Source organism: Cnephaeus nilssonii, assembly GCF_951640355.1.
Source record: "Cnephaeus nilssonii genome assembly, chromosome: 9".
NCBI classification, from domain to species: Eukaryota; Metazoa; Chordata; class Mammalia; order Chiroptera; family Vespertilionidae; genus Cnephaeus; species Cnephaeus nilssonii.
In genome coordinates, this window is record NC_137080.1 from 96,416,592 (window position 1) to 96,483,365 (window position 66,774).

The window sequence follows — 66,774 nt, forward strand, 5'->3', positions numbered from 1 at the left end:
AGGGGCTCCTCCTGCTCCAAGCAGTTTCTCCACCCCCACAGGCCCCTACATCCATCCTTCTGGGCAGTTAGTGGCTTCGAGGTGAGTGCAGCTCCACTCCCCCGTAGCGGTTCCAACAGGCCTTGGGAGAGTTGAAAACATGAACCGTCCAGAAAGTACAAACAGATGGCACAGCAGCAGGGCCTGTGCTCACGGTAAGGCTCCGAGGGCAGACAGGCTCCGCACCTCAGGGCACCGCCTAGGCGAAGACGGCGGCCAGCCAGGACGGCCCCGCGGCCAGCCCCCCAGAAGGCAGGCGCCGCGCCCGCCACGGACCCCAGCCGGCGGCCGGGGTGCAGATGCCCGAAGGTGGCGGAAGTCAGTGTCCAGGCTCAGGTGCTGCTGGCCTTGCAAACTGTAGGGAGCCCCCTGGCTTCCCCGGGGCTTCCATTTAGGCCAAGTTTTGGGAGCAGACAGACAAACGTCATACCCCTGTCTCAGACGACGCCTGAGGGCCACGTTCTGGGCCGGCAGCGAGCCCTGAGGACACGCAGGAAACACCCCGAGGGTGGGCTTGGGGCAGGCTTCCCGCACCCCTAACCCCCAGTCGCTCTCCGCCTCCTCTGCGTCGGTCTGCCAAGCCCCCCACCCCAACCAAGTGCCTCCCAGGGCCCGGAGGGGGTGGGGTGGGTGTCAGCCTTGACGCCGGTGCCTCCAGAGGAAGGGGCAGGATACCTGGGCCCAGCAGGGGGCCCCGTCTGAGGCTCAGCCTTGGAGGGGGATTGGGGTGGATTCCTGGAGCTCTTTCAGCCGCTCGGAGGGGTTTTCCGTGTGAGGGAACTGGGGCCGGGGGGTGGCAGGAAGCTGTCCGCAGGGGAGCCATCCAGGCCCATTCAAGGGTTGAGCACTTGTTTAGGGTTAGAGCTGCCCCCTCTGGGGACCTGGATTGTCCAGCCAAGGCCATTGTCCTGCCCCTCCCCCCGTCCCTCCCAAGCCTCTTTGAACCTGAAGTCAGATATTTTCTCTTCCCCTCCCTTCTGGGCTTTCCCCACCCAGGGCCTTGGGCTGGAGGCTGGGGCTGGGGTGGTGGGGGAGGGAGAACAGCCAGCTAGGTACTGGATGTTGGGGTCCCACAGTGAGGGGTGTCGGGTCCCCCTGTCTGGACAAAGGGTGGGGAGCCCGGGCACAGCCAGCCCAGAGCCTGGCCCTAGAAGGGGCCGTGGGGTCAGCCCTGAGACCAGCGGTGAGGGGCTGTGGAGTGAAGGGTGGCCTGGCCTGGCGTCTGCCCTGGAGGTGGGGTGGGGTTCAGCAGGCTGGGCAGAGGGCAGCAGCCACCCGCAGCTTTGGGGTAACAGAGTTGGGCCTGTAATCTGGATGAATGCCTGGGTCTCTGGACTGGGGGTGGGGGGCCCAGGGTGGCTGATGAGGAATCGAGGGGTAGCCCAGCAGTACTTGGTGTGCACACAATTGACGCGGGGGAGCTGGGCCCAGTGGGCAGGCAGTGCCAGGGTCTTTGGAGAGGGGCCAGGCACCTGGGCTCCTGGAGACCCTGGGGAAGATGAGGGGTCCCGGACGGCTCGGAGGTGTGCAGAGCCCGAGGGAGGGCCGGCGGCGGGCAGGGCGTTGGAAGAGAACGTCCAGATCGGGGACCTGTACCCAGGCCCGGGGGCTGGGCCACGGGACCGCCTCACGGGGCTCCCAGACGTTCCGCTCCCCCAGACGCCACCGCTCCCAGCAGGCAAACACCCTCCGCCTCAGTTTCTCCCACCTCCAGGCCCTCGCCTCCCCCCACCCAGGGGGCGGGGCCAGAGGTCAAGGCTAGTGGGTGGGGTTGGGGAGGGGGCGAGCGGCGAGCAGTGCCTCGGAGAGCCCTCCTTCCACCAGGCCCCCGGCTCGGGGCGCCGACCTTCCCATGGCGGGACACCTGGCTTCCGACTTGGCCTTCTCGCCGCCCCCGGGTGGCGGAGGCGATGGGCCCGGGGGGCCGGAGCCGGGCTGGGTTGACCCTCGGACCTGGCTGGGCTTCCAGGGCCCTCCCGGCGGGCCTGCCGTCGGGCCGGGGCTCGCGCCCGGGACCGAGGTGTGGGGGATCGCCCCGTGCCCCCCGCCGTACGAGTTCTGCGGGGGGATGGCCTACTGTGGGCCACAGGCTGGAGTGGGGCTGGCACCCCAAGGCGGCCTGGAGGCCCCCCAGCTCGAGGGCGAGGCAGGAGCCGGGGTGGAGAGCAACTCTGAGGGGGCCTCCCCCGAGCCCTGCGCTGCCCTGCCTGGGGCCCTGAAGCTGGAGCAGGAGAAGCTGGAGCCCGGCGCCGAGGAGGAGGTGAGTGGGGCAGGGGCGCGGGGTGCTGGCGGCCGGCAGGGGCGGCCAGGGAGGGAGGAGGCCTGCAGCCTTCTTGGCCTGGAACCCGAGGGGAGCTGCAGGGCCGGGTGGGAACAGAATTCCGGCGGAGCCGCAGGGAGGCAGGGCCGGTGGCCTCGGGCAGTCGGAAGCTGGCCCAGGATGGCCTTGCTTCGCGCCTGGCCTTCTTGCCAAGTGTGTCCCTTCCACTCGCTAGGCCTGACCGGGGTCTGGCCACCCGCCTTATTACAGCCCAGCGTCCGACCCAGCTTGGGGTTTGAGCCCCTGCTCCCGCCGGGAGCCTCTCTCGATAACTTGACCCTTATCTTACCCAGTGCCCGAGGGTGAAACCGGGTCATTGTTCCTGAGGTTGGAGGGTGTGGCTGGGTTCGGTCGGCGCTCCTGTTGGGGCTGTGTGGCCGAGTGCAGCGGCCTCACCTCCCGTCCAGTTCAGGGCTGGTCCCCATGGCTTCTGCCTGGGCCCAGAGCCACCTGGTGCAGGGGGCACCCCGCACCCCCTCTAGAGCGAGGAGTACTCAGTGCAGCCGACTTTCTTAAGCTTTGAGCCGCCCTTCCAGGCCATTCCCCAAAGGAAGGCTCGTTCAGTCCTGCCGGGACCACTCGGGGGAATGGGCCAGGCCTCCGAAGAGACCAGTGGGAGCAATTAGAGATCCAGCCGGAGCCTCTGGCCCTCGGAGCAGGGGTGAGCGGTTTCAGCGGCCTCGGAGCCTGCCTCTTGGCTGGAGGCACTGCTGAGCCTTGAATAACAATGGCTGCCACTTGCGGCCCATTTCCCAAGTGCCTGGCTGTGTGCTGGGTTTCCGCCTCGTTATCTCATTAACTGCCACAAACTCTCCCAGGGAGGCGTTATTAGCCTATTTCACGGGTCTTAAACTGCTAAGTGATAAAGCTAGGATTTGAGCTGGGGTTTACTTTATTTCAAACCCCCAAAGTAGGATTTGGAAGAGCCCTGATGGGGACAGCTCTGGGTTTGAAACCTTGGCTGAGCAGGATTGGGAATGGGGGTATCGGGTGTGAAGTTGAGGTGACTGATTACCCTCGAAATACTTCCTCAAGGCTTTCAGGGCCGCGCCAGGCCTAACTCTTCCCCGGGCCCCTGGCCTTCCCTGGGGTGTCCCGGGCTCAGCGCACCCACCTCTCTTCCGTCTACCTTTCCTTGCTGTGTCCTCCACCCTCAAGGCTCAAGGGCCTCGTAGGCTTGACTGCTGCGTTTGCCATCTGCTGGGGTGGCTCTGAGCTGCTGCACCTTGCCCCTTAGCTCGAGGCCCAAACCAGCCATCATTTCCCCAGTCTCCCTGTGTCCAGTTCTTTGGAAAACCACTATCTTTACCTTGGAAATACACCCCAAACCAATACTTAACTGCCACCCTGTCCCAGCCACCCCATCTGTGACTGGATAATGCAGCTGCCTCCCTAGTTACCCCTCACTTCCTCCTTAGTCTCTGGTCACCATGTCAACTGGACTGAACACCTCGCAATGCGAGAGTCAGATCATTTCAACTCAATGCAACATCGGCAGCGTCTGCCCTGCTCACCCCTCTGATCTCCTAGCTCCTCCCCCTTCCCTTCCTCTGCCCACTCATCCCGCTCGCCTGCGGGCCTTGTGCCGCCTGGCCGGTGCCTGCCTGCCTCGCCCCCACCTCAGGGCATCCCACTTGGCTGTTTCCCTTCGCTCAGTGCACCACCTCCGTCTTAGTGGTTTAAATTGTTCCGTAATGCCCGACCCTGCTGCGCTCTGTGATCCTCTTCCCGGTTCCGCTTTTCCACCGTGCTGGCACACCGGATAGTAACGACTTGTCTCCACACCAGCACGGGAGCTCGCGAGGCAGGGCTTTGGTCTGTTTTGTCTACACCGTCTCTAGCCACTGGCTTAGAGACGGTGTAGAATAAATCTGGTGAATTAATCAGTGAGGATGCTTCCATATTGCAAAAAAAGATATAAAAACAAGGGATAGTTGGCTTTTTTGGGGAGTTCAATTACCACACACCCAGGTTTCAGGTTCAACACCACCACCATCCCCTCCCCTCCCCCGTCGGGAGCCTGGAGCCTGCAGGAGGCAACAGATATATGTTTTCCTCTCCCCACACCCACACCTCTCTCACATCAATTTAGAAAGGTGGGATAATCAACTTTTTAAACGCACCAGCTATATGCAAAGCACTTTGTTCATGCCTCTTACGGCACCTGCAGCTTTCTGTGGTGTGTGCGCATGCCGGGTCACAGGCTGGGGCCCCACAGGCAGCTGGGAGATTGCCTCTGAGATGAGAATTAGCGCTGGTGCCTTGATTTCTCCAGGCTGTTCCTCCAGCCAGAAAGCGTCTTGGGTGTTAGAGCTGCCCAGCGGGGCTCCCCGTGACCTGCTCTTCTCAGCGTGTGTGCTGCTCGGGGGTGAATGGCGGCTGTAGATGGGTTGTTTCAGGTGTTGGGAGGGCGGCCTGGACGCAGAGGTATTCCCACAGACCGGGTGGGCCCGGGTGGGCGGGGGGAGAGCCGTGTGCCTGTGTTCTCACACGTCCTCTGCCTTTTTAAATGCCGCCGCAGAACATGAGAGCTCTGCAGAAAGACCTCGAGCAGTTCGCCAAGCTCCTGAAGCAGAAGAGGATCACCCTGGGGTACACCCAGGCCGACGTGGGGCTCACCCTGGGCGTTCTCTTTGGTGGGTCCCCCTCATCATGTTCTGACCCACAGAACACAGGGACCACACCTCCCCTGGGAGCAGCAGCCTGAACCTGGGCCTTTGCTACCAAGGGAATGAGGGCGGGGCTCCGGGGCAGGCTCTGCCCTTGCCCAGGACGAGGGTGCAGAGGGAGGAAAAGATGTTTGGGCCTTGAGCTCCGTCTGGGAAGTGGGATCCTGGTGTGGGACCTTGTGAGCGTGGGAAGAGGTGGTGACCCCTGGGTCTCGGGGTCATGAGGGCCTTTCCTGTTGCCTCACCTTGCTTCTCTTTCAACCCACCTCCCCAGGCAAGGTGTTCAGCCAGACCACCATCTGCCGCTTCGAGGCTCTGCAGCTCAGTTTGAAGAACATGTGTAAGCTGCGGCCCCTGCTGCAGAAGTGGGTGGAGGAAGCTGACAACAACGAGAACCTGCAGGAGGTGAGGGTGAGGGTGAGGGTGAGGGTGGGCGGGGTGCCCAGGGGCCTGCGGTGACCGGGTCCCACTCCACTGCTTCCCCCTGGCTGGCAGCCCTGCTCCTTGGGGCCGCAGCCCTCCATGGGGGGAGGTGATGGCTCAGCGCTGCTGGGCCGGTTCAGCTGCTGGTCTAAGCCTGCCCTTGCAGGGCCCTTCTTTCTTACCTTCCGCTCTGGTGACACCTCCACCAATGCCCTTAGCTGGCTTAGCAACTTGCTCTTGAATCAGACCTCGTGGGTTCGAAGCCTGCCCTCCCAGCTCTTTGTCACCCCTCCCACCTGCCTAGATATGCAAAGCGGAGACCCTGATGCAGGCCCGAAAGAGAAAGCGGACGAGTATCGAGAACCGCGTGAAGGGCAACCTGGAGAACATGTTCCTGCAGTGCCCAAAGCCCACGCTGCAGCAGATCAGCCACATCGCCCAGCAGCTCGGGCTGGCGAAGGACGTGAGTGCCGGCCCCAAGCTCCCTGCCCCCACCCCCTGGCCCGAGCTCTGGTGCCTGCCCTTCAACCGCTCTGGATCTGTTGGGTTTGGGCTAAATGACCCACCTGGAGTTTCTGAGCAGGTCACTCTCCCTCCCCCGCCCCCAGGTGGTCCGAGTGTGGTTCTGCAACCGGCGCCAGAAGGGCAAACGATCAAGCAGTGACTATTCTCAACGAGAGGATTTTGAGGCTCCCAGGCCTCCTTTCCCAGGGGGACCAGTATCCTTTCCGGTGGCCCCAGGGCCCCACTTTGGCCCAGGCTACGCGGGCCCTCACTTCACTACGCTGTACTCCACGGTCCAGTTCCCTGAGGGGGAGGCCTTTCCCGCTGTGCCCGTCACCCCTCTGGGCTCCCCCATGCATTCAAGCTGAGCTGCCTGCCTTCCCGGACGGGGAGCAAGGGAGAGAACCCGAGATAGTCCCAGGGCTCTGGGATTGAGTTCTTCTCACTATAGAATTGGGAGCACCAACGGTGTGGGGGCAGGAGTTTGGGAGCTGGTTGGCGGGAAGGTGAAGTTCAGTGATGCTCTTGATTTTAATCCCCTATCACTTTGATTTTAATAAAGAAACCCGGGACACAGTGGGTGGATACTTGTGTCTTTGGTTCATCCTCTTCCTTACTAAAAGGGCGGGGCCGCACGCAGATGACCCTGAAGCCAAAGTGCGGAACCCACTCGAGTCACCCAGTGGCAGGGGAGCTGGGCCTGGAACCCAGTTCCTTCGAAGGGGCCCTCAGAGGCAGAGCCAGTTCTTAGGAGCTGCTCGTGACACAGGGTCCCAGGGGATTTGAGTTGAACTTATTTCTGCCCACAGATGCGGTTACTCACAGACCACTCCCTACTAGGAGCTGGCCTTTTGCTTTCCCCGCTCTGCTTCGGAAGTCCTCGGTGGCATTGTGCTAAGAAGTCCAGTCTTTAGGTCCTTATTTCCTCTGCATAGAGCCCCGGCTAGAAACTCCTGCTTGGTGCCAGGGTCCATGAGGTTTCCCTTCATTGTGCCTGTCCTGTCCACGAGTGACTCAGCAGACCCTGCGCGCGTTGCCGCTACCACATAGGGGTCCTTGCTCCTTCCTCTGTGGAAAAATAGGGTGGTAAGCCGAGGTAGGAGTGGAAAGGGGTGGACCTGTGTCAGGATAAGGCAATGCCCCACACATGGGCTGAGCTGACACGGGTCCAGGCAGCGGCTGCTCTAGCTGGTTCTCTGCCCTGCAGTGCAGGCACACCTTGGTTTAGCGCACTTCACAGCTGTACTTTGTCAAATCGAAGGCAAGACCCCCCCCCACGAGGAAAAGATGACGGCTCACTTTGTTGCGGGGGTCTGGAGCCGAACCCGCAATGTCGGAGGGCGGCCTGCACAGGTTCTGCCATCTACGTGGAACCGGCCAAACCCCAGCCACCTAGCTGTAAGGGCAGTGGATGTTTTCCTTTAAACTAGAACCCCTCATTACCTGGTTTCTTTTTTCCAGGCTCCAACTTCATCCCATAGATTTGCACTTTTTCAATGACCAGGTCTGTATTTGCCTACCTTTTCCACTCATCTCCCCTTCCCCTAAGAATTCACGTTTTCCAAATCTTTCCAAGTCCATTCTACCCAGAACCGGAAAGCAATGCGTATCAGACCCACAAAGGAATAACTCTAGCAGCAAATTATGAATATTTTCTTTCTTTATTTGGAAATGGAAACAAACCTCTGCGAAGCCAGGCCACAGGCTACAGACATGGTCAGCGGTAGGGTTAGGGTTTGGGGCTGTCGCCCTAGGTTTTCCCAGAATGTCTTAGGCGGTGCCATCCAAGTTGAGAACTCACTTGTCTGGGTCTGGGGCTTCATTTTCAGGCACAGGTGGTCTCTAGTTGATGCTCTGATCAGACACTGAGGGCGAGACCTTTCCCGCTGTGCCCGTCACCACTCTGGGCTCTCTAGTGTCCTCGACAGTAAGGATCTATGACTTGTAACGGAATTTACAGCTCATAGCAACTTCCTGAAGGCATTGTCTTTGGCAGGAAGCCATCTCTCTGTCCCCTTGGCCACAAGGGCCTGTTCCAGACCTGGGATCCATAGCAATGGGCCCTGCCCTGCAGTCATCCCCTCCTGCCGAGGCAAGAGAAGAGGCATTTCTTCGGACCCACCGGTGTCCCACTGTGTCCACCCATGGCCAGCTCTAGCTGGCTCCTTGGTGGTGGGCCTTAGGTCTGGACGCCCATGCGGCACCCTGGGCACCGGAAGTCAGCCTCCCTGGCAGCCTGGACACTGCAGCCAGCACAGGCCACGTGGAGCCAGAGGTCACATCCATCACACTGAACCCAGGCCACCGTTTCTTCCTGGGGCAGGCAGCAACAAGGGGCTGCACAGGGCTCCCCGCCCCCAACCACAGGAGGAGTCCTGGGGCTGCTCCCGGGGTGCTTCGGAGGATGCCCACGCCGATTTCTGAAGAAAAACAAAAACCTGGTCACAACCTGTAGGAGAAGCCTAGAACTTTTCCTTGGGTGAAAAGAGTGGGTCCAGGTAGACTCACCAGAGTGGTGAGCCTGGTTGCTGGAGCTCACCTGGTTGCCATTCCAACCTGTTGTCTGCCCGCTGCCCACCTCCTCCCCAGCCGGGGCCACCTTCCAACCTGAGCATCTAAAAGGAATGGGAAGGCAGGGCAGCCAGACGGTGGCCTCACCACTTACCCACCGGGTGTCAGCGGCATCTTCTCTACACAGAGTTTCTTCCGGGGCCCTTTAAGCACTGGGGGGCTCTCGGGAGCCTCTCTCTCATCATCCAATTCTGCCAACACTCGGTGAGCTGATTTCCTTCGGTTTCTTGGGGTTGGGGCAGAAGGGGTGGTCCCCTCTTTCCCATGGGGAGTGCGGGGAGGCAGGCTCGGTGGCCCACCCCCGCTCCTGGAGAAGGTGAGGGGCTGCGGCTGGAGCTTGCTGAGGCTGCCAATGGAGTTGAGGATCAGTGTGGCTTTTGGTGCAGGGGACAGGGTGCTGAGGGGACGCTGCGGAGCCCCCCGGGGGGGCAGCATGGGCTGGAAACCAACCCCGGCTCCCTCTTCTACCCTCGACCGTGGGATGGTAATGGCAGCGAAATCTTGAGGTTTGACTCGGACTTGCTGAAACATGAAGTAGAACTCCGAGGGGCAGGTTCCTGGGGGCCTTTCAGGGCCAAAGGTCAGAAGGTCACCATCGCTCAACTCCAGCCTGTGACCCCTAGGGAGTCGGACATTGTTGACCAAAGTCCCTGTGGATGGTGGGGCACCAGACATACAGGGAATGACAAAAGCAAATGACCAGTTAGGAGTGGAGAAAATGGCCCTGAGTTTCTGGGGAACACGAGAGAGGACGCCTGACATCAAATCCTCACATTCTCCTGCGTCTCCGCAGGTGGCATCAGATCCTAAGCTCTTTCTGAGCTGGCAACAGGTTTGTTCCGCCGCCCACAGAACATGGGAGGGAACATTCCATTGAGGTCCAGTGTCAGACAGCCTCACCCTCATCCAGCTGCCACTCGGCATAGCTCAGACTCTGGGTTCCAATCCTGACGCCACCTCTTACCAGCTGTTACCCTGGACAAGTTAACCTCTTTGTGCCTCATTTCCTTGTCTGTAAAATGGGGATGTTCATGCCCACTTGCATTCAATGAATTTAAAACAGTGCCTGGCTTAATAGTAAGCACTAAATGAAGGCGCTACCATAGTTACCCCCACACGCTCCTCAAACGGACTCACAAAGTCCTTCCATTTCCCCCAAGAGGAAAACTAAGACCCAGAGATGAAGTGACGGCCTGAGGCTGCTGTGACTACCTCCACGGCAGGGAGTAAGACATGCCCACATCATTAGAACAGTTAAACATCCTAACTGCCCAAGACAGGAACGAGTGTCTCAGCAAAGGCGGGAATCTGAGCTCAGACCGCCCCCCCCCCCCCGCCCACAGAACACCCCATGGATATTTCCCTGATGCTGCCCCAGGCTCTGGAACCACCTCCTAGCCTCTGTTGGAGCTAAATAGAGACCGACAAGAGTCAACGTGGCATGCTTCTGGTGGAAAGAGGTCCAGACTGATAGGGAGCAGGCAGGTCCCTGTGGAATCCCTTAATCATTCCACCCGGAACTGCTTACTGCTCACCTTGGCTGCTGTGGTCCTCCAGGCTGACCCTCCAGTCATCACCCTGGCGCTCAGCGTGCAGCTCTGCATGGACTCCAGAGATGAAGCCGGGCTCCTGTTGGGGCCGCAGGGCCACATCACACAGGTCGGCCCTGCAGCCCAAACGATAGGTGCAGCCAGTTCCGCTTGGGGGGTGGAAAGTGTAGAGGTCGCCGCCCCTGCCGCCCCCAATGCGCAGCAGCTGGAAGCAGGGCAGCATAGGCAGTGCACACCTCTTCCACTTCAGGGACCCATCACCTTTCCTTCCGGGCCATGCACGGTGGTCTAGGCTCACTTTCTGTCTGGTGCGAGCCTGAGTTATGCTTTGTGCAATTCCAACTTTGAGCACAGTCCCTGAGCAAATCCAGAATGCAAGGGTCCTAGGCACGCGATGCAAAATGGCTGTCAAGTAGCTCCAGAGCGGAAAAATTCGGGGCACTATGGCACCTTGGATGAGCCGGATCCTCGGGCCGCAGAATTTCCCGGGAGCCTTCAATCTGTTCGAGGCAACATACCATTAGGCAGCTTCCGGGGAACTGTAAACTGGTGTGCTCCTAATTCTGCAATGCTAACTTGTCACCCCAATGACATTTGGAGAAAACAGCTTTTCCCTGTCAGACCCGCTTATCCAAAGGGAGTAGCCAGCCCTCCTGCTCGCCCGCGCCTCGCTCTTCTGGCCAACCCCTCACTCATAACTAGTTAGGTTGAAACCCAGTGGGAAGTGACTCCACTGTCGCCCCCTACGTTTTCCAAGACACTGGACCTAAACCCTATCTGCCCGGCTTCTCGGGGTGGGGAGGGGGATGGGGGGGGAGAGAAACAGCTCCCCGAGACGATGCAAGGCAAACCTAGCCTTCTGCCCACCCCAGCCCAGCCCAGGGTCGGATCTACCGCGTGGTACGGTCTCTGCAGGCAGTGCCGGCCGGCGCGGCGTCCGGGACACTCGGGCTCCGACCCGGTGGGCGCTCCGCAGCTGTTTGACAGCCAGGGCGCGGGGCCCGGAGGGGCGCGGCCTCCGCGCGCGGGCAGCGCAGACCCCGCCTTCGGGATTCCCGGGTCCGAACTTGGCGCCCGCAATCCTGCCTCGTGCCGTTCCTGATTGGCCATCTTCCGGGTCGCCTCCGTTCCATTGGTCAGGGTCAAACGCAGGTCCCGCCTCAGCCTTTTCTGATTGGTTTACAAGTTTTCCCGGGTCCCGGAGTTGGGAGGAGCCGCCAGGGCGCGGAGACAGCAGCGCCAGCATCCGGCCCGGCTTTAGACACTACTGCGCCTGCGTGCACCTCTGCCCCGCCACCGGGCCCGCTCTGCGCAGGCGCGGTCAGGCCGGAGGCTGGCCGGGAGCCAGGTGCAGGCTCTCGCGCTAAGTGAGGGCCTCGGGAGCGTCGGTTGGGGGAGGGAAGGGGCTGAGCGGGGCCTCGGGGGTGGGTTCCGGGGCTGGTCGGGAAGAGGGACGGGCGGTGAAGGAACGGACGAGGTGCAGAACAGCCTGAGCGCTCAGCGTCCAGCGGGGCGAAGGCTCGGTGTCCCGGGGGGGTGGGGCTGAGGGCGGGAGGCGGGCGCGGGCTGTGGAGCCGGGCAATGCCTTCAGGAGAAAAGCAGATTAGAGTGCCGGGCGGGCGATAGGACTCGCAGATTGGGGGGACATAGGTGGATTTGGGTGGGAGGGTGGGAGGCCTTGAGCCTCGGTGCCCAGGACTCTGGCGGGAGCAGGGTGGGCGGCGGGTGGGAAGCTGACGGGATAGTGGACGGGAGGTAGTGAGATGTCCGGAAGCTGGCTTTTCTGCCCGGGGATCTAGGCTGCCTGGACCCCCCGGGGTCCTGGGGAGCCGCGCTGCCCGGCATGCGGCCACATCCCTCCGGGGCCAGGCCTTGGGCCAGCGCTTTAGTCGGGAGGGACCCGGGGGTCCTGGCTTGGTGTGTGGATGGGCTTCCCCCAGGCCTTGCCGAGCCTTGGAGGGGACTCTGGAGCCTGGGCTCGCAGCCCCTGCACTGCACACCTTCCTCCCGCGCGACCAGGAATGGCAGAGTCGGTAGAAACTTGAGGAGGAGGGTAAAGGCGCGCCCGGACCCTGAACGTTTGAGTGAAGCCCGAGGGCTCCCTCTCAGCCTCTCAGTAGAGCCCCCGCTCCTGGCTATGGCCATGGTTCTGCCAGGGGCCAGGCTGCGCCCAGCAGGGGTCTGTGGGCGTCTCTTCTGGGAAGTAGGAAGAGAGGAGCTGGCCCGGGCCTGGCTCTGTCTGAGGACCGTGACTGTCTTAGGGGCTTTCTCTTTGGAAGGTGGCCTGAGCATTGAATTGCAGTGCCCTTGTTTCTCCTCTTGTCCAGGGGAACGTAGATGGCCGGACACAGAATCTAGAGGCTTCAAATAATGTGGAGATGTTTCGACCTTCAGGTCAGTGGGACCCGGCAGGGGACTGGTGTTGTCTCTCCCCGGAAACTGACCATCTTTGTCCTTGTGATTCCTCAGGTTCCACGGGGCTCATCCCCCCATCCCACTTCCAAGCTCGGCCCCTTCCAACCATGCCAAGAATGGCCCCCACCTGGGTCTCAGACCTTCCCCTGGCCCATCGAGGTGTCTCAGAGAGGCGGCCAGACATCCAGAGGCCTCAAGGGATCATGTGGGAAGAGGACGTTTCTGGCGATGGGCAGGAGCCGGGGTGGAGGGGCAGGTAGGGGTCCATTGCCCCTTCTCAGGCTTGCTTGCCAGTGACCCTTCACTGAAATAGGTTCCTTACCCTAGTCCAGACCTTAGTTCCATAATTTGTTCATTTATCCATAGCAATTCTTGGTGCCTACAATGCATAAATAGTAAGAAGAGCATGCGAGATGCTAGGGGTGGGGATAACAAACAAATAGGAGAAATCCTGGTATCAGTGATTTCCTTAAAATTCCAAGGGAAGAGACACTGACCATCAGCTGACCGTAGTCAGGCAGGATGCGGAAGTTCAAACTGGGCCCGTGCCCTGTGCTAGCGTGGCCTCCTTCTGGCGGGCGGTGCTGGCGGAGCGGGCCATGCTGTTTGTTGACGTGTGGTCTGTAGAGCTGTTTAATGATGGTTCCTGAGTGGCTTTCCCTGATAAACTGGCAGGCCGTTGTGCATTGTGCTCTAGAGTGGGATTGCGGGTGGGTCTCCCTGGGCCCCACCAGCGGGCAAGGAGCATGATGACGACGGAGCACCAGAGCTGATGTCGGGACACAGCTCTCTGTTCCTAGCGTGGCTACCGGCTACGGTCCTGTGGCCATTCACTTCGTTTCTGCAGGCTGTCGTTCCGCTTAAAAAGTCCTGCGGCCCGGGCCTCAGTGCCGGAGCCGTGCCAGGAGCCGGGTCCCAGGTGCTTTCAGCCAGCGGTTGCCAACCCGTGGTCCGTGAGGTCCGAAAGGTGGCGACGGCTGCTTTAGGCTGCAGGGGCACCAGGAGACTTCCTAAAGGCTGGGACTGTAGTTTATTGATGTGCTGTCCTCCCGAACCCCTCACTCAGTGTACCTGACTCTAGAGGTGGTCTGCGCTCCCAGCCAGCACCTGGCCGTGTTGGTACTGGGCGCTCTTAAACCAGAATTCAGAAGCCGCTCCCTGTGCTTCCAACCTCTTCACTTCAGAATGTGTGGCCCAGTGGTCAGCACCGTTGCTGTTACGACATCAGCCGGTATACAGCTCTCTCTAGAGCAGCGGTTTTCAGCCTTTTTCATCTCATGGCACATAAACGAATTATTAAAATTTTGCAGCACACCAAAAAATGTATTTTTTGCCAATCTGACCAAAAAATAGGTATACTTTTAATTGATTTACAAAATAATAATAATTACTTACCCTTTCTGCTTCAAAGTGACTTTTTAAAAAATCAGGTGCTGTCCTACTTGCCTGGCTTAGTGATTGAGCGTTGACTTATAAACCAGGAGGTCATGGTTCGATTCCCAGTCAGGGCACATGCCTGGGTTGTGGGCTGTATCCCCAGTGAGGGGCATGCAGGAGGCAGCCAATCAACGATTCTCTCTCACTATTGATGTTCTATCTCTCCATCTCCCTTTCTGAAATCAATGAAAATATATTTTTTAAAAAGTTAAGTAAATAAAAAGTTAGGTGCCTATACTTGTATATAAGGATTTCTGATACCAAGAATAAACCAATCAGATGCAACCTTATTCGACGTGACCAATAAGATACAACTCTTATGTGATCTATATATTTATGGTCCAAGACCGAGTACTCACACCCCACAGCTATTGTGTTGGCTGTTGTCACCTTTTTTACTTGACAATCTAAGGGAAAAGAGGTCAGTGCCCCTGGCTAAAGCGTCAGGTGGTGCATGTTTTAAGAATTGTGGCGCACAGTTGATAATCACTGCTAGAGAGCCATGAGCCCAGAGACTAGACCTAATATGCTTAGTAGGGCCTTGGTGAGTGGCGATGGTGATGGAAATGCAGAGACTCCTAAGTCCAGCTTCATCCCCCCATCTCCCCACATGTGAGCAGAGGGATCTCTTCGGGGTCACCTTCCCAGCCCCAGAGACAGGTCTCACCTGTGCTACCCTGTCTCCCAAGGTCTGTGGAGCTGCAGGGGTCACAGGCCCTGCGCCAGCAGGCAGAGCTGATCTCTCGGCAGCTGCAGGAGCTGCGACGGCTTGAGGAGGAGGTCCGGGTCCTGCGGGAAACCTCGCTGCAGCAAAAGATGAAGCTGGAGACCCAGGCCATGGAGCTGGAGGCTCTGGCACGGGCAGAGAAGGCTGGCCGAGCTGAGGCCGAGGGCCTGCGTGCCGCCCTGGCTGGGGCTGAGGTTGTCCGGAAGAACCTGGAAGAGGGGAGCCAGCGGGAGCTGGAGGAGGTTCAGAGGCTGCACCAGGAGCAGGTGAATGTGGGGGTGGGAAGGCCTCACCTTCACAGGGGATCTGGGCAGGGGCTTCCCCGCAGAGAGCAGATATGGAAAAAGACGCCCGTGAGCCGCGGAGGGATGAAAAAGCATGCCCTGGAAAGAGGGGGACCTGGTGTGTTGTTCTTACTCAGGTGGCTCTTGTTCCCAGGACTCAGCTGACCACCCACCACCTGAAGCCCTCCTTCCCCTCCAGTAGGAAGTAGTCTGTCTTCCTACCTCACTCTGGGTCCCCAGTTAATACCGGCGGGGTGGGCCCCGAGGTGAGCTGGGAAGGAGACTGTTCAGTTGGTAAGCATTTATCAGTGCTTGCTCTTCCATCCCTGAGACAGGAGCTGGGCCTCTGGTGAACACACCAGCCAGTCCCTGCCCGCCTGGGTGCAGCTGGCGGCCTAGAGGGCGACACACATTAAACACTTGATTTAACCCTAAGTAGTTGCCTGCCATTGGGAGAGGTGCCGTGAAGAAGGACAGCGAGCCTTAAGCTGGCAGGGAGTTAGGAAGTCCCCTAATCGGTCCGCATGTTAAGAATGGAACCTAAAGACAGTGGAAGAAAACTGGGTGAACTCATGGTAACCTGGAGTGGGGAAGGTCTTTACATGTGAATCAGGATCCCGAGCCACTAAAGAAAAGATTGGAATGTTGACTTTATAACACTACTGGTAAACTTAGGAATGGCAATAAAAGTAAAATTAAAGGACAACTGGGAGCCCTAGCTGGTTTGGCTCAGTGGGTAGAGCGTCGGCCTGTAGACTGAGGGGTCCTGGGTTCGCTTCCAGTCAAGGGCACATGCCGGGCTTGCGAGCTTGACCCCCGGGGTGTGCAGGAGGCAGCCAGTTAATGATTCTCATCACTGATGTTTCTATCTCTCTCCTCTCCCTTCCTCTCTGAAACCAATAAAAAATAAAAAAAAAGGACAACTGGTAAATTAGGAATAATATTTACAGCTCATATCACAGAAAGAAGCTAATATCCCTACTCTATAATGTGTGTGTAGAAATTGATACAAGGAAGTCGGCAATCCAGCCAGAGATAGAGTTAGAGAAAAATATAAATGGCCTTTAGATTCACCAAAGATGCATAATGATAAGAGGTGACTTTTAAAATATATATTTTTATTGATTTCAGAGAGAAAGGGAGAGGGAGAGAGAGATAGAAACATCAACGATGAGAGAGAACTATTGATTGGCTGCCTCCTGCAGGCCCCCTACTGGGGATCGAGCCCGCAACCCTGGCATATGCCCTTGACCAGATTCGAACCTGGGACCTTTCAGTCCACAGGCTGACACTCTATCCATTGAGCCAAACCGGCTAGGACAAGAGGTGACTTTTGTTCTGAGTAGAAGTTGGCTTGTCGGGCATGGGTGGTGGAGATGGGAGCTGCTGACATGGGGCAGCGTGTGGGACAGGAGGCGGCCAGAGGGGTTTGAGTGCAGGAGCTGAGGGGCTCTGGGTGGTCCTGGGACTGAGGCTTCAGGCCCATCCAGAACTTTATCTTAAGGACAATGAGCGCCCGGCTTAGTGGCGTGGCTCAGTGGTTGAGCGTCCACCCATGAACCAGGAGGTCACAGTTCGATTCTGGGTCAGGGCATATGCCTGGATTTCGAGCTCAGCCCCCAGTAGGGGGCGTGCAGGAGGCAGCCAGTTGATGTCTCTCTCATTGATATTTCCTCTCTGAAATCAATAAAAAAATAATTTTTCAAAAAAGGACAGTGAGCAACCAGTGAAAGGTTTAAAACAGGGAAATGACATGATCATATTTGTGATTTATGTCCAAAAAGTTCACTCTAAATGTGGCGTGGAAATCGGGTGACGGGAGACCGACTGGAGATGAGGACAGCCGTGTTCCCACTTCCTGGTCTGTCCCACGATCCCCTGTGTCCCTGACACCACTGAGCGGTGCAGTGAGGAAAGGCGAGCCGCCCGCCTTCTGGAGCTTCCTTTTGTGTGGGCCGTGGGCCTGCAAGGTCCTCTCAGACGGCAGCAGGTGCCGGGGGCCAGGGGCAGGCAGCTGGACAGAGCGGTGGTGGTGGGCATTGGAGGGCCCCGGGAGGCTCCTGAGGAGGTGGCGGAGGTGACATGTGGAATCTGAGAAGAGCATAGGAGATGGGCTCAGAGCAGTGGGCAGGGGCCCATGCAGGCCTTTGCAGCCGAGGGAAGGAGCTGGGCTTTGCTCAGAATGCCAGCCGCTGGAGGCTCCTCAAGACTGGTCAGGGGTGGTTGCTGTCATCTAGACCGGAGGTGAGGGTGGCCTCCCTCAGGCTGGTGGCCAGTGGAGAGAAGTGAAGATATGATTTGGGGGAAGTCCAGACAGGAACTGCCGATGAGTTGGAGTGTGATGGGGAGTTAAAGGCTCCAGGGTCGGCCCCATTTGCCAGGCCCCTGAGGCCCTGTGGGCGCTGTGTTGGGCTGTGGTCTAAGGTCACGGGAAGTGGGAGACAAGGCCAGAGCCAGGGGCGATTTGGAAAGCCCAGGTGTGGGGGTGAGCCAGCCCCTGCTGAGACCCCTCTCTCTGCAGCTGTCCTCCTTGACACGGGCTCACCAGGAGGCTCTTTCCAGTCTGACCAGCAAAGCCGAGGGCTTGGAGAAGTCTGTGACCGGCCTGGAAGCCAGCAGGGCCGGGGAAGCCAAGGAGCTGGCCGTGGCCCAGAGGGAGGCTGAGCTGCTGCGGGAGCAGCTGACGTAAGTGGGTGGGGGGCCAAGGGGGGCCCAGCAGGTGGGGGGTGGGGTGTCTCCACACCCATTCCATGGCTGCCCCATTCCCACACTAATCCTAGCAAGACCCAAGAAGACTTGGAGGCTCAGGTGACCTTGGTTGAGAACCTACGCAGATATGTGGGGGAACAAGTTCCCCCCGAGATTCATAGCCAGGCATGGGAATCGGAGCGACGGGAGCTTCTAGAGACTGTGCAGGTGAGCGTGCAGGCGGGTGGCCCAGGACCTGGGAGGATGTACGTGCCCCAGGAGAGAAGGGTGCAGACCGGCGCTCTCCGCCCTGCTCCCTGGCAGCACTTGCAGGAGGACCGGGATGGCCTGCACACAACAGCGGAGCTGCTGCAGGTGCGCGTGCAGAGCCTCATGCACATCCTGTCCATGCAGGAAGAGGAGCTGGCCAGGAAGGTAGGCCCCTCGCCCCGCGCCTCCCTGTGGGCGGGACCCTGCTGAGAGCTCCCCTCCCTGCACACACACCTCTGCTCTCAGTGGCTCCTGTCACCTGGGCAGCCCAGAGAGAAACCAAGATGCAGCTTCCTCCTCTGCTCCCTCAGGAGCCACACTGACCGCTTCCCCCCGCCCCCCTCACCCCCCCCTGCCGCAGGTGCAACCGTCAGATTCCCTGGAGCCCGAGTTCTCCAGGAAGAGCCAGGCCCTGCTGAAGCGCTGGCGGGAGAAGGTGTTTGCCCTCATGGTGCAGCTGAAGGCCCAGGAACTGGAGCACGGAGCGTGCATGCAGCAGCTGAAGGGACAGGTCACTTGGCGCTCTCCCTCCCATGGTTACCCCTGTTTTCTTTACATAAGGGGTGGCATTTAGTTAACCAGTGTTACCGAGTGGCTGCCACGTGCTGGGAACAGCCCTAAACAAAGACAGAGCTTAGGTCCTGGAGCAGACACCACAGGCCAGCAGACGGTTAGATAACTCAAGAAGTCATGTGTGCTGTGAAGAGTGGGGTGACCCACCACACGACAGACCAGGGTAGGATGGTGAGGAACGGCCCTCCTCAAGGTGCAGGGCACATGCTTTGCGTGGAGACCTGGACTCCGACTCCATTCTCAGGAACCCAAGCTTGTCCCCCTGAGTGGAGTTCTCTCTGAGACCTTTGCTCCCAGTGTCCGCCTGCCTCTTCTCCCCCAGGTGGCAGAGTTCCAGGAAAGAGTGGCCGCCCAGAGCCAGGAGCAAGCCATCCTGCAGCGCTCTCTGGAGGACAAAGCTGCGCAGGTGGAGGTGGAGCGGATGGGCGCCAAGGTCAGAGTCTGCCGCAGTCAGGGGCTAAGGGAGGCCTGGGAGCCCCGGTCCATGGGCCAGGGCCCCGGAGAAGGGACCCTTCCCTTTATTGTCTCCTTCACAGTCCCTGCAGGTGGAGCTGAGCCGTGCCCAGGAAGCCCGGCGCCGGGGGCAGCAGCAGACAGCCTCGGCTGAGGAGCAGCTGAAGCGTGTGGCCAAGGCTATCAGCAGGTGTCTGGGATAGAGGTGGGGGTACGGAGTGGGGGGTAGGATTTCTGCTTCCCCAGCCTCCCAGACACCTTGGAGTTCAAGAGCCTTGGGCAAGCAAAGCTGGCCACTGGAGGGTGCAGGCTGGAGGATGCGGGCTGGAGGGACTTAGCCTCTGGAGGATGCGGGCTGGAGGGACTTAGCCTCTGGAGGATGCGGGCTGGAGGGACTTAGCTGCTGGGGTGCAGGGCTGGAGGACTTGGCTGCTGGGGTGCAGGGCTGGAGGACTTAGCTGCTGGGGTGCAGGGCTGGAGGACTTGGCTGCTGGGGTGCAGGGCTGGAGGACTTAGCTGCTGGGGTGCAGGGCTGGAGGGACTTAGCTGCTGGGGTGCAGGGTGGAGGACTTAGCTGCTGGGGTGCAGGGCTGGAGGGACTTAGCTGCTGGGGTGCAGGGCTGGAGGGACTTAGCTGCTGGGGTGCAGGGCTGGAGGGACTTAGCTGCTGGGGTGCAGGGCTGGAGGGACTTAGCTGCTAGGGTGCAGGGTGGAGGACTTAGCTGCTGGGGTGCAGGGCTGGAGGGATTTAGCTGCTGGGGTGCAGGGTGGAGGACTTAGCTGCTGGGGTGCAGGGTGGAGGACTTAGCTGCTGGGGTGCAGGGCTGGAGGGACTTAGCTGCTGGGGTGCAGGGCTGGAGGGACTTAGCTGCTGGGGTGCAGGGCTGGAGGGACTTAGCTGCTGGGGTGCAGGGTGGAGGACTTAGCTGCTGGGGTGCAGGGTGGAGGACTTAGCTGCTGGGGTGCAGGGTGGAGGACTTAGCTGCTGGGGTGCAGGGTGGAGGACTTAGCTGCTGGGGTGCAGGGTGGAGGACTTAGCTGCTGGGGTGCAGGGTGGAGGACTTAGCCATGTAAAAGCTCCTGTGTTCATCTTCTGGGGCAGCCCCTCTGCATCCACACCAGGTCACTCTGGCTGCCATTGCCTGTGTGGCTGGAGGTGAGGAAGCGCCCTCCTGCATTTGGTCCAGTGACAGCCTGAGCTAAATGGAGCCCTCGAAGGGTCCCACCTTCACAGCTGTTCTCGGATGGGGAGTGTGGGGACTTGTTCTTACTTCCTCTTTAAAATTTTACAGGCATGCCCTGATTAGTTGGGGAAAATTATCCAAAGCTATACACTTTATCGGCGTGTAGGTATCCATTTAAAATGCACGACAGCTCCTCCTTAACCAGTTGCAAGTCCCGCTGCATTTCCTTCCTGACTCCTTATAAAGCCTTCAGAAGGGCCTCTAAGGAGAAGCGAAGCTTCTGGTGCTGGGAAGCACCCCTCCTCGCCTTGGACATCGGGGTACCTGGTCTGCATGGAGCTCTTTTTTTCCCCCCAATATGTTTTTTAATAGATTTCAGAGAGGAAGGGAGAGGGAGAGATAGAAACAGCAGTGATGAGCGAGGATCATTGATTGGCTGCCTCCTACACACCCCCTATCAGGGATGGAGTCCGCAACCCCGGGCATGTGCCCTAACCGGGAATCGAACCGTAACCTCTTGGTTCACAGGTCGACACTCAACCACAGTTGCCAGGCCTGTGTGGGCCTGCTGGTTTGTTGCCTGGCTCTGTAAAGGTTTACTGCTACCCCAGCTCAAAATCGCGTTGCAGGATGGACTTTGCCCACTATCCCCTTCTGTTGAATCTGTACCTTGTGGACTAATGAACTTTAAAAAATGATGGAAGGTTTCACGCACACATGGAAATAGAGCGGGTAGTTCCGATAAACTACCACCCGAGTTCAGTCCATCGCACGCGCTCCCACCTGCAGGAGAGCAGTCAGACACGCTGTGGGCAGGGTTTCCTTTGGTGTGAGGACATACTGAATGGGCCTTGCTAAGGGCTAATTGCCAAAAAGCCCACAGCCCATGCTTGCCTGTGGCCAGATGTGTTAGGTAATTTATAGACGGCTTGGAGACCTTATCAGAAAATGGCTTTAATAAGAGCCACGGAAGGGGTTGGAACCACAATGCAGTTTCAGGTAAAAGTGCCGAGGGGTCCAGCAGGCAGCCTTTGTGTCTGCCTGTTTTTCTGTTGGCGGAGACGACTGCCCCCGAGGTCCAGCCCTGCCCCTGGTTGCTGCCGTGCCTCCCCCCCCCCCCCACCGGGCCTGTTTAGGCTTCTGGGTCTTTTGAGCCATGCTGGTTCTGGTGGGGGCCCAGCCGGCCCACAAAGGGATGCACCTGGCCTTCCCTGGGGTCGGGACCCTGGGAGGGATGACCGTGATCTCTGATGGTAGATACACAGGCACTTAGTGCTTCCTGGGAACGGGTCCCTTAGAAAACCGACGGAGGCCATGGCTCTGTTCCTCAGGAAGAGGCACCTAAGTGCACCCCCCGAGTGTGGCACAAGTGCGGGGAGGCCCCCACTGCAGAGGCACCAGGGCCTGGGGCGGAAGTCTAAATCCGCTCGAGATGCGCCAGCCTGTGGCATCGCTTGGCCCCGCAGAGCCCTGTCTGCTCCCCGCTGACTGCAGCGGCACTGGGCCCAGATGGGGTGCCCATGAACCTCATGGCGGCTTTACTGCAGGGGCCAGAGGAGAAGCGGGGGACCAGGTGATGGGCAGCCGGGCGCTTTGATGTGGCAGTCGCTCCAGGGCTCAGGCCCCAGGCTTTCCTGTTTGATGGCCAAGGAGCCCGGGCACGACTTGGCCTCAGCTTTTCTTTTCCCAACTCCCGATTTCCCTGCCCTGCTGCCCGCAGCTCCGCCACAGAACAGGCCAGAGGGAGGGTCCTACAGCAAGCAGGTCAAGTGGTGGGGATGAGGTGGGTGGAAGGTGAGCGGCCTTGTACCTTGTCCAGCTTTCAGATCTGGCTCCAGAACACTGTGGCCGAGGTGGAGCAGGCTGCAGCCCGGCTGCCCAGCCTCAGTAGCCGAGTCAGCTATGCCGTCCGCAAGGTCCACACTATTCAGGGTGGGTAGGCAGATGCCAGACCAGATCTGCCCCGCCCCGTCCCTCCCGGCCAGCTGTCTGTTGCCCGTGTCCATCCTCCTGCCTGCTCCTCAGTTGGAGCCTTTCCCCCTTACTCCCCACCTCCCTTTCCGCTCCAAACGCTGCTGTCTGCCTTCCTCCCAGGTCTGATGGCTCGAAAACTGGTCCTTGCTCAGCTGCGCCAGGAGAGGTGAAGTTTGGGGCACTTGGAAGTGGATTGGAGGATGGTGGGGGGCTTTCAGGTGTTGGTTGTTGGGACCCAAAACAATAGGAATGAGGAGGGATGGGGTGAAGGAGTCAGGCAGCTGGGTGACCCCTCCCCCACTCTGTCTCAGCCACCCTCAAGCCCCGCCGACCGAGGAGGTGAGCCTTGAGCTGGAGCAGCTGCGGGAGGAGCGGAACCGCCTGGATGCAGAGGTGCAGCTCAGTGCCCACATCATCCAGCAGGAGGTGGGCCGGGCCCGGGAGCAAGGTACGCCTGGTCGCCTGGCCTGGGTCCCTGTCTTCTGGCTGGGACAGTCGGCGCGCTGGGGGTTGGGGGCTGGGGGCTGGGGCCGAGGACATGGAGAGGACCAAGGGAGCCTGAGCCCACCCCTTCCCAGGGGAGGCGGAGAGGCAGCAGCTGAGTGAGGTGGCCCAGCAGCTGGAGCAGGAGCTGCGGCGGACCCAGGAGTCCCTGGCCAGCGTGGGGCTGCAGCTGGAAGCGGCTCGCCAGGGCCAGCAGGAGAGCACGGAGGAGGCCGCCAGTCTGCGGCAGGAACTGACCCAGCAGCAGCAGGTCTACGGGCAAGGTGTGCAGCAGGGAAATGGGCGTGGAGGGTGGGGTCCATGAGCCACAGCTCCCCGACACCCCATGTGCGCCTTCACCCCAGCTCTGCAAGAGAAGGTGGCGGAAGTGGAATCCCGGCTGCGGGAGCAGCTCTCGGAAGCAGAAAGGAGACTGAACGAGGCCCGGAGGGAGCACGCCAAGGCTGGTGAGGCTCGCGGGGTGGACGTGGGTGGCCAGGAGTAGGAAGTGTGCAGACAGGTTATTTTAGAAGCTTTCTGTGAAGCTCCTGGGAAGTATGCAGGTGGGAGTTACCAGGGAACGGCCAGCTGAGTTCTCCGGGCAAGCACCCCAATAGCCAGCACCCTCCTCAAAGGCGACGCCCCTCCACGCCTCCCCACCGCGGACCCCAGCTCTTTATTAGGAAAAATGTCTAACCCCTTGCAAGGGAGGACAGTCCTGTGATGCGCGCCTGCACCGTCCTGCGCCTCGGCCCAGCCCTCACTCACCCGCCACACTGGTTCCTCTGCGCACACCACCACTCATTTCTGGGGCGCCAGTGAATTACAAGCATCATGGCTGTTGACCGGCATCTCCTACAGAGAGGAAAGTGCCCCGTATAGGCTCAGCGCCATTGCCACATTGACGGAAATGTACATTCGTTGGACAAAATGTCATACTCGGTCCATATCCAGACTTCCCCTCAGGGCTCCGGAAGGTTCGGGTGGGGAGCAGATTTACAGGGTCCTGGAGCGGCAACCCCTCTCCCTGTACAGAAGGGACGGTCACAGGCTGGGACCCAGCGCTCCTGCCCATCATCCCAGTCTTGTTTTCATGGTGCCTCGCGACCTCTGCCAGCCCACACCTGTCCCTGCTTCCCCACAGTGGTCTCCCTGCGCCAGATGCAGCGCAAAGCCACCCGGGAAAAGGAGCGGAACCAGGAGCTCCGGCGCCTGCAGGAGGAGGCCCGGAAGGAGGAGGGGCTGCGGCTGACCCAGCGCCTGCAGGAGCTGCAGAGGGACAAGAACCTCCTGCTGGTAGGGGAGGCGGAGGCTGGGCTGGGCGGGGAGTAGAGGCGTGGAGAGAAGAGGGGGAGGCTCTGCCCTGCTAGGCGGTGTTGAACCCTCTCCTTCCCAGGCCACCTTGCAGCAGGAGGGTCTCCTCTCCCATTACAAGCAGCAGCGACTGTTGGCAGTTCTTCCTCCGCTGGATAAGGGGGGGTCTGTGCAGCCCAGCCCTCGGCCGGCAGGGCCATCGGCACCGGCACCTCCAGCAGCAGCGCTTGGCCCCAGGGCAGCCACTAAAGGTAGTGGTCTAAGAGGGAAGAGACAGGTCGGGGGTGGGGGGGGGGGCGCTTCTGGAATCTCCACCGCAGACACTCCAGTGCATGAGCCTTGTTCTCTGTGACCCTTTATTCACATCTGCCATGGACCTGAGCACCCCTTCCATCAAACCCCCCTACCCCCCGCCCCCAGGGGCAGCCCTGCTCCTCTGCACAGGACCTCATGGCCTTCTCTTGTCTGGCTCCCATCCCTGGTCTTCTTTCCCAGAATCCCTCTCTGTCCTGCTGGATGACCTGCAGAGTCTGAGTGAGGCCATTTCCAAAGAGGAGACCGTTTCTCAAGGAGACAACCAGAACTCTCCTGCAGCCAGGGGCTCGGAGTGCCTGGGTGCTCAGGGGGGCCCAGTGGACCAGGAGGATCGTGAAATGGGGTGAGGTTTGGGGGCCTGTCCTCGGATACCAGCCACCAAGGTGTCTGGATTCTGTGCCTCAATAAAGATGACTAAATAGCCCTAGCCGGTTTGGCTCAGTGGATAGAGCATCTGCCTGCGGACTGAAAGGTCCCGTGTTCAATTCCAGTCAGGGCTCATGCCTGGGTTGCAGACTCCATCCCCAGTGGGGGGCATACAAGAGGCAGCCGATCAATGATCTCTGATCATTGATGTTTCTCTCTCTCTCTCCCTCTTCCTTCCTCTCTGAAATCAATAAAAATATATATTTTTAAAAAGATGACTAAATAGAGCCATTGCCCGGGTGCACTGTGTCTGGGACTGCTCCGTGCACTGCGCCGGGAGACGTGAGAGGGGGTCCCACACAGAGGGCGCCTTTTCCAACCCCTTTCCTAGTTGCTGGGAAGCTTTTTGAGAAGCTCCAGGTTTTCTTTATTCTCTGGTTTCAAACTCTTTACCTCTGGAGGGGATCAGCGCCAGAGTGAGGAGGATAAACCACTCGGCAGGCAGGGCCCCGACTCGGCCCGAGGGGGTGGGGGGCAGGCAGGTCTGTGGGAGAGACACGATGGACAAGTGCCCACTGAACAACGAGCGTTGAAACAAGTGCTGTGAGGGAAAAGGAAGGACGGTGATGTGACAGGGCCGGCGGGGCAGGGCGGCCTCTGAGGGGGCAGGGTGGCCTCTGAGGGGGCAGGGCGGCCTCAGGAGGACGTGGCTGGACCTGAGGGGTGGGTCAGGCTGTGCCTACGGGAGGAGTCCCTGCAGGGGAGCACTGAGGGGGGCACTGCAGGGCAGGCTGGAGGGCTCACCCTGAGTCTGCAGAAAGCCCTCAAGCACTTTTATATATATATATATATATTTTTTTAAATTCTTTATTGATTAAGGTGTCACATATTTGTCCTCATCCCCCCATTCCCATCCCACACCCCTCCCCACGGATGCCCCAACCCCCTGTTGAACTTAACCATTGGTTAGGCTCATATGCATGCACACAAGACCTTTGGTTGATCTCTCCCCCCTCCCCCCACCCTCCCCATCCTCCCTCTGAGGCCCGACAGTCCGATCGATGCCTCCTTGTTTCTGGGTCTGTTCTTGTTCATCAGTCTATGTTGTTCATCATTTCCCCTAGATGAGCGAGATCATGTGTCACTAGAGATATACTTATAAGAACTGAATGTGAGATGAGCAATAATAGTTATGCTGACAGGCAAATGAATCAGTCTGTAGTGAGTTTCTTTCTGGACCAACAGTTCTTTTGAGACCCAATTTCAGTGTCCACCAGTTCCTTATGTGTACATGTCGGCACTGACCCCTCAGCTCTGGATGGTGGACAAATGGTGGTAATGCAGGTCCGACTCCCTCTGGTTTGGTTTCGGCCGGACCCAGGGGCACGGCTTCACCCAGACCCAGGGGCACTTTTATATATATTTTTAAAATATTTTTATTAATTTCAGAGGAAGGGAGGGGAGACTGGGGATCAAGCCTGCAACGCGGGAATGGAATCGTGACCTCCTGGTTCATAGGTTGATGCTCAACCACTGAGCCAGCTATCTGGGCTTGAGTACTTTTTTTTTTTAATATTACTGATTTCAGAGAGAAAGGGAGATAGAAACATCAATGATGAATCATTGATTGGCCAGAAACCTGGTCATGTGCCCTTGACAGGAATTGAACCCAGGACTCTTCAGTCTGCAGGCCGACGCTCTATCCACTGAGCCAAACTGGCTAGGGCTGGGCTTGAGTACTTTTTATTTTATTTTTATTATTTATTTATTTTTATTTTTTAAAATATTTGTTAAGCCGAAACCGGTTTTGGCTCAGTGGATAGGGTCCCAGGTTCGATTCCGGTCAAGGGCATGTACCTTGGTTGCGGGCACATCCCCAGTGTGCAGGAGGCAGGAGGCAGCTGATCAATGTTTCTCTCTCATCGATGTTTCTAACTCTCTATCCCTCTCTCTTTCTCTCTATAAAAAATCAATAAAATATATTAAAATATATATATATTTTAAAATACTTTTGATTTCAGAGAGGAAGAGAGAGGGAGAGAGAGATAGAAACATCAATAATGCGAAAGAATCATTGATCGGCTGCCTCCCGCACGCCCCCTACCGGGGACGGAGCCCGCAACACAGGCACCGGACTCGAACCAGGGAGCCTTCAGTCTGCAGGCCGACGCTCTATCCACCCAGCCAAACCAGCTAGGGCTTGAGTACTTTTTAAACAGGGGAGCAGCCACACAACTCAGTTTATGTTTTTAAGCCAAGGTGGCTGGCTGTGGGTGTGGGCCGGATGAAGGGAGTGGATTAGGGTGTGGCGATGGGGGGTGGGGGCGGCTGGGAGAGGTGGGCGCCTGGGGCGGCCGCGGAGGGACAGTGGTGTCCTGTGCTGCTGGGGAGACCAGGTGGGGAACTACTTGGGGAGGAAGTGAGTTCTGTTTGGGCCACATTTTTCTCACCGCAGGCCAGGCCGAGGAGCCCTTCCTGAGGGGAAGTCCCAGCAGGACTCCTGAGACTTAGACAAGACTTTGACCTAAAGGGTGGGGGGGGGGGCGCGGGGAGTGGGCAGAGTTGGAGCCAAGGACAGGAGGGGGCTGGAGGGGCAGGAGGAGGTCCAGAGGGAGGAGGGGAGGCTGCAATGACCAAGCTGAGAGCCTGTGGCGTGACTGCAGGAACAGCGCTGAGATGGAGAGAAGGAATCAGGAAGTCCTCACCTTCCTCGGGGGGGCTCCAGGAGGGAAGCCCTGGAGGCCCCTGCGCCCTGGAGCTTGGCCTGAGGGAGTGGAACTTCAGGGAAGGCCTGAGCCCCAGGGGAGAGCTCAAACAGTGGAGGGCGGAGGCTCTCAACCTACTGACACCTTCCTGGGTGCATCCCAGGCATCCAGGGGAGCCGGCCCCGCCCGCAGCCCTGCCCTCAGCCTGGAATCCGCGGCCCAGCCTGCTCCCTCCATTCCTGGGCGTCCAGTGGCTTCGAGGAATGAGGCAGAAGTCCCTGACTGGCGATGACAGTGGAGACAGAAAGGAGGGACGCCAGCCTGAGAGGTTCACGTCAGCGTGGCCTTCCAAGCGTGTTTGACCAGTTAGCTCTGAGGGACTCCTGTGTCACTGGGCTGGCCCCTCCCCAGAGATGGGCCGCCTCCCCTATAAAGCCTGCTGGGGTTCCCAGGCACCCAGGCTCAGCCCACCCCTGACATTGGGGCCAGGAGACAGCCATGATGCTCGACTGGAAGCTGCTGGGGATCCTGCTGCTGTGCCTGTGCCCGGGAGGTGTGCTGGGAATAGAGGCGGGTGCATTTGGAGTGGGGGTGGTCACGGGGAGAAGAAGGCGGCCCCTGAGAAGGGGTGGACTGGATGCATAGGGATGAGGAGGTTCTGGGAGTTCGCTTGAGGGGAAGAGTTAAAGGGATGTGAGGTGCGTGTAGCTCAGAGCGCGTGTCTTGCCAGTTGGGAGGTAGCTCCATGTGGCCATTGAGGTCAGAGTTCAGGTGTGCGGAGCTGAGGGCTATGTGAGGGAGGGTGGAGGTCCCGGGTGCCACTTGGGGGCTGCAGACCAGCGTAGGGGCCATGCCAGTGGGATGACAATCAGGGCTGGATGGAGCTTATTGGGGGGGTCCTCTCAGTTTAAAGGTCAAGTTAATGGTTTGGGACAGAGTTTTCATGTCATTTTAAGGTCACTCCGGTGTTTTGTAAATGTGGGGGGGTTATTTCTGAGGTCTGTTTGTGGGTCGCTCAGGCTGTGGTGTGTCCCCTGGGCCTGCAGCTGGCTGGGTCTGGCTCCGGCCCGCATCACCTCTCACCTTTCTCCTTCCTCCTCTATAGGCATCTCAGGCAGTGGAGACCACCCCTCTCCCCCACCCACAGAGGCTGGACAGGAGGAGGGCTCCCCAACATTGCCTCAGGGTGCCCCCATCCCCGGTGACCCCTGGCCAGGGACACCCCCTATCTTTGAGGACCCTCCACCTCCAGGCCCCAGTCATCCCTTGAGAGACCCGCCTGAATCTGGAGTCTGGCCGCCTAAGCCTCCTAGAACTGATCCCCCTAAACCTCCCCTGCCTGACGACCCCTGGCCAGCAGGACCCCAGCCTCCAGAAAACCCCTGGCCTCCTGCCCCTGAGACGGACCACTGGCCTCAGGAGGAGCCAGACCATGACCCGCCCCGGGAAGAGTACAGATAGCCGGACCTCCCAGAGCCGCCCAAGCCCACCTCTACCTGCTGCTTCCCCTGAACTAGCCTAACCCTTCCTCCCTCCCTCAGTTGTAGCTCAGGCAGGAGAGGAGGTGCGCCCTCAGCACTTCCTGTCCGCTCCTGAGAGCCATACTGAGCGCCCACACACCCCCTTTTCTCTGACAGCATAAGCACACACCCTGCTTCAGTCCAATCCTCTCTTCTACTTGTCCCGCCCCCGCACCCCATCCTGGGTCCCCTCCCCGCTCCGTGCTCTCTGCTGCCACCTGGTGGCTCATACTAGAAACTGTCAGGAGGCAATGGTGGTGCTTCTGTGAAATTGAAAAATAAAAAGCATGTTTCCTTAATTTTGAGTCGAGGTTTGATTCTTTGCCGTTGATGAGGTCCGTCCTCACAGCCACACCCCACAGACATTGGAAGTAACTTCAGCCCCTGGCTTGCCATGTGCTCCAGGACATGGGACTCAGACGCAGGGCGGCTGGAAGTGTAACGGACAAGGGGGTTCAGACCCATCTGCATCCCAGGACCCTGGTTTTGAAGAACAGAAGCTAAGCTAAGCCTCTCTTCACTAGCTCATAGTTTTCGCAGACCCCTGCCGGGACCCGGCGGTCCCTGGGCCATGTGCCAGAAGACAAATCAGTATTGTTCACAATTAATATTTGTAGTTTCTATCAATTGTGTCTTGTAATAATCCTACCTTATAATAGAGAAACATGCAAATTGACCACACCTCTGCTATGCCCACAGCCAATCAGAGCAAACAATATGGCGGTTAATTTGCATATGCGGGCGCTGAGCGGCCTGGGTCCAGGAAACATCCTCTGGACCCAGGCTGCTACTAGCCTGTAGGCCCGTGCTTAGGTCCTGAGCAGCAGGGGTCCCAGAACGCCCCCTGGCCACTCAGAGCCTATGGGTGTAGGCGCCAAGCAACCTGGTGGGCAGAACATCCGCCCCAGCGGCTTGCAAAGACTCCTGCACAAAGCGGCGGTTTGGGGCCACACCCCCAGTCAGGTGCCCAGGACTGGGGGCTGCCGCTGGCCTCTGGGGTGTGCGGAGACCCTGGCGGCCACTGCTGTGTGCTGCCTGGGTCCCTAAAAGCCCCCAGCCTGAGCGCCTGGCTGGGGGGCGTGGCCCCAAACCGCTGCTTTGTGCAGGAGCCTTTGCAAGCGGTTTGGGGCCACGCCCCCAGCCAGGCGCCCAGGACCGGGGGCTGCCGCTGGCCTCTGGGGTGTGCCGAGACCCTGGCGGCCACTGCTGTGTGCTGCCCGGGGTCCCTGCAAGCCCCGAGCCTGAGGCCCATGGTCAGGCTGGCTGCTGGCCTCCCCAAGCCGCTTGCAAAGGCTCCTGCACAAAGCGGCGGTTTGGGCCACGCCCCCAGCCAGGCGCCCAGGACCAGGGGCTGCTGCTGGCCTCCTGGGTTTGCCGAGACCCTGGCGGCCACTGCTGCGTGCTGCCCGGGGTCCCTGCAAGCCTCGAGCCTGGGGCCCATGGTGGGGCTGGCTGCTGGCCTTGGGGCGTTTGGAGACGGGGATGTTCCCGCCCACCCCCAGAGGCTTTCCAAGCTCCAGCACCAAGTGGCAGATTGTGTCCATGCCCCCAGCCTAGCGCCCTCCACAGGGGGATGGCTGCTGGCCTCTGGGGTGTGCGGAGACCCCGGCAGCCACCACCGGGTGGCAGGGACACGCCCCTAGCCCAGTGGACACAACCCAGGGGCTGCATGAGCTGCAGAGGATACACCTTTTTAAAAATATTTTTATTGATTTTTTTTTTTTTTTTTACAGAGAAGAGGGGAGAGGGATAGACAGTCAGAAATATCAATGAGAGAGAAACATCCATTAGCTGCCTCCTGCACACTCCCCACTGGGGATATGCCTCCAACCAAGGTACATGCCCTTAACAGGAATCAAACCTGGGACCCTTCAGTTTGCAGGCCCACGGTCTATCCACTGAGCCAAACCGGTTCGAGAGTAAATACCTTTTCTGCAAAGCTCCCTGTAGGCCATCAATTTCAGTGTTCTTGGTAATTTGGGTTATAAGAATCCAAGAAGGTAATCTAGGGTTTTTCCACCACACTCTTGAAGGAAAAAATGAAGGTCCCTTGAGGGGTCCCAGATTGGAGAGACTGCAGGCTGGGCTGAGGGACAACACCCCCCGCTACCCCCCCTTCCTGCCGTGCACGAATTTCGTGCACCAGGCCTCTAGTTGTAATTATAAGCTCACTGCAGAATAACTTTCTAACACATAGAGTCTTATGGTCACAGGACATACACTTCAATTTATATGTGTATCTTTGTTACAGAGATATACAATAAGGACTTTCCAAAAATACACAGAAAAAGATACAATGAAAACATTTCATTAGGATAAAACTCTATAGGGAAAGTGGAAGAGAAAAAGGAACAGAAAAGAAAAAGAAATGAGGTAAGGTTGCGGCGGCTCAAGGGCTTAGGCCAGGAGAGGGCTCTGATTGGCCCAGCTGCGTGAAGACCATTCCTGGAAAGCATAGGAATTGCAGTGTTTAAACTCAATGGAAAATGTTAGCTGCTGACTTGAGAATATGTGAGGGGTACATTGTTTTTCAAAGTTCTTTTCCTAAAAGCTTTTATTTATTGATTTTTGAGAGAGAGAGAGAGAGAGAGAGAGAGAAACATCGATTTGTTGTTCCATTTATTTATGATGCATTTGTTGCTTCTTGTATGTGCCCTGATCAGGGATCAAACCCGAAACTTTGGTGTATCAGCAAGTCGGTAGCTCAGTCAGTTAGAGTGTCATCCCAGGCACCAAAGAGTTGCCAGTTTGATCTCTGATCTGGGCGAGTGAGGAAGGCAACCAATCAATGTTTCTCACATTGATGCTTCTCTCCCTCTCTAAAATCAATGAAAAAACATATCCTCAGGGGAGTATTAAAAAAATAAAATTCTTTTAGGGAGTATTTGAGCAGGCAAGTTCAAAGGGCAAGGGCCCAGAGATCCTAATGACCTGTCAACTGAGGGGCTGACCCGGTGGGGACTGAAGGGGGCGAGAAGAAACCGAGGGCTGGTGACCTCAGACTTCATCCCGCCGAGCCAGTTTGCTTATGGGGTAACTCCCACCCAAACCTGTAAGTGACCAGTTTAAAAAACAGCCCTAGATTTAGAGAATAATTTTGGAACAGATAATTTAATGGGCCCCAAAGTATTCATTCATTCATTCATTCATTCACTCAGTCAGTCATTATCTTATAGCCGTACTATGTCCATCAATGCTGGCTGCCCTGGGAGAGTATCCTATATAATAAAAACCTAATATGCATATTGTCCCCTCGACCAGGAGTTTGACCAGGAGTTGGACTGCTCGCTATCATGCGCGCTGACCACCAGGGGGCAGCGCAGAACATGGCGGGCGTTGGCGACAAGGCACTGGCAGCGGGCAGCAGTGAAGTGCTGCCAGCCCCGATGGGCTTCTGGGTGAGCGGGCCGCAGCTGCCGACTTCAGGGGCCGATTGGGCTCACGGTGGGTTCTCGCAGGAGCTTGTCTGCTGAGGCCTGCTGGGAGAGAGAGTGCTGCCCACCTGGCTTCCGTGTGGCACCCTGGGCGGCCCAGAGGCCCACGCTGCACCCGGTCCACGGCATCTGGCCGCACTTACCACATCTCCACGTGGGGACTCGGGTGCCGTGACTCAGGCAGAGGGGAGCTCATGGGGGCCCGGGGGTCAGCTGGGACCTTCCCTTCCACACCAGACCTCCTGCTTCGCTCTCCGGCCAGGCCCAGGGACCACACCTGTGCAGGAATTCCGCGCACGGGGCCTCTAGTAAAGAATAAAAGTATATAGTCTCCAGTCTCAGGAAGCTTCACATTAAACTGGGGCACCAGGCTTACATGCAAAGTTACATCGTCACGGACAGGAGGGATGCATGTAGCTACATAACTCCTCGAGGAAACACAAAAGTACATAATAGCCTCGGCAGTCAGCGCCCTGAGTTCCAATGAGACTCCAGGGGAGGGAGCTGAACAGTCAGGGCAGGCTTCCCGGGGGAGGAGGCTTCGAAAGGGCAGGCTGCGTGCGGGCCTGGGCCTCCAGGGCTCCGCTCTCAGGGGCTAGTCCTGGCTGCCAGGCCGCCTTCCTCTCCCCAGCCAATCGGATTTCTCCATCCACCCCTGCCCGCACCCTCCGAGCCACCGAGCCACCGCTTGGGGTGAAGTTGTGCCTGGCCTCCTCCCTCGGCCTCTGGGGAGCAGAGACTGTCTGCACACTCCTCTGCCACCTGCACCGTTTGGGTGCCTCCTGGCTCCAGTGTGCTCTCCCCTCCGCGGCTGCTGGGGCTTTGCCAGGTGCAGGGAGTGCTGGGAGCACCTGGAAGTGAGTCCCCCCTGGCCCACTCCCCCCAGACCTAATGGCCGACAGACAGGGGCTACCTACACCCCAGTGCTCTGAGCCCAGGCTGCCTCCATGAAATTTGACTTGGCCTCTTTTCCTTCCAGGTCCATGTCCTTGAGTCAGGCCAGCCAACCAGGACAAGCGGAGCGGGGAAACCGAGGCAGAACCATTTATGAAAACTGCAAGCAGTTTACAGCCATCAAAAATTAAAAAATCCTGTCTTCCCTGACCAAGCACACTTAAGAGTAAATGGTTTATTCTTCTCCCCAATCAGAGGGTAAACAGCTTGAATCACTCTACTCAGGGAGATAGATAGCAGAAATCCAATTAGCGCTATTTATGCCACCCTCACCCAAGTGCAGACCAAGTTCAGGGAATAAATGTCATTTTGTCAAATCAGCTAAAGCTGGTTGAGATCCTCCCCTAAGACCTCCCCTAACACCAGCCTTTAGACCCTCATGGAAGGACCAGGAGCATGCCCCCTCCCTCAGCGTGCATCTCCTAAACTCTAAGGGTCCCCAAGAGATTTGCAACCAGGGGAGCAATGGGCGGTGGCAGCTGTCCGGGCTAACCCCTGAGCCTGCCGCCAAGGCCCCTCTGCGTCCACTTACCAGTGAGCAAGCAGCCCAGCCTGGGCTCTCCGACCGCAGGCCCTTCCGGGTCCCACTGTCCCAGCTTGAGTGAACGTCCCCTCACAGTCGTCCTTCCTGCAGGAAGCCAGAGTTCACACGCCGCCAGCTGGCCTCGCCAGGCCCCTCTGGGCAGGTTCCAGTCTAGTAACATCCCCGCTCCCTCCCGCTTCTCCCCACCCTCATCACTTTTTAAATTTTATTATGATTGTTTTGCTAATCCTCAAGGATATCTTTTTCATTGATTTTTGGAGAGACTGGAAGGGAGAGGGAGAGACACAGAGAGAAACATTGATGTAAGAGAGACACATCGATTGGTTGCCTCCTGCACGTGCCCCACCAGGTGGGCAATCAAGCCTGCAACCAAGGTACATGCCCTTGACCGGAATCGAACCCAGGCCCCTTCAGTCCTTGGGCCGATGCTCCATCCACTGAGCCAAACCAGCTAGGGCCCTCCTCACTCTTTACTTGAATATTTGTCCCAGGAGCTGCTTCTGGTGAATCAACCTAAGCACAGAGTACGCTGGCTGCAGGCCAAAGCTACTGTTTGCCGTGCCTGTGCTGCATGGCCACTGTTGTCAGACGCCCTACAGACTAAGCTTCCACTTAATTTGCACAATAACTCCATCGTTTTCACTATTTTGGAGAAGAGAAACAGGCCATGGAGAGGTACTGTCATGTGAGGCCACACAGGGGACAAATGGCAAAACTGGGATCTGAACTCAGATCTGTCCTAGGTTAATGTGTCTGGTTTTAACTACTACATGTTCCCATCTCTTCATTCATGTTCCCATCTCTTCATTCATCTGTGTGCCCCTGACACAAAATACAGTGCCTCGCCCTGGCCACTTTGGCTCAGTGGATAGATCGTCGGTCTGCAGACCAAAGGGTCCCGGGTTTGATTCTGGTCAAGGGCATGTGCGTACCTCAGTTGTAGGCTTCTCCTGGGCCTGGGCCCTGGTTGGGGCACATGTAGGAGGCAACCAATCGATGTGTTTCTCTCACATCAATATTTGTCTTTTCCTCTCTCTTCCACTCTCTCTAAAAATCAATGGAAAAATATCCTCGGGTGAGGATTAAAAAGACACACCAAGCAGTGCCTGGGCCTTCAAGGACCCCTAATACATTGTATTAGTCAGCTTTCCAGAGAAACAGAACCCATGTATCCTCTCTAATAAAATGGTAATATGCAAATTAACCACCACTCAGCTACATAAGCCACGCCCACCAGCCAAGCCACGCCCACCAGCCAATCAGGGCGAGTATGCAAATTAACCCCAATCCAAGATGGCTACAGCCACAGTGAGCAAGGTTTCCCAGGTAACAGAGGAAGCCAAGCTTTCCATAGCCGTTGCAGGCCTAAGCCTCCACTCAAGCTACAAAGTTTCAATTATAGAAGGCAAACAAATTCAAACAAATGGCGGCAGAATGGAGCTTGAGAGAGCAGGCCACGGTTGCCGGCGGCAACAGGGGAAGCAAAGCTTTCCGCACACCCTGGCCGGGCTCACCCGCTTAAGGCTACAAAGTTTCAATTGTAGAAGGTGAATTAACTGCCACAGAAATGGCTGCCGGAGCCCCAGGCTTGGCTCCGCTCCAGGCTACAAAGTTTCAATTGTAGAAGGAAAATAAATTCCAAATACCAGGGCCTCCCCTTGGGTTGCCAGGGGGCGTGGCCGGCCTGCAAACCACCACAGGCCCCTCGCTCAGGCTGCCCCACACCCCAAGGGAACCCCCACCCTTATCTGTGACCCCCTTCAGGGCAAACCAGCTGGCCCCCACCTGTGCACCAGGCCTCTATCCTATCTCATAAAAGAGAAATATACAGATTGATCATCACTGCAACACACAATATAGCTGCCCCCATGTGGACACAAGATGGCCACCACAAGATGGCCAGCAGGAGAGGGCAGTTGGGAGGCACCCGGCCTGCAAGGGAGGGCAATTGAGAGGGACCAGGCCTGCAAGGGAGGGCAGTTGAGAGGGACCAGGCTTGCAATGGAGAGCAGTTGGAGGTGATCAACCCTGCAGGAGAGGGCAGTTAGGGGTGACCAGGCTGGCAGAGGAGGGAAGTTGGGGGCAAACAGGCTGGCAGGGGAGCAGTTAAGCATCAACCAGGCTGGCAGCAGAGTGGATAGGGGGTGATCAGGCTGGCAGGCAGAAGCGGTTAGGGGCAATCAGGAAGGCAGGCAGGCAAGCAGTTGGGAGCCAGCAGTCCTGGATTGTGAGAGGGATGTCTGACTGCCCGTGTAGGCCCGATGGGATCGGGCCTAAACGGGCAGTCGGACATTCCTCCAGCAGTCCCAGACTGGAGAGGGTACAGGCTGGGCTGAGGGACAACCCCCTGCCGTGCACGAATTTCGTGCACCGGGCTTCTAGTATATATATAAAAGGCTAATATGCTAAGTGCCCTTCCCACTGTCTGCGCACTGACCACCAGGGGGCAGACGCTCAACGCAGGAGCTGCTGAGCTGCAGTGACTTGGCAGGCGGTTCTCAGGTGATGCATCCTGAAACCAGAGAGGAGGGAGCCGGATTCCTCCCGGGGCCACGAGATTCCACCTTCGGCCGCGGGTTATGTTGTTGCTGGGGCATGTCGGCCCGAATCTGGTTTACTGCACACTTGTGTTTGCGTTCCACACCCTGTACGGCAGCAGCTTTGCAGAGTGCCCTCTCGCACTCCGGGACCCCTCGGGGGATGTTGTGAGAGCTGGTTTCAGCCTGATCCCCGCAGGCCAAGCCGAGGGATTCCACCTGCCGGATGGATCCCACTCACTCCACAGCTGCCTTTCGAGCCACGGAGCCACCCAGGTGCGGCTGGCCTGGGAGGGACCGTGGGAGGTTGGCTCCAGGGTATGTCTGGCCCTTCTCCCCCAGTCCTGCCCCACCGGCCACCTTCTAATTAATTTCCTCTTCATGTGCACTAATCCTGCACCGGGCCACTCTCAGGAACTGGCTGGAGACTGGAGCCACGATCTGCCCTGGGCAAGCTGCACACCGGCACGGCCAGCGCCCTGACGAGTGGAGTGGAGCTGGGGAGTGGGTGGTGTAGGACCCGTCGCAGAGGGAGGAGAGGCCAGGGTGCCCGAGGCAGGGTAGGTGGGGCTGGGCGTCCCAGCTACAGGGGGACCTCCCGTTCTCCCGGCCCCTCAGAGATGGGACAACGCCCACCCAAGTCGTCCAGGGCGACTCTTCTGAGCCCAGTCCCCAACTCGGATGCTAATCTCTCCTGCCAACTGCCGACGCGGAAGCAGCGTCTGAGCCGCTCTCTGGTGTCCCCCAGCCCAGCCCAGCGCACACAGAGTTCACCGCGGCGCTGGCTGGCGGTGCTCATCGGTGAGGAGGTGAGGCTGGGCGGCAGGGAGAGAAGGAATGGTCAGTGTGAAGGGCTCACAATCTGGAGAAGAGAAGCTGTGGGGGGACAGGTGGGGGGAGAGGGGGAAAGCGCGGTGCTGGGCACGTGCAGGGGGGGCGGGCGAGGGCTCGGGGGTACTGCGGGCAGCAAGATGAAGGGCGTGGGCGCAGGAAAGGACTTTTTCTGTTTGCTTGGTGCCCGGCTGTCAGTGCCCCAGGCTGGCGGCTGGCCGCGCTCATTTCTGGTACCACCGGGCCCCAGCGCCGCCACACTGTCCCCGCAGGCTCCTGGGGAGAAGGCCCAGCTGCTCCCTTCTCCGAGGGCTCCTGTGCCAGCGTCCAGGCCTGGTGCGGCCCCACGAACAGGAGTGTGGGCATCTCTGCCCCAGGCGCCTCGGGGCCGCAGCCCCTGCCCGGTCTCCCAGGACCGCCCGAGGCCCCAGCCCGGCCCGGACCCCCGTGACAGGCCGCCGCGCAGGGCCCACCGAGGCCCAGGCCCAGGGAGTGAGCAGCAGAGTGTCCCCCTGGGGACCTTGGGAACCCAGACTCAGGGGATCCCAGCCTCATCCCCCTGCCCTCCTCCCTGTCCATCCTGCGAGAGCCCTGGGAGTGGTCGCCCCTCTGCCTGGGCCTCTGTCCCGTGTCCAAGGCCGGGTCCGGGGCTGTCTGGGTCTTGGCTACCCACTGTCTAGCCCCGGTAAGCCAAGTCGGGGCACATCCAGTCTCTGCTCAGGCTCGGGGTCAGGGTCGGGGTCAAGGCCAGGGTCAGGGTCGGCGTTGGGGTCGGGGTCAGGTGGGAAGGCAGGCTCTGATCTGGAGGAAAGGACGCAGGAGCAGCAGGGCAAGGATGTAGGTGAGGGAGGTGGGAGAGAGTGGGAGGAAGGAAGTGAGGAGGAGGAGACAGTGATTGGAAAGCCATGCAGGGGGGTCGATGAAGGCGAGGAGAGACCAGTGGAGAGAGGCGGAGGCAGAGGGAGCGGGGCACACCCCTGGGTCCCTTCTCCCTGGGGAGGGCCTCGTGGGGTTCGGAACAGGGAGGGGCTACTCCGCCCGCCCGCAGGGGATGGCTCCGCCCAGGGGTGGCGGATTTGAAAGGGCTGCTTGGTGGGATGGGCACCAGGCGCCCTCGGCCCCAGGCACACCCCGGGCCTCCCAGAAGGAGGGAGATCTCAGAGCTTCGATCAGCCGCGTGCCGGGTCCCTGTCTTACTGACCACAGTCACTGTTATGGTTTTTCCTTTTTTCTTCATATGTTTATTTAATCCTCACCAAGGATATATTTTTATTGATTTTAGAGAGGAAGGGAGAGAGAGAGAGAGAGTGAAACATCCATCGGCTGCTTCCCATTCATGCCCAACCAGGGATCAGACCCACAGCCTGGGTGTGTTACTTGACTGGGAATCGAACCCGAAACCTTTCGGATTATGGACGACACTCAGCCAACGTGGCTAGGGCATTGTAATTATTATAATGAAGTTTTTATATGAGGACAGCATTAGCATCTCAGTCTTCTTTAAAAAATATTTTATTTTGTGGATTTTAGAAGGAGAGGAGCCCTGGCTGGTTTGGCTCGGTGGCTGGAGGGCCGGCCTGCCGACGGAAGGGTCCCAGGTTCGACTCCAGTCAAGGGCACATGCCCGGGGTGCGGGCGTGCAGGCGGCAGCCAATCAATGATTCTCTCTGGTTATTGATGTTTCTCTCTCTCTCTCTCCCTCTCCCTTTCTCTTAGAAATAATAAAAAAATTTAAACAAGAAGCTTGCATTTAAAAGAAAACAGGAAGAGGGGAAGGGAGAGGGATGGAGAGTTAGAAACATCACTTGTTGCCTCCTGCACCCCCCCACACTGGGGACGGAGCCCACACCCCGGCAAGCGCCCCGACTGGGAATGGAACCAGAACCTTTTGGTTCATGGGCTACACTTAACCAGTGAGCGCCACTGGCTGGGCCATTGTCACTATTTTATATTATTATTATTATTTTTAAATATATATATTTTACTGATTTTTTTACAGAGAGGAAGGGAGAGGGATGGAGAGTTAGAAACATCGATCAGCTGCCTCCTGCACACCCCCTACTGGGGATGTGCCCTCAACCAAGGTACATGCCCTTGACCGGAATCGAACCTGGGACCCTTCAGTCCGCAGGCCGACGCTCTATCCACTGAGCCACACCGGTTAGGGCCATTGTCACTATTTTATATCTCTGTTTTAATTAGACCTCCTCCTACTGATGAGCGGATGGCCAAATAAGTATTTATTCCCGGGCGGGCCAACCTGACCTCTGGAATTTATCTTGGCTTTTTGAGCCAGACGGGTGACAAATGCCAGGAAGCGGGCCCCGAAGGCCCCGAGAATACCTTACGGCCCCCTTTCTGCCCCTGAGGCTGAGGGGCACTCCAGGCGGCGGGCCCAGCCAGGAGCGGTGAGGGGCGGCTCTCGGGGCGGCGTTGCGGCCTCGCAGGGTGCGGCCAGGTGCTCAGGGGCCGCCCCGCCGGGGGTCCTGCCAGCGCCCCCTTGCGGCCAGGAAGCCTGGGGCCCGGGCTGACCTCCGGCCCTCCCGCCGCAGCGGGACGGAAAGGAGAAGGGGGTGACCCGAGGCCCAGGAAGGAGTCGGGGTGCTTGCTCCTTTCCTGCATTTCCACCGGTCCTGTTGGTCCCCGCGCCCCCCCCCGGGACAGGGAGCGCCCCCAGGCCTCACTCTCCCGCCGCCGGCCACAGCGCCCGCTTCCCGGGCTGCCCGCACCGCACACGCCGGTCGGACGGCCTGACTGTGGCTCCGAACAGGCTCCCGGGCCACACCGGGGTGGGGAGCGGGCGGAGGGGGGGTGGGGAGGACGGGGTAACTGGCGGGTGTGGTCCCACGCACAGGCCCAGGCTGGCGCCACGCGCTGTTTCTCGCCGGAGGGCGCCGGGGACCGCGTGGGAGGATGAGCGCGGACCCGGCGCAGTTCTCCGCCCGCCGCGGTGACCGCCCCGACGGACGGACGGACGGACGTGCGGCCAGAGGCGGGCCGGCGGGAGAGCGCTGGGCGGAGGGTCCTGGACGCCCTGGTGGGGCTGACTCCGCGGGACCGAGCGGGAGCTGTGCGGGGTGCGCCCGGAGGCAGTCTCAGCCCCCCCCCCCCCCAGGAGCGCTGTCCAGGGAGGAAACGACTGACTAATGAGGCTCCGGAGGGGGGGGGGTGCCCAGGGCACGCTTCAGTCACCGGCCGGGGTGCCCTGACCCAGCTCTCCCCGCTCTCCTCCCCCCGCCGTCAGCCCGGGCGGCGCCGGCTCAGGCACTTCGTGACCAACGCACCCCGTGTTCCTCCTCCCAGCACCCCCCCCCCCCCCCCCAAACACACACACAGCCCGTCCGCCCTGGGCGGCTCCGCTGTGACCTGGGCCGGGCTCCGGGCTCTCACTCCCGCCTGAACCCGCCCGCCCAGGAGGTCCCCAGCGCCAGGCTCCACCACCAGAGGGCGCCCGGCTCCCGCGGGCACTCCGGCCTCCTCCCTCACCTGCCGCCCCCGGGGCCGGACACCCTCTAGGCCAGCGATGGGCAACCTTCTGAGCTTGGTGTGTCACACTTCGCCCAAAAACTGAGCGTAACTCGGGTAGTGTGTCACTTTGAGGAAGAAACTAACTCCAAGACTCTAGTCGCAAACGTTTCATCCTCAGGAGCAGCAACGGCATGCAGCCGCGTGTCATCAGAAATGGCTACGCGTGTCAGTGCTGACACGCGTGTCATAGGTTCGCCATCACTGCTTTAGGGTAAGGTGACCAGACGTCCCGCTTTTTAACAATTTGTCCCGCGTCCCGCGGCGTTTTAAAAAAGTCCCGGTTTTTGGAAAGAATGCAGGACAAGCTAGGGAACGGCGGCAGAACGGGAAGGGAATATACGGTTTTCGGCGGCCATGTGGCTATTTAGCCAGGATATGAGTTTTATATTATTTTTGTTAATTTTATCATGTTAAACTTTAATAATAACAAATAATTGTTGAGAACTGATTATCGAGAACTGCTTATCAAAGTTCGCATTGTTGATCAGTTGTTAGAATTCGACCACCATTGTTTGGACTTAATGAACAATGGCATTTTTTGGGATTGGCAACGACGAAAACATTTTGTAACTGTCTCTCAGACGACACACATCGTACTGCGTGCTAGTAAGCTAGTTAAACAAGTGATGTCATTACAAATCAGCTATTCAGATAATTTAGGTAAGTAATTTATTTATTTCATAAATACATAAATTTCCTTGAATTTAGCAGACAGTACTCGTATTATTTATATTTTATAGTGGCGGCAAAAAGTCTAGCGCCGGCCTTGAAAGTGACACTTATGACTTACGTAACCGCAAATTTTAAACAACGACAGCAAGCTACTAAAAAAAATTCACTCAAATGAGAACTATGCCAAAGAATAAAATACTATACATAATTTTTTATTTATTATATTTGTAAATTGTACTTATGTTGAAATTTAAAAAATACATATTACAATACTATTTTTGCGTTCTATGAAAATTTTTGTTGCTCCATATAGACCAAATTTTTAATCAAGAACCCCCCCCCCCCCCCCCCGGTCAATGGTGTCCCGCTTTACCAATGTTAAAATCTGGTCACCTTACTCTAGGGGGAGGCAGACGCCCCAGGGACGCGGCTGCGGGACCTCAGGAAACGGGGCGCAGGTGGCAGGGGCTCCCGCTCCGGGTCCAGGCCTTCTCCGCTGACCACGCCGCGCCCGGAGCCAGGTCGAACAGGGGAGGCCGCGCCACGCTCAGCTCCCGGCCGGGACGGAGGGCGCAGGATGGGTGCTCCGGGTGCCAAGTCCACATCCGCGGAGAGGAGAGATCCGTGAAGAGGATGGAGACACTGCTGGTCCCCGAGAGGAATCCCTGGGATCAGGGCAGGTCCAGAACCCTCAACTGGTGCCAGAAGGCAAACCAAGGCTCCTACCCCTGCCAGGAGGGCAATGCCAGCACTCGGTACACTGTCCTGGAGGGAGGGCAGTGCCCACAGTCTGTACACTGTCCGGGGGGAGGGCAGTGCTCACACTCCATACACTGTCCTGGAGGGAGGGCAGTGCTCACAGTCCATACACTGTCCTGGAGGGAGGGCAGTGCTCACACTCCGTACACTGTCCTGGGGGGAGGGCAGTGCTCACAGTCCGTACACTGTCCTGTGGGGGAGGGCAGTGCTCACACTCCGTACACTGTCCTGGGGGGAGGGCAGTGCTCACAGTCCGTACACTGTCCTGTGGGGGAGGGCAGTGCTCACACTCCGTACACTGTCCTGGGGGGAGGGCAGTGCTCACAGTCCGTACACTGTCCTGGGGGGGGGGGGAGAGGACAGTGCCCACAGTCCGTACACTGTCCTGGGGGGAGGGCAGTGCTCACACTCTGTACACTGTCCTGGGGGGAGGGCAGTGCTCACACTCTATACACTGTTCTGGGGGGAGGGCAGTGCTCACACTCCGTACACTGTCCTGGGGGGAGGGCAGTGCTCACACTCCGTACACTGTCCTGGAGGGAGGGCAGTGCTCACAGTCCATACACTGTCCTGGGGGGAGGGCAGTGCTCACACTCCGTACACTGTCCTGTGGGGGAGGGCAGTGCTCACACTCCGTACACTGTCCTGGGGAGAGGACAGTGCCCACAGTCCGTACACTGTCCTGGGGGGAGGGCAGTGCTCACACTCTATACACTGTCCTGGGGGGAGGGCAGTGCTCACACTCCGTACACTGTCCTGGGGGGAGGGCAGTGCCCACAGTCCGTACACTGTCCTGGGGGGGAGGGCAGTGCTCACACTCCATACACTGTCCTGGGGGGGGGAGGACAGTGCCCACAGTCCGTACACTGTCCTGGGGGGAGGGCAGTGCTCACAGTCCGTACACTGTCCTGGGGGGAGGGCAGTGCTCACAGTCCGTACACTGTCCTGGGGGGAGGGCAGTGCTCACACTCCGTACACTGTCCTGGGGGGAGGGCAGTGCTCACACTCCATACACTGTCCTGGGGGGAGGGCAGTGCTCACACTCCGTACACTGTCCTGGGGGGAGGGCAGTGCCCACACTCCGTACACTGTCCTGGGGGGAGGGCAGTGCTCACACTCCGTACACTGTCCTGGGGGGAGGGCAGTGCTCACACTCCGTACACTGTCCTGGGGGGAGGGCAGTGCCCACACTCCTTACACTGTCCTGGGGGGAGGGCAGTGCTCACACTCCGTACACTGTCCTGGAGGGAGGGCAGTGCTCACACTCCTTACACTGTCCTGGGGGGAGGGCAGTGCTCACACTCCGTACACTGTCCTGGGGGGGAGGGCAGTGCTCACACTCCGTACACTGTCCTGGGGGGGAGGGCAGTGCTCACACTCTATACACTGTCCTGGGGGGAGGGCAGTGCTCACACTCCGTACACTGTCCTGGGGGGAGGGCAGTGCTCACACTCCGTACACTGTCCTGGGGGGAGGGCAGTGCTCACACTCCATACACTGTCCTGGGGGGAGGGCAGTGCTCACAGTCCGTACACTGTCCTGGGGGGAGGGCAGTGCTCACAGTCCATACACTGTCCTGGGGGGAGGGCAGTGCTCACAGTCCGTACACTGTCCTGGGGGGAGGGCAGTGCTCACACTCTGTACACTGTCCTGGGGGGAGGGCAGTGCTCACACTCCGTACACTGTCCTGGGGGGAGGGCAGTGCTCACACTCTATACACTGTCCTGGGGGGAGGGCAGTGCTCACACTCCATACACTGTCCTGGGGGGAGGGCAGTGCTCACACTCCGTACACTGTCCTGGGGGGAGGGCAGTGCTCACACTCCGTACACTGTCCTGGGGGGAGGGCAGTGCTCACACTCTGTACACTGTCCTGGGGGGAGGGCAGTGCTCACACTCTGTACACTGTCCGGGGAAAGGGCAGTGCTCACACTCCGTACACTGTCCTGGGGGGAGGGCAGTGCTCACACTCCGTACACTGTCCCGGGTGGAGGACAGTGCTCACACTCTGTACACTGTCCTGGGGGGAGGGCAGTGCTCACACTCCATACACTGTCCCGGGGGGAGGGAAGTGCTCACACTCTATACACTGTCCTGGGGGGAGGGCAGTGCTCACACTCCGTACACTGTCCTGGGGGGGGGCAGTGCTCACACTCCGTACACTGTCCTGGGGGGAGGGCAGTGCTCACACTCTGTACACTGTCCGGGGAAAGGGCAGTGCTCACAGTCCGTACACTGTCCCGGGGGGAGGGCAGTGCTCACAGTCCGTACACTGTCCCGGGTGGAGGACAGTGCTCACACTCTGTACACTGTCTGGGGGGAGGGCAGTGCTCACACTCCGTACACTGTCCTGGGGGGGGGGTAGTGCTCACACTCCGTACACTGTCCTGGGGGGAGGGCAGTGCCCACACTCTGTACACTGTCCTGGGGGGAGGGCAGTGCTCACACTCCGTACACTGTCCTGGGGGCCCAGGATGGTGCCCTCACTGAAGCTCCGAGGTGCTGTCCGCTTGCTGCCCTTTCTGCGCTGTGTCCTCTCTGCGCTCCGTCCTCTCTGCGCTCTGTCCTCTCTGCACTCTGTCCTCCCTGCGCTCCGTCCTCCCTGTGCTCTGTCCTCCCTGCAGTCTGTCCTCCCTGCACTCTGTCCTCCCTGCGCTCTGTCCTCCCTGTGCTATGTCCTCCCTGCGCTCTGTCCTCCCTGCGCTCTGTCCTCCCTGCGCTCCGTCCTCCCTGTGCTCTGTCCTCCCTGCGCTATGTCCTCCCTGCGCTCCGTCCTCCCTGCGCTCCGTCCTCCCTGCGCTCTGTCCTCCCTGCGTTCCGTCCTCCCTGCGCCTCGTCCTCCCTGCTCTCTGTCCTCTCTGCGCTCCGTCCTCCCTGCGCTCCGTCCTCCCTGCGCTCCGTCCTCCCTGCGCTCTGTCCTCCCTGCGCTCTGTCCTCCCTGCGCTCTGTCCTCCCTGCACTCTGTCCTCCCTGCTCTCCGTCCTCCCTGCGCTCTGTCCTCCCTGCGCTCTGTCCTCCCTGCGCTCCGTCCTCCCTGCGCTCCGTCCTCCCTGCGTTCCGTCCTCCCTGCGCCTCGTCCTCCCTGCGCTCTGTCCTCTCTGCACTATGTCCTCCCTGCGCTCTGTCCTCCCTGCGCTATGTCCTCCCTGCGCTCTGTCCTCCCTGCGCTCTGTCCTCCCTGCGCTCCGTCCTCTCTGCGCTCCGTCCTCCCTGCGCTCCGTCCTCCCTGCGCTCTGTCCTCCCTGTGCTCTGTCCTCCCTGTGCTCTGTCCTCTCTGAGCTCTGTCCTCTCTGAGCTCTGTCCTCCCTGCGCTCTGTCCTCTCTGCGCTCTGTCCTCTCCGAGGTCTGTCTTCTCTGCGCTCTGTCCAGCCTGCAGCACAGTCCGATGTCGCCCGGGCGTCCCTCTCACCCTTTCCTGCTCAGCCCTCAGTATTGAGCACAGAGCGGCCCTAAGTCTGGGTGACGAATGACAATAAAGAGCATTACAGGCCGCAGTGGGAAGGGTGACTAAGCGGTGAGCATGCTGGGCGCGGGCTCCCTGGCGCACGGGCCACGGGCGGGCAGAGGAAAATATTATTGTCACTCTGAGAGCTAATCAGCCTCACAAGACAGGAGGGCTGGTGGCCACATGAGACGTGACTGAGAGCAAGGACGCGCTGGGCAGGGAGGGGCTCCCCTCAGCTGACTCCCGGAGTGAGGCTGCAGGAAGCGGGCGGGGACTGGGAGGTGGTGGGCAGAGCCCCACCTCCGGATTCTCCCTCTTCCAGACTCAAAGCCCTAAGACGCCCGCTAGGACCCCAGGCCCCACTCCCAGGTCCCAGCTGCAGTGCCCAGGCCCGTGCTGGGTGCCCGCGGGGCTGTGAGAGGGTGGGGACGGGGCGCAGGGACAGCACAGGGAGGCGGAGCGGGCCATGTCCCAGGGCAGCCCTGGGGGAGGGTGATGGCGGGGCTGCGTGGAGGAGGAGGAGGGTAGCGCTGAGCAGAGACCACACCGGAGCCGTGGTTCTCAGCTCCCACGCGTTATGCTGAGTGGGATTCCTACCCCATCACCCGGATCGGAACTGGAGCCACGGCACTGGCCTCCCGCTCCCGGGCCGGCTGGCGGCCTCTCAGGGACGGCACGGAGCGCAGTGGGGGACGAGCGGCTCAGGGAGGTCACCCAGGAGCGGAGGCGGCAGGGGCCGGAGCGCGGGGTGGCTCTGGGTCAGGGCCGGGCCAGAGCCTGCTGCCCACCGGCCAGTGCCACCTCACCCACGGCAGGCTCTGCCCGAGGAGGTGGGGGAGGGCGGCCTGGCCATGTCACCAAGTGCCTCCGTGGCTAAGTGTGGGAGTCGCGTGGACGGCCACGGGCTTTGCCCACGGCCGTGGACCCTGCAGTCCCGGCCAATGGCTTTGGTCCCGTTCTGAGGACCGGTGGGGGCTGACAGAGAAGTCTGCTTGTGAAGAGAGGGCAGAGGGGTCAGGCCAGGAGGACAGGGACCCCGCCCGTGTCCTCTACACGGGAAAGCACCGGGCCGGCAGAGGGAGCGCCCCGCGTGGGTGAACTCCGCCACCGCGCACGCCTGGGCTTCACAGCCCACCGCGCAGACCAGCAGGACACCCGCCTGAGTTCCGGTGGGAGGGGGCCAGGTGCAGAGGGACCCTCCCCACCGGCCAGGCCTGGACCAGGCCGCTCCGTGGAGGGGACAGTGGGAGCGGGAGCGGGAGCCCCCAGCAGGTGTGACGTGGGAGGGAGAAGCCGAAGAGGGAAGGCGCTGGGCCTGGGCCGGTGCGGAGCAGGGCGGGGCGGCCCTCGGTCCGGGCCTCTCGCTTCTCCCCATTACACAGTAGCTCCTCTTCCTGGCCCTTTCCTCCAGCGGCCAGAGCCCGAGGGCTGCCCAGGGCTGCGTGCCTGGCCTGCTTTCAGCCTGGACAGCGCCGAGGAGAGGCTCGGCGGGGACAGTACCTCGGGCTTCTCACTTCTTAACTTCCCCGGGGTCGCCACGCAGGGACCTGCGCTTTCCCACAGGCCCGAGGGCTCCCGAAGCCGGCCTGACCGGGACGTGCTTCCTGGTGTTGGCCTGGCGGGCCCTGCCGGGCTGGGAGTGCAGCAGCTGGGGTTTGAGTTCTTTCCCAGCTCTTCTGCTGGATGCCAGCTGGTCTGGGCAGATAATTTAAACTCCGTTTCCTCGTCTAGGAAAAGCGGGAAGAAACGCATTTACCCTGCAGGGCTGTGGTGAGGGTCAAGCGCAGAGCACCTCAGGCCCCGGAAGACACCCGGCCCACAGCCGCTTGGGCCAGGCCCTCCCCTGCCCGGAGCGCTCGGAGCCCTTGCCCCTCCCCCTGCCCTGCGGTCACAGGCCGCCTGCCCTCCCGGCCACCTGCCCTCCCGGCCACCTGCCCTCCCGGCCACCCACTGCTCCTCCGCCTCACTCCCAGCTCAAACCAGCGCTCCTCAATGCGCCTTCAGCCCGCGGGCTCCCTGCCCGCTCTTCACTCCTCCAGGCCGAGTCCAGCCGCCTCCAGGAGCCCGGTGCCTCCCCCTTCTCCTCCCCTGTGCCTCCAGGAGCCTGTGCCTGCCCCCCTTCTCCTCCCCTGTGCCTCCAGGAGCCTGTGCCTCCCCCTTCTCCTCCCCTGTGCCTCCAGGAGCCTGTGCCTCCCCCTTCTCCTCCCCTGTGCCTCCAGGAGCCTGTGCCTCCCCCTTCTCCTCCCCTGTGCCTCCAGGAGCCTGTGCCTCCCCCTTCTCCTCCCCTGTGCCTCCAGGAGCCTGTGCCTCCCCCTTCTCCTCCCCTGTGCGACCAGCTGGGCGGCTTCCTGAGGACAGGGCCAATCCGTTGCTACCTCCAAAGCAGGCCCCAGCGTGGCTGATAGATCCTCCCTTCCCCCAACTGATGGACGGAATATGACGTAAACTCCACCTGCAGCCGGACATTCCTGAACACCTTATATGGACTGTACATTGAACCACCAATCAGCACCTGCCATATACCCTAAGCCCCCAATTCCTAAATCCCTAGGCCCCTAACCATGTGCCTTACATGAAACCACCAATCAGCGTGTGCTGAGTGCCCTAAGCCCCGTCCCCTCCTTCCTCCCCTTAAAAGGCACTCTCACCCCTGCGCTCTCTCCCTTTTCCCCTCTGGAAGGCGGCCGGCAGGGTGATCTCCAATAAAGCCTGTGTCCTGGTATCCCATGGTCTCCGGCACTCTGTTTCATCTTTCAGTGGCCAGTGCTGGTGCTGAGCACAGGGGAGTGGGGGGTGGGGGGCTGACGGACTGTGGGTGACGAGGGGCTGGAGTGATGAGACCTACTTTCTACTTAAATCTGAGCAGGCTCGGGGACCTGTCACGGGAACGAGCAAACTGGCTCTCAGCTAACTGGGGAGCGGCCAGGAGGGGCCTGGCCCGGGGCCTCCGCAGTGTCCCTCCCTGCCCTCCTGGCCCATGAGCTTCAGATCTCTGCTGCCTGAGCTGAGAGGGGCTGGTGGTGAGCGCCAGGGGCAGCGAGCGCAGCGCCGGGAGGAGGCGGGCGGCCGGGGAGCAGAGCGGAGACGTGGGAGAGGAATGTGGCCGCACACCGTGTGTGGGCAGCCGGAGACCTGGCGAGAGGCCCACAGAGACTGCCTCCTGCAGCGGGCGCTGCGCCAGGTCTGACGCAGGGAGGACTTGGAGGGAGAAACCCAGACAGACGTTGACGCCTGTTTGTGCTAGGAAGGGACACCTGGCGGGGCCCACGTTCCTCTTCACCCAAACCCCCGGCTCCCAGCGCCCTCCTCCCGCCGGAGACCCGGGCCCGAGAGGCCCAGAGGGAGCAGTCGGGCCAGGAGGGCACTGGGCGGCTGCCCAGGAGGCGCGATGCCCGCGTGCAGTGGGGGCGGGGCCGGGGGGACGGCTGCAGAGCCTGCTGAGGGTGAGCTCCCGTGGGGGACACAGGCAGGACGCTGCGGCTCCATGGCGGAACGCCTCCCCTCTGCTCCGTGTGGTGTTTCTGAGCACTTCCCATGGATGCCCACTGAAACCTGCACGCAGGCACCGGCTGAAATGCCCCCATCTGACAGGTGGGGACATTGCGGGTCAGAAAGGTTTGTGCAAGGCCCACAGCTGGGAGGTGAGCTGGGCCTGGGGCCAGGCCCCGCCCCTTATCAACTGTCTCCAGGGCAGGCTGCCCCTTGACCTCCGGCCTGAGGAGGCTGCCCCCTGACCTCCGGCCTGGGGAGGCTGCCCCCTGACCTCCGGCCTGGGGAGACTGCTCCCTGACCTCCGGCCTGGGGAGGCTGCCCCCTGACCTCCGGCCTGGGGAGACTGCTCCCTGACCTCCGGCCTGGGGAGGCTGCCCCCTGACCTCCGGCCTGGGGAGGCGGCCCCCCTGACCTCCGGCCTGGGGAGGCGACCCCCCCACCCCCGACCTCTGGCCAGGCCCCTGTGGAAGCCACTAGCAGCCTGTGGCTATTTACAGCCTAATTAATGGAAATTAGGTACAAATAAAAATTCCGTTCCTCTGGTTGGGAACACTGGCCCTGTCCCTAGTGCTGCCGCCACGGGGGCTGGAGCTCTTAACGGAGACTGGGAACCTCGCCAGCCTGGCAGGTCCCGGCTGGCGGGGGGGGGGGGGGGGGGGGGGGGGGCAGGGGGGCCGGGTCTGGGTGAGGGGAGCAGGGCGCAGCCGAGAGCAGGGGGCGGCCTCCCAGGCGCCTCCCCCGATACCGAGGCTCTCAGCTCTCGCAACACCAGGAGCAATTAAGTGGCTGGGGTGGGGCCAGCGCCCGAGGGCGGGCTGCGGGAGGCGCCGTCCTCCCGGCTCCTGCGGGTCCCGCACCTTCCTGTTTGCTCACCACGGAGCAGAGCTGCCAATGGGCAGCAGGGCGCCGCCTGCCCAATTAGCCTTCCTGGGCTCTGGCTCACCGAGGCAGGTGTCACGGGCGGGAGGGGCTGCGCGTGGCCTGTGACTGACCAGGGCCCAGCCAGCAGGGTCCCCCCCAGGCCTTCCCCAAGATGAGGCCCTGCACCCAGCACCCCTCATGCTGCCCTGAGGCCCCGAGGGAGAGGCCCAGGAGCCGGCTTCGAAGGCAGATTCCGCTCCTGACCCGAAAGGCATGCTCGCTGCTAAGTGTGTGGCAGGCAGGCACCTGGGCCGTGACCAAGGGCTCAAGGTGGGGTGCAGACCCTTACATCGGGAGGAAGTGGGGGACCCCAGGGGCTGAGGTGGAAACCTGGTTAGTCAGGCAACGGGGCCGGGGTGGAGCAGGGGCCTGGGCACAGAGGGGGAGCTGAAATGCCCATGGCTGTCTGCAAGGTGGGGGGCTGGGGGCTGGGCAGGCACCCTGGGAAGGAGAGTAGCCACCCGAGTGGGTGGCCACTGCGGGGGGAGCGCCGGTTCCAGGTTAGGCAACCAGTGGCCACGGCACCTGCGCTGCGCACTGGCGGCTGAGTAGGCAGATCCCAGCTGATTGCTTCAGCTCCTGCCACACCAATGCCCCCTGGGCACTGCCCTCCCTGTCCCTCCCTCCCCACAGTGACTCCTGCCCAGAGAATGTCCGGCCCTGCATAAAGGCCCGGCGTCCCCAGTGCCCGCACTCAGAGGCCATGAAGTCCAGCATGGGCTCCTCGCGGGCACCCTGGACGGGGCGTGTGGGAGGGCGTGGGGCGATGGCCCTGCTGCTGGCTGGCCTCCTCCTGCCAGGTAGGAGGCGGGAGGGGGGTCTGGGCGGGAGGGGTGGGAGAGGAGGGTGCAGACACCAGGTGAGGGAAGGCCGGGGACACTGTGCCTGCAGGTTGGGGGACACTGTGCCTTGGAGCCGGGGGGACACTGTGCCTGGAGCGGGGGGGGGGGGGGTGCCCAGCCAGGGGACGGTGGGCTCTGCAGTCTGGCGCTGGGCCTGGGCGGCTCTTCGCTGTCACCCAGACATGTTACTTAAACTGTCTGAGCCTTCGTTTCTGAGACTTTAAAATGTGGTACTGATAACACCCAGCTTCAGTCTGTTTGGTGCTTTGGGAATTCTAGAGGATTCTGTGGAAGTTGTTTGAGTCTAGAAGGTGAAGACTGGCTATGTAATAGGCCCAGCGCCCACAGAGAGCCTGGCACTCAGCCTCCGGGAGGCCGCGGGAGGCTCGTGAGGGGGGGAACGGGCCCGCACAGACAGGAAGGAAAGGGGAGGCACCCCCAGGCGGCACTCGTGGCGCCTCGCGTGCCTGTGGGAGGGCAGGCTTCGTGGCGCGGGGCGAGCAGAGGGCACCGAGGGTCTCTCGTGAGGGAGTGGCCGGCACAGGTGTGGCAGGTGGGGCTGGGGGAGCAGGCAGCTGTGTGTCTGCAAGCCCCTTCCGCAGCCACAGCCACACCCACTCTGCTCACAGCCCCCCCCCCCCCCCCCCCAGGGCTGCCCGGCCTCTGGCCTCCCAATGTACGGCGAAGCCCGGTGAGATCTGGCGGCTTGCAGTGCAGGGCTATCCTTGCCGCCGGGACTGGGAGGGGGTGCGGGGAGGGGGGCAGGTGGGCCCTGGAGGAAGACGTCGTGCTGCATCTGGAGGGAGACAGGCAGGAGCGGCCTGGGGAGGAGGGCTCATGGAGGCCGGGCAGGGCGCACGCCATCCAGTGTCCCTGGTTGGGCCGGGAGAGCCGGGGCTCAGGGTGCGGTGTCCCGTCGGGAGAGCCGGGGCTCAGGGTGCGGTGTCCCGTCGGGAGAGCCGGGGCTCAGGGTGCGGTGTCCCGTCGGGCTGTACCAGCAGGTTCTGAAGCAACAGCAGGGCCCCCACATCCCGGCCCCCACCCAGCTTTCCCGCGTGGGCAGTGCTAGTTGGGAGCAGAATCCCCACCCGCCCCCAAGCCCCTCTCCAGAGGCAGCGGCTGAGCAGTCAGGGTCCGCTGGGCCCTGCCTCTAGGCAGCCCTGGCCGCTGGCGCTCTCTTCCCAGTGCCTTTTGCTGTCTGTCCTTCATCCCCAGGTTCTCTATCGCCCTATTGTTTCCTCGGTGTCTCTCCTCCCAGCTGGTCCCTGGGGATCTATGCCCACCTCTCGCTGTGTCCACCTGCTGCCTCTCTGGGCCGGTCCTGCAGGCCATCGGTCCTGCTCCCTCTCCGGAGTCTTTCTCCCAGGCCCCACTTTGCATCTCCCGCCTTCTCTGGCAGACATCTGGCCCGCCCCCTCCCGGAACCACAGACCTGCCCTATCCCGCCGGCTCCCTTTCCTTTAGATCACAGCCTCTCCCTTTCTTTTCTGCCCCAAACTCTCCCGGCCCCTTGGCCCCTCGCAGGAGAGACCCAAGTGGCAGGTGATGGAGACGGGTCTGAAAGGTGAGGGAGGAAGCCAAGGCTCTCGGGCCCCCGCTAACCGTGATTTTCCTCCCCAGGGACCTTGGCTAAGAGCATCGGGACCTTCTCAGACCCCTGTAAGGACCCCACGCGTATCACCTCCCCCAACGACCCCTGTCTCATTGGGAAGGGGGGCTCCAGCAGCTCTGTTCCCAGTGCCGGTGGCTCTGGTGGTGGCTCCAGTGGCTCCAGTGGCTCCAGTGGCTCCAGTGGCTCCAGTGGTTCCAGTAGCCCCAGTGGCTCCAGTGGCTTCAGTGGTGGTTCCAGCAGCAGCTTCAGTGGTAGTTCTAGTGGATCCAGCGGCTCCAGTGGCAGCTCCAGTGGTTCCAGTGGCTCCAGTGGCTCCAGCAGCCCCAGCGGCTCCAGCGGCTCCAGTGGCTCCAGCGGCTCCAGTGGCTCCACTGGCTCCAGTGGCTCCAGTGGCAGCTCCAGTGGCGGCCCCAGCGGCCCCAGTGGCTCCAATGTGGCCCAGGGCGGTCCTTCGGGGTCTTTGCTGTTTAAGCCAGGGACAGGCTATTCCCAGAGCAGCTACACCTCTGGGTCTGGCTCCAGTCTGCACGGGGCCTCCAGCTCCTCCCAGTCGGGGTCTGGCCCAGCTGCACCAAGCAGTGGTGGCTCCGCCCACTTCGTGATAAGCTCCTCCCAGTCTGGAGGAGGCTCGAGCTCTTCTGTCTCCCAGACTTCCTGGTCCAGCAGTGGGGGCCAAAGGGTCAACTCTAACTTGCGCCCCTGTAGCTCGGACATCCCCGACTCTCCCTGCAGCGGGGGGCCCGTCGTCTCCCACTCCGGCTCCTACATCTCCAGCTCCCACTCTGTGTCCGGGGGTCAAAGGCCAGTGGTGGTGGTGGTGGAGCAGCACGGCTCTGGTGGCCCCGGAGTGGCTCCCGGAGCCCCCTGTAGCAATGGCGGCTTCTCAGGCAAGCCCTGCCCCCCCATCACCTCTGTGGACAAGTCCTACGGCGGCTACGAGGTGGTGGGCGGCTCCTCTAACAGCTATCTGGCCCCGGGCATGACCTACAGCGGGGGCAAAATCTACCCGGTGGGGTACTTCACCAAAGAGAACCCTGTCAGAGGCTCCCCCGGGGTGCCCTCCTTTGCAGCGGGGCCCCCCATCTCTGAGGGCAAGTACTTCTCCAGCAATCCCATCATCCCCAGCCACAGCTCCAGTGCCAGCATCTACCCGTCGGGAGCCTCCTCGGTCGTCGTGTTCCAGCCAGTGGGCTCTGGCGGCGTCCAGCCCTGTGCGGTGGGCTCCTCGGGCTCGAGGGGGCCCTGCTCCCTCTCGGGTTCTGGGGTGCACAGTGTTTCCGGCGGCTCGGGGTCGCAATCGCACCCCTGCGGCAGTGTCTCCCAGGGGCCCTGCTCCCAGCCGGGCACGGGCTCGCTCAGCCACAGCTCTGGCTCCCAATCCAGCGGCAAAATCGTCCTCCAGCCCTGTGGCAGCACGTCCAGCTCAGCTGGTCACCCCTGCGCTCCTGCCTCCTCCTCGACTCTGACCGGGAGTCCCAATGGCTCCCCGCAGCCTGACCCCTCAGCTGGTGCCCAGCCCTGCGGCAGCTCCAAGAAGACACCGTGCCGCTCCCTCCGGGACATCCTGGCCCAAGTGCAGCCCCTGGGGCCCCAGCTAGCTGACCCTGAAGCCTTCCAGCCCCAGGGACAGTTTCATGCCAGTGCATAAGTCACTTCTGCTACATGCATGTGCAGCACACACGTGCACACACACACACACACACACACACACACGTGCACGCGCACACGGAGACGCGGGGGCCCAGGCATGGGGTCAGCTGTGTCCCCCTTGCTCCCAGAGCTGCTCTGCACGTGGCGGCCCAGCCTCCTGCAGCCCCGCCCTGCCCCGCAGCCACGCCCTGAACCTTCCTTCGCGGCTTTGAGATGCGACAGTCCGCTGGCTGACCCTGGCCGGTCCCTGCCCACTAGATTGCAGCCCGGGAAAGCCCTGAAATGTCCCAGAGTAACTCTAATGCTTGGATAAGTCACCCTCCCCCCTGTCCATTTGACCAATAAAACACAGTCTAATCCATTACCATTGTCACTGACCTCTTCTGGTCATCTGGTCAACCACCGGCATCCGCCCATGGTTTCCACCCCTCCAGCCCCTCCCACTTTCCTATGGAGCTCACCACAGCCTCTGTGATTGCCACACTCCTGCCTCTCAGGGTCTCCGTCGCAGTCTCCCTTCCTGGCTGCTACTTCCCTCATGGTCAGATGTGTCCCTGCATGAGGGAGATGGAGGGCATCCTGGGGACCCCCCGAGTCCGGCGGGCTCCCTGCTCTCCAGATCCTGGACAGATGTCTCAATAAACGGTGTGAACTAGAGGCTGGTGTTTTGCCTTCGTGGAGTCCTGGGTCCTCTTAGGACCAGGGTGGTGGTCTCCTGGGCCCCCAGGGCCCGTTACCCAGCTGTCCAGCATTGCTCTGACCTGACGCTCCTGCCACAGGGGAGGAGCACAGTGACTGTCGGTGGCGCTGACAGCAGAGGCTGCATCGTCGCCCAGATTCCCGTCCCACATCTCCCCACGACCTTTGCTCCAGAAAGTCCATTCCATCCTCATCCCCACTCAACTGGGTCCTCCCCATTCTGTCTCCCCACCCAAGCTCCTTCTCCTCTACCTTTAGTTTCCTTGTCACCAAGACGCCACGTCCTCAGGGAGCCCAGGCAGGGACTTCCTGGGTTTCTGGGACATCAGTGGAACCTTGGGAAGGCTGGGACAAACACACACCAGATTCCTGGCAACTGAGCAGGAATCCAGGTGGAGGGAGTAAAAGAGAGTGAGGAGGAGAGCATGACAGGCATGCAGCAAGCATGGTCCCTCCCACGCCTGCACAGCCGTGTCCCAGCCAGTGGAGAACAGAGCCTCAGTGTCCCTAGACTCCACATTCCTGCTGCCTCTGCTGCAGGAGATGAGAGAACACAGCACCACAGTGGAGAAGGGAGGGGGAGGGGAGTGAGGGCTGTGGAATAGAGCTCCATAGAGGAGAGGGAGGGGGAGGGGAGTGAGGGCTGTGGAATAGAGCTCCATAGAGGAGAGGGAGGGGGAGGGGAGTGAGGGCTGTGGAATAGAGCTCCATAGAGGAGAGGGAGGGGGAGGGGAGTGAGGGCTGTGGAATAGAGCTCCATAGAGGAGAGAGGGGGGGGAGGGGAGTGAGGGCTGTGGAATAGAGCTCCATAGAGGAGAGGGAGGGGGAGGGGAGTGAGGGCTGTGGAATAGAGCTCCATAGAGGAGAGGGGGGGGAGGGGAGTGAGGGCTGTGGAATAGAGCTCCATAGAGGAGAGGGAGGGGGAGGGGAGTGAGGGCTGTGGAATAGAGCTCCATAGAGGAGAGGGAGGGGGAGGGGAGTGAGGGCTGTGGAATAGAGCTCCATAGAGGAGATGGGGGGGAGGGGAGTGAGGGCTGTGGAATAGAGCTCCATAGAGGAGAGGGAGGGGGAGGGGAGTGAGGGCTGTGGAATAGAGCTCCATAGAGGAGAGGGAGGGGGAGGGGAGTGAGGGCTGTGGAATAGAGCTCCATAGAGGAGAGAGGGGGGAGGGGAGTGAGGGCTGTGGAATAGAGCTCCATAGAGGAGAGGGAGGGGGAGGGGAGTGAGGGCTGTGGAACAGAGCTCCATAGAGGAGGGGGGGGGAGGGGAGTGAGGGCTGTGGAACAGAGCTCCATAGAGGAGAGGGAGGGGGAGGGGAGTGAGGGCTGTGGAATAGAGCTCCATAGAGGAGAGAGGGGGGGAGGGGAGTGAGGGCTGTGGAATAGAGCTCCATAGAGGAGAGGGAGGGGGAGGGGAGTGAGGGCTGTGGAATAGAGCTCCATAGAGGAGAGGGAGGGGGAGGGGAGTGAGGGCTGTGGAATAGAGCTCCATAGAGGAGGGGGGGGAGGGGAGTGAGGGCTGTGGAATAGAGCTCCATAGAGGAGAGGGAGGGGGAGGGGAGTGAGGGCTGTGGAATAGAGCTCCATAGAGGAGGGGGGGGAGGGGAGTGAGGGCTGTGGAATAGAGCTCCATAGAGGAGAGGGAGGGGGAGGGGAGTGAGGGCTGTGGAATAGAGCACCAGAGAGGAGAGGGAGGGGGAGGGGAGTGAGGGCTGTGGAATAGAGCGCCAGAGAGGATAAGGGAGGTGGCTTCCGTGGGAGGAGAGAGGAAGTGAAGGTGGTCGGAAGTTCAAAGTTCTCATATCAAGGAGGCAAGAGGGGCTGTGCCTCTGCCTATGGCAATGGCCCCGCCCCAAAGCACAGGCCATGGCTCACCAGCTCTGCTTGGCGGGCAGGAACTCACCCTGCCTTAACGCGTAGCCCATGCCCCTCCTGGATGGTGCCAGCAGGTCCCACACTTAGGACTGTTGTTGAAATGTGAAGCCTGGCACCAGCAGAATGTGTGGCAGAAACGCCTGGGGCACCCTGAGGGCGGGGGGCGAGGGAGGGTGCAGAGCAGTGCGGCTGGGTGGTCACTGCTGGCCGCCAGTCTGCAGTCGGCCGGAGCACTGTCAGGGAGGGCTGAGGACCGTCTGCTTTACTGTGGGCCCACGTGCCAACCCAGAGGGGCCTTCCGCACACCCTCCCAGCTAGCCCTGCGGGAGGCACGGCTGGGCCCGCTGCACAGGTGGGAACACTGAGGCCCGCAGGGGAGCGAGCCGAGGGGTGTGGTGCTGGGTGCTGCCGAGGGCACTGAGCACCTGCTGTTTACAAACAGAGGTCCCTGGCAGGACAGTAGTCTGAGCTGGCCGCCGTCCTAAGGTCTGCAGGGGGAGCTGCTGCTGCGTCTGTCGCGGAAAGGGTGGCCGTGGCCGTGGCCGTGGCCGTGGACCACTGCGCAGGGGCCACAGCCCCTCTCCTGGCCTGGAGCTGGACAGAGGCCCTGCAGGCTCAGCCACCTTCTCCGCCTATCGGTGTAGACGCGTCCTCCCCGCGGCCCCGCTTCCTCACCTGGCGAGGGAGGAAGGGGAGGACAGAGGATGGGAGGAAGGAGGAGGTGGAGGAAGGCGGATGGGGGCTCTCACAGGGAGGGCAGAAGGCTGTGCGTGACAGCGGGGGAGCAGGTGCCCAGGTGGCAGCTGCACGGCCGTCCTGTGGCGCCCCCCCCCCCCCCCCCGAGGCCGAGTGGCGGCTCAGTACGGAACAGCTCCACGTGTCCCCTGGCTGTGCCCCTGGCCGAGGTGCCATGCGGTCCACCCGCTCACATTCTTGGTCAGCCAAACCCTGCAGCGCCAAGTCCCGCGTGCGGGCCCGGTTCCTCTGGAAATCGTTCCTGTCAGTGGCGACAGCAGCCGCCTGGACGCCGAACCCCGCATGTGGGAGTCAGGAGCTTCACGTGCCGAGCCGCCAGCATCACGCCGAGCCTGCCGGGAGCCGTGGCTACCCCTCACTCCACCAGGCGTCTGACAATGACCAGGGTTATTTCAATTCTCACAACAGTTCTAGGTACTTACTCTTATTATTTCCATTTTACAGGTGAAGAAACTGAGGCTCAGCAAGGTTAGGTAACTTGCCCAAAGCCACACAGCCGTGAGAGGGCGAGCGTGGCCCTGGCCCCACGTGGAAACGGCCTGGGCGGGGGCGGGGGTGGGGGCGGACGGGGCGGACTGCACGGCAGCGGAGGGCGAGCCACCTCTCCTTCCCCGAGGACCAGGCAGGGTTTGCTTTCCTCTCTAGACCACATGCCTCCCTCGCGTGCTCCTCTTATTGCTCAGCTGGAAGGATGTCCCCTGTCCCTCCCCCTGTCACAGCCAGGAGCCTGCTGGGACCCCAGGAGTCAGCCACCTCCTGGAATATGAGAGCGAGCACGCGCTCCTCAGGAGTGGCCGCCACACACAGGGTTTCTAGTCCTGTCCACTGACCGACGTCCCGTCCCAGGCAGTGGCAGCGGGGACAGCAGGAGGAGACTGGCCGGCTGGGCAGGGCCTTTGCAGTGTGGGTAGCAGGCAGGGCGAGCCGCGTGGAGAGGGGAGGAACAGGCTCCAGAGCGGTCGGTCGGGGCCTCGGGCAGCAGGCCTGACAGACCGGACCGGCGAGGCAATTTTCTTTAGCACCTCCCCTCTGCCCTCTGCCTCCTTTCTTCGCATCTTTACTGGGCTCACTGCTCCCTGGCTGCCAGGACCCCCAGCAGTGGTCCCCTCTGGCTGGGTTGGACCCGGCCCCTCCCGCCCTGACCTCCCTCCACCAGAACCTGCGCTTCCTGCACCCCATTGCTTGGGGCTCCCTGCTCTCTGTGCGTCTAAGTGATGGTTCAGAACTGTTAGGGATGCACAGGCGAAGATGAAGCCTGGAAAATAAAACCAGCCCCCTGTGCGAGCGGCCCTCCCCGCTGCCCTGCTCCAGACGCGGGTCTCCTCCCCATCCAGAGCCGAAGGGCCTCAGCTTCCTGTCTAAGCTGGTCACCCATGCATTTATACACAACTAGAGGCCCGGTGCATGAAATTTGTGCACTGGGGGGGGGGTGTCCCTCAGCCTGGCCTGCGCCCTCTCGCAGTCCAGGAGCCCTCGGGGGACGTCTGACAGATGGGGAGCGGGCCTAAGCTATCAGTCAGACATCCTTAGCACGGCCGCGGAGGCGGGTGAGGCTCCAGCTACTGCCGCTGTGCTCGCCAGCCATGAGCCGGGCTTCTGGCTGAGCAGCGCTCCCCCTGTGGGAGCGCACAGGGGGCAGCTCCTGTGTTGAGTGTCTGCCCCCTGGTGGTCAGTTCGCATCATAGCGACTGGCCGTTCCACTGTTGGTAGATTTGCATATTAGCCTTTTATTATATAGGATGAACATTTAAGCATTAACTGCGTACCTAGCTACTGCAAGAAAAATTATGAATTCAATAAACTAAATTTATTTGAACATTAAGTACTGTTTCATACTGAAACTAATGAAACATTTAATGAAAATCTCAAGTCTGTTATGTAAGATTCTCTTAAATGTCTTAAAACCCCCCTGAGAAGCGAACCAAGAAGCAAGCTATTGTAATGATTACAACACTAATCACTTCACTGCATTAACATCATTTACAAGGCGAGTGCCACGGATCTAAACTTTATTCTGCCTGGCTGGTGTGGCCCTGTGTTTGAGCATTGACCCTGAACCAAGAGGTCGCCAAGGTTGCCTGGCCTGGGTTGCCTGGGCTTGATTATTATTATTTTTTTAAAATATATTTTTATTGATTTCCGAGAGGAAGAGAGAGGAAGACAGATAGAAACATCAATGATGAGAGAGAATCATTGATTGGCTGCCTCCTGCATGCCCCTATTGGAGATCAAGCCTGCAACCCGGGCTTGTGCCCTTGACTGGAATCACCCATGACCCTTTAGTCGCATGCTGACACTCTATTTACTGAGCCAAACCGGCTAGGGCATATTTTCCATTTTTATACCATCCCGAGGTTTCGATAATCTTAGGAAGTGTGGTCTTGGCTGGAAATGAGCCGGGAGGCACAGTTTATGATTCAAGTCTTAGATGCTGGTCACCAGCATGAGCTGCTCCCCCTCCTGCTCCTCCCCTGCCTCTCCCCTCTCTCATCCGCCTCCCCTCCCCTTCCTCGCCCTTCTCCCCTCCCCTCCACATCCATCTTTCTTTTTTTTTTTTTTTAAATATATTTTATTGATTTTTTTTACAGAGAGGAAGGGAGAGGGATAGAGAGCCAGAAACATCGATGAGAGAGAAACATCGACCAGCTGCCTCCTGCACACCGCCCACCAGGGATGTGCCCGCAACCAATGCACATGCCCTTGACCGGAATCGAACCTGGGACCTTTCAGTCCACAGGCCGACGCTCTATCCACTGAGCCAAACCGGTTTCGGCCACATCCATCTTTCTTTTCTCCTGTCCCCCTCTTCTGCTTTCTCCTCCTACCACTCTCCATCCTCTCCCTCCTCCCGCTCCTTGACCAGTTTTACCATCCATTCTTTTCTCTCACTATAGTGTGCAGACTTGAGCCATCATCATTGTTAGGTCTTCTGTGTCCCTTGTTTGAACTTATGAGAGTTCGTAGGGCAATCTAGATAGTCTTCTAGGAGATGAGGAATTGGGTTGACTTCTTAGTGAGGTTTTGTTAATTTATTGCCTTGGGACCTACTGTTGAATCCACCTTCTCTCTCGTTATTGCCCTTGACATCACCCCTGGTCACACATTCTTGTTTCTGCTAAAGCTCGTACTTGCAGCGGCTGCACCCACCGGGGTCCCCTTTCTGCTCCATGCAGGACAGCCCGCCTCTGCTCTACCACAGGCACGTCGTTGACGGGAGAGCCATTCCCTGCCATTAACATCGGTTTTAAACTCCGCTCTCTCCTCCGACAGCCACCTCTGCCGGGAGTATCTCAGGACCGCGTGGCCTCTGCAGCCTCAGCCCCTCCGCCCCGAACTCCTCCCGCCTGTCTCCGCGGCTGGGCTGTCCCCAGGCGGGCGGCTCCTTTGTCCTCGCCAGCGCCTCCTTTCCATCCTGAGCACCTTGCTCTCCCTCCTGTCCATCCTGAGCGCCTTGCTCTCCCTCCTGTCCATCCTGAGCACCTTGCTCTCCCTCCTTTCCATCTTGAGCACCTTGCTCTCCCTCCTTTCCATCCTGAGCACCTTGCTCTCCCTCCTGTCCATCCTGAGCGCCTTGCTCTCCCTCCTGTCCATCCTGAGCACCTTGCTCTCCCTCCTTTCCATCCTGAGCACCTTGCTCTCCCTCCTGTCCATCCTGAGCACCTTGCTCTCCCTCCTGTCCATCCTGAGCACCTTGCTCTCCCTCCTGTCCATCCTGAGCGCCTTCCTCTCCCTCCTTTCCATCCTGAGCGCCTTCCTCTCCCTCCTGTCCATCCTGAGCACCTTGCTCTCCCTCCTTTCCATCCTGAGCACCTTGCTCTCCCTCCTGTCCATCCTGAGCACCTTGCTCTCCCTCCTTTCCATCCTGAGCACCTTGCTCTCCCTCCTGTCCATCCTGAGCACCTTGCTCTCCCTCCTTTCCATCCTGAGCACCTTGCTCTCCCTCCTGTCCATCCTGAGCACCTTGCTCTCCCTCCTTTCCATCCTGAGCACCTTGCTCTCCCTCCTGTCCATCCTGAGCACCTTGCTCTCCCTCCTGTCCATCCTGAGCACCTTGCTCTCCCTCCTGTCCATCCTGAGCGCCTTCCTTTCCCTCCTGTCCATCCTGAGCGCCTTGCTCTCCCTCCTGTCCATCCTGAGCACCTTGCTCTCCCTCCTTTCCATCCTGAGCGCCTTGCTCTCCCTCCTTTCCATCTTGAGCGCCTTCCTCTCCCTCCTGTCCATCCTGAGCACCTTGCTCTCCCTCCTGTCCATCCTGAGCACCTTGCTCTCCCTCCTTTCCATCCTGAGCACCTTGCTCTCCCTCCTGTCCATCCTGAGCACCTTGCTCTCCCTCCTGTCCATCCTGAGCACCTTGCTCTCCCTCCTGTCCATCCTGAGCGCCTTCCTTTCCCTCCTGTCCATCCTGAGCGCCTTGCTCTCCCTCCTGTCCATCCTGAGCACCTTGCTCTCCCTCCTTTCCATCCTGAGCGCCTTGCTCTCCCTCCTTTCCATCTTGAGCGCCTTCCTCTCCCTCCTGTCCATCCTGAGCACCTTGCTCTCCCTCCTTTCCATCCTGAGCACCTTGCTCTCCCTCCTGTCCATCTTGAGCACCTTGCTCTCCCTCCTTTCCATCCTGAGCACCTTGCTCTCCCTCCTGTCCATCTTGAGCACCTTGCTCTCCCTCCTTTCCATCCTGAGCACCTTGCTCTCCCTCCTGTCCATCTTGAGCACCTTGCTCTCCCTCCTTTCCATCCTGAGCACCTTGCTCTCCCTCCTTTCCATCCTGAGTGCCTTGCTCTCCCTCCTGTCCATCCTGAGCGCCTTGCTCTCCCTCCTGTCCATCCTGAGCACCTTGCTCTCGGCAACAGCAATCATTCCAGTTGTGTCTGATGCCGGGCAGTGACCCCGGCCTCTCGTTCTGCGGACAGTGTTTGGAGCCCTGGAGCCCGGCAGGGCTGGGCCACGTGAGAGCCAGGCCTGGGAAGGGGGGGGGGCACCTTTAAGATACATTTACACCGAGGCCCCTAATTTAACGTGATATGTTCACTGCTGGCACTGTATTAGCACAGGGTGTCATTAACTGTGAAGGCGTTCACACCACGGGCCGAGAAGGCCGGGCGGGCAGGCTGTGCGAGAGGGAAGGGGAGGTGCGGGCGGGACGGCCGGATTGGGACAGGAGGAGGTGCTCAGTGAGGTTCCCACCTGCACCCCTACCTGGCCAGGGCCTGCTCCAGCTCCCCTCACCTGGGGTAACACCATGTTCAACCCTGAGTTGAATTGTGTCCCCCAAAGAAACATTGAAGCCCTAATCCCCTGTGCCTCAGCGTGTGGCCTTATTTGGAGTATAAGAGGTGATCCGGTTAACCTGGGGTGCTTATGGGGGGCCCTGACCCCGTAGGACTGGTGTCCTTATGAAGAGGGGAAAAGGACAGGACACACAGAGGGAAGAGACGGAAGACACAGGCGAACCTCATCAACAAGCCAAAGAGCACGCTGGCGGGGCCGCGGGGGCGGGGCGGGGGCGGGCGGGGGCCGCGGGACAGATTTTCGTTCAGGCTCCTCAGCCAGCACCGGCCTGGCCCACCTTGAGCTCAGACTTCTAGTTCCAGGCGCGGAGACACACTTTCCGGCTGTGCAGCCCCAGTTTGCCGTGGTTGTCATGGCAGCCGAGCACGCTCCTACAAGCCCTCGCTCCACGCCCTGTGCCGCCTTCTCTCCAGGGTCCCTGGAGTTGCCACTCATCCCCCGCCACCAAGTGCAGAGACTCCGGGGCACTTTCCTGCGAGCGGGCTGCATGACTCACTCATTTAGCTGATAAGAGTTGCAGACCTACTGTGTGGCCCCTCCTGCCTCCCAGAGCTCAGGCCGACGGCAGAGAAAGACAGTCACATGTTCATGCAAAGAAGGCCGAGCTTAACAGGGGGGTGTGCGGGAGAGGAGGGCCGCCCGTGAGAGTCCGGTGAGGGGCGGGGAGGCAGGCGGGCGCTTCCAGCGGCGGCACAGCGTGTCAGGCCTGAGGGCCGCAGGGAGGGGCGGAGGGGAGGTGTAGGCTGTCTAAGATGTTGGGTTTTATCCAGATGGGAAGAGCCGTGGGAATTCGAAGTTTGAGAGGGGGGAGGGTAACATATCTATTAAAATAATTTCTCCGGGTGCAGAAGGAATTGAAGGGGAGTGAGTGTGGATGAGCTAAGAGGTAGAATTTTAGAAAATATGTTTTTATTGATTTCAGAGAGAAAGGGAGAGGGAGATAGAAACATCAGTGATGAGAGAGAATCCTTGATGGGCTGCCTCCTGCACGCCCTCTACTGGGGATGGAGCCTGCAACCCAAGCACGTGCCCTGCCAGGGATCTATGCACCGGGAACCACGACTTCCTGTTTCATAGGTTGACGCTCACCACTGAGCCACACAGGCTGGCCAAGAGGTGGAATCTGATGAGCTGAGCGCTTCAATAATGTGGGAAATGGGTGCAGAAATGGGCGCAGTGCACGGGCAGCCAGGGAGGCGCTTGGAGTCTGCGGGGGGCTGGCTCCAGCCCGGCGGAGAGGACATGACCCCTCTGGCCCCTGGGCCCGGGGCAGGGCGCTGGTGCACAGAGAGGAGCTTCTGTTTAACGGTGGCGTCTGCTTCCTGTTTATGACCTTTCTCACGTGATCCTCGCGGGCTCCTGGCTCGGGGTGCAGCGATCTCCTAATTGGCCTCATACCACAGGCTCTGTCTCTCCTAACGCTCAAGCTGGGGGAGGGGCAGTTTCAGATTTAAAGGTGAAAAGGATGGGGACGGATGGTGGGATGACTGCAGGACACGGTGAATGGGTCGGATATCACTAAGCTGTAACTTAAAAATGGTCACGATGGTAAGTGTTATGTCGTGTGCATGTTAATTAAAACCTCAGCTCCCATCACATCATTCCCTTGCTCACGTATCAGCTGGTAGAAGAGCCTGGAGTTGACACGGAAGGTCATTCACATGTGGCCAAGCACCCCCCCACCCCAATTTTGGTTTCTTCTGCTCCTCCCCTCACCCTGAGTCCTGCTTGGTGGAATTCAGAGAACGTTCACAGAACCAATGAATGAATGTAGGGGTGCACCAGGGCCTCCGCCCATCCACCCACCCGTGCCCAGCACTTGAGCCCTCGAGCCCTTGGCCACGCTACAGCCCTTCCCTGTCGCCCACCCACCTCCTTTCTCTGTCTATTATTTGGTTCATTCAACCACTGAAGATTCCAGTTCCAGAAGATGCTGACAAACCTGGGGAACCCTGGGAGGTGGGGGATAGGAGGAGGAAGAAATGGAAATATGTTTGGTTTAGGGGAAAGACTAAAGATACTGTTTAATCATTTTTTCTAATATGTTTTTAAATATGTATTTATTTATTTATTTATTTATTTATTTATTTATTTATTTGAGAGAGAGATGAAGGGAGAGGAATAGAGGTAGAAACATCAATGAGAGAGACATATCATCGATCAGCTGCATGCCCCCTACTGGGGGTCGAGCCCACAATCCAGGAATTGAACCCTGATCACTTGGTTCCTGCGTCGACCTCAACCACTGAGTCACACTGTTTGGGCCTGATAAACCTTTGATGTTAAATAAAAATACAATTTTATTTTTTAAAATATATTTTTATTGATTTCAGAGAGGAAGGGGGAGAGAGAGAGAGATAGAAACATCAATGATGAGAGAGAATCACTGATCGGCTGCCTCTGCACCCCCCACACTGGGGTTTGAGCCCACAACCTGGGCATGTGCCCTGACTAGGAATTGAACTATGACCTCCTGGTTCATAGGTCCACACTCAACCACTGATCCACGCAGGTGGGGCTAAAAATATAACTTTAAACAGCTTTGCTAAAAATTTAAGAATAACCACAAATAAAGACCCCCAGGAAGGATGAGATAGCACAGACGCACAGCTTGGTCTCTATGTTCATGGAGAAAGTCACAGCGGTGGTGACGCCGGTGCTGGGAGCTTCTCAACGTTCTCCTTTGGAACCGTGGGCACTGTTTGAAGTTTTCCAAAGAGCATGTGTATACACAGAACTAGGTTTACACTGAAAACAAAGCAAAGCCCATCCGTCCACAAGGACTCTGCTCCAGGTCCTTCCTGACCCCTCACTGAACTCCCGCCTGCCTCTCATGACGTTGAGTAATAATAGTTGTAACTACTGCAAGGAAGGGGCCAGGCGCTCACCACGCCCTCCGAGCTCCGGCTTCCTGGAACGCGGCCGGGCGGTGTCCCCAGGTGACAGGGTTGTGGAGATGACAATCAGGTAATTGCACGCTAGATGCTCAGCACAGAGTCAGGCATAACAGCACTACGAACGTTTGCTGCTGCTACTATTACTTTAGTTTAATCCCAAACCACCCTTCAAGGTAGGCATTATCAACATGATAGATGATGAAAATAACGCTCAGGGAGGCTTAGTAACTTGTCTAAAGCCACACAGCCGGAAAAGGGCTTCCTAGGAAGTTAGGTGGCAGTTAATCAACCACGAGGAGAAGTCGTGGTGAATTTGCACACCATGAACGAGAGGGAAAGAATTAAGCTGATGCTGAGGAAATTCGGGAGTAATTAAGCCCAATCATAGGGTAACCCTGGACGCATGCCTGGATGGACGGGCAATCAGGAAAGGAAAAATGAGCCGATGGTACTGGACCCTGTCTGAGAGAAGACGGCGCTGCACAGGGCGGCTTTGGTGGGACCCAGGAGAGGCCCGGGGAGCAGAATGTGAGCTGGTCAGTCAGGGGTCCCTGGGGGGCCTGGCCCGCCCGGCCTCAGAAGGGACTCGAGGCCGTGGCCCTTCTCCCCGCACAGGGAGCCACTGACTCACTCTTGGTTTTATTGGATTTTTCTAATTCTTCATTTTCACCTCATCGTAATTTTTAATTGCGTTTAAGCTATTTTTTTTGTTTGTTTGTTTAAAACAAGGCTGGTATAAACGAGTACGTGTTATTCCAGGACTGGGTTTCACGGTGGCCTGCATGAAATGTTCCCCGACACCCTCCTCTCCGCCTTTGTGGCCTCCCCGGGCTCCCGCTGCGGGAGGGAGGCGGCGCCCTGAGGGCAGAGGCGCAGGGTGAGGGTGCTGGGAGCCCCGCGGGAGCCTCCTGGGCCTCAGGAGGAGGGGGCGCAGAGGCAGGAGGGGGCGCAGAGGCAGGAGGGGGCGCAGAGGGAGGAGGGGGCGCAGAGGCAGGAGGGGGCGCAGAGGCAGGAGGGGGCGCAGAGGGAGGAGGGGGCGCAGAGGCAGGAGGGGGCGCAGAGGGAGGAGGGGGCGCAGAGGCAGGAGGGGGCGCAGAGGCAGGAGGGGGCGCAGAGGCAGGAGGGGGCGCAGAGGGAGGAGGGGGCGCAGAGGGAGGAGGGGGCGCAGAGGCAGGAGGGGGCGCAGAGGGAGGAGGGGGCGCAGAGGCAGGAGGGGGCGCAGAGGCAGGAGGGGGCGCAGAGGGAGGAGGGGGCGCAG

General features: G+C 59.9%; 5 protein-coding genes across 9 annotated transcripts; 4 read left to right on the forward strand and 1 right to left on the reverse strand.

Moving 5' to 3' along the window:
• Nucleotides 1-1,891: 1,891 nt before the first annotated feature.
• POU5F1 (POU class 5 homeobox 1) lies at nt 1,892-6,536 on the forward strand (the record flags this gene model as incomplete). 2 transcript variants are annotated; one of them, XM_079780159.1, is made up of 5 exons in its annotated part: nt 1,892-2,308; nt 4,881-4,995; nt 5,303-5,433; nt 5,756-5,914; nt 6,060-6,536. In XM_079780159.1, the coding sequence occupies 5 exons, from the start codon at nt 1,892-1,894 to the stop codon at nt 6,321-6,323; spliced, it is 1,086 nt and encodes a 361-aa protein (XP_079636285.1). In that variant the 3' UTR covers nt 6,324-6,536. The 2 variants fall into 2 exon arrangements, with proteins under 2 accessions (XP_079636285.1, XP_079636284.1); XM_079780158.1 differs by having other exon boundaries at nt 1,892-2,299.
• Nucleotides 6,537-7,616: 1,080 nt separating this feature from the next.
• On the reverse strand, nt 7,617-11,122 carry TCF19 (transcription factor 19). Of its 2 annotated transcripts, none has more exons than XM_079780663.1 (4): nt 10,971-11,122; nt 10,062-10,576; nt 8,625-9,176; nt 7,617-8,375 (listed from the first exon to the last, which is right to left on the reverse strand). In XM_079780663.1, the coding sequence occupies exons 2-4, from the start codon at nt 10,297-10,299 to the stop codon at nt 8,110-8,112; spliced, it is 1,056 nt and encodes a 351-aa protein (XP_079636789.1). In that variant the 5' UTR covers nt 10,300-10,576; nt 10,971-11,122; the 3' UTR covers nt 7,617-8,109. The 2 variants fall into 2 exon arrangements, with proteins under 2 accessions (XP_079636789.1, XP_079636790.1); XM_079780664.1 differs by having other exon boundaries at nt 7,618-8,375; nt 8,621-9,176.
• A 674-nt stretch (nt 11,123-11,796) lies between these two features.
• On the forward strand, nt 11,797-24,832 carry CCHCR1 (coiled-coil alpha-helical rod protein 1). 3 transcript variants are annotated; one of them, XM_079779911.1, is made up of 18 exons: nt 11,797-12,129; nt 12,404-12,470; nt 12,630-12,747; nt 14,618-14,921; nt 17,461-17,624; nt 17,720-17,855; nt 17,952-18,062; nt 18,259-18,408; nt 18,793-18,903; nt 19,007-19,113; nt 21,927-22,039; nt 22,202-22,247; nt 22,393-22,529; nt 22,660-22,848; nt 22,930-23,031; nt 23,709-23,860; nt 23,961-24,129; nt 24,374-24,832. In XM_079779911.1, exons 1-18 carry the CDS (start codon nt 11,920-11,922, stop codon nt 24,538-24,540), a joined length of 2,553 nt encoding a protein of 850 aa, XP_079636037.1. In that variant the 5' UTR covers nt 11,797-11,919; the 3' UTR covers nt 24,541-24,832. The 3 variants fall into 3 exon arrangements, with proteins under 3 accessions (XP_079636037.1, XP_079636035.1, XP_079636036.1); XM_079779909.1 differs by lacking the exon at nt 11,797-12,129 and having other exon boundaries at nt 12,319-12,470; nt 12,546-12,747; XM_079779910.1 differs by lacking the exon at nt 11,797-12,129 and having other exon boundaries at nt 12,319-12,470; nt 12,546-12,747; nt 24,003-24,129.
• A 2,808-nt stretch (nt 24,833-27,640) lies between these two features.
• Nucleotides 27,641-28,999, forward strand: PSORS1C2 (psoriasis susceptibility 1 candidate 2). The gene is made up of 2 exons (XM_079779912.1): nt 27,641-27,817; nt 28,370-28,999. The coding sequence occupies exons 1-2, from the start codon at nt 27,763-27,765 to the stop codon at nt 28,723-28,725; spliced, it is 411 nt and encodes a 136-aa protein (XP_079636038.1). The 5' UTR covers nt 27,641-27,762; the 3' UTR covers nt 28,726-28,999.
• Nucleotides 29,000-50,532: 21,533 nt separating this feature from the next.
• On the forward strand, nt 50,533-54,640 carry CDSN (corneodesmosin). Its single transcript, XM_079781668.1, has 2 exons — nt 50,533-50,700; nt 52,363-54,640. Exons 1-2 carry the CDS (start codon nt 50,604-50,606, stop codon nt 54,000-54,002), a joined length of 1,737 nt encoding a protein of 578 aa, XP_079637794.1. The 5' UTR covers nt 50,533-50,603; the 3' UTR covers nt 54,003-54,640.
• The last annotated feature ends 12,134 nt before the right edge of the window (nt 54,641-66,774 follow it).

Coding starts and splice junctions, on each gene's coding strand:
- CDSN (XM_079781668.1), top strand. CDS start 50,604: ATGAAGTCCAGCATGGGCTCCTCGCGGGCACCCTGGACGGGGCGTGTG. Junction 50,701..52,362: donor GGCTGGCCTCCTCCTGCCAG/GTAGGAGGCGGG, acceptor TTTCCTCCCCAG/GGACCTTGGCTAAGAGCATC.
- CCHCR1 (XM_079779911.1), top strand. CDS start 11,920: ATGCGGCCACATCCCTCCGGGGCCAGGCCTTGGGCCAGCGCTTTAGTC. Junction 18,063..18,258: donor AAGAGGAGCTGGCCAGGAAG/GTAGGCCCCTCG, acceptor CCCCTGCCGCAG/GTGCAACCGTCAGATTCCCT. Junction 22,040..22,201: donor CAAGGTCCACACTATTCAGG/GTGGGTAGGCAG, acceptor CCTTCCTCCCAG/GTCTGATGGCTCGAAAACTG.
- PSORS1C2 (XM_079779912.1), top strand. CDS start 27,763: ATGATGCTCGACTGGAAGCTGCTGGGGATCCTGCTGCTGTGCCTGTGC. Junction 27,818..28,369: donor GCTGTGCCTGTGCCCGGGAG/GTGTGCTGGGAA, acceptor CCTCCTCTATAG/GCATCTCAGGCAGTGGAGAC.
- TCF19 (XM_079780663.1), bottom strand. CDS start 10,299: ATGCTGCCCTGCTTCCAGCTGCTGCGCATTGGGGGCGGCAGGGGCGGC. Junction 9,177..10,061: donor GGAGGACCACAGCAGCCAAG/GTGAGCAGTAAG, acceptor CACCATCCACAG/GGACTTTGGTCAACAATGTC. Junction 8,376..8,624: donor GAAGATGCCGCTGACACCCG/GTGGGTAAGTGG, acceptor GTTTTTCTTCAG/AAATCGGCGTGGGCATCCTC.